Raw genomic sequence first — 72089 nt, forward strand, 5'->3', positions numbered from 1 at the left:
TCGCCATCTTTTCATGGTGAAGTGGAAAGTGAACTTTTAAAATAAAGTTGTTGTTGTTTTACATTTGGTGTCAAAAAATCAGGAATTTTATTATGTGAAGGGGCATGCTATTTTTATTCATGTACTTATAGCACATGAATATATATTTAATTTAAAAATATATATATTTTTTTTACACATAGCAGCCAGCAGGGGGGTCGGGAGCCAAGAGCTGCTCATTAGATATTCATATATTCACTGCTCCCGATCATTGCATATGCACGATCGGGTGCAGTGAATACCCGGTCCCCTGCTGGCTCTCCCGGGGGGCAGCCTGTGCTGCCTGGCTCCCGGGGAGTCCACCTCCCCCCCACATATGTTCTGGGGCAGGCAGGGAGACTTCCATCTCCCTGCCTGCCGCCGTCCTCAGGCTCCCTGCGGGGTCCGCCGCAGGGGTTCACATTTGCGGTCAGGGGCAGCGAGCCCCTGCCTCATTGAATAGGGGGGGAACACGGCGACTGTGCAGCGAATCCTAAACAGGATTCGCTGCACGCCGTGAATATGTTCATTGAATACTGCCCTTAGAGTAGAATATCAGGGGGCATTTGAGTACCAGCATCTAGCTTTAAGTCAAAGGTGTATATAAGTGAAGACCTTATTATGTGCTAAATGGGAACATGATCAACACGGACAAATGACACATAGCGAGGACACATAGGGTGAAATTTACTAAGATGTGAAATACACTTCACAGGTCATGTTGCTATGGGCAACCAATCAGAAGCTACTTCTTATTTATTTACCACCCTCTAGAACATAGTAGACAGGATGTGATTGTGTGCCCATAGCAACATGACCTGTGAAGTATATTTCACATCCTAGTAAATTTCACCCGTAGTGAGGAGCGGCAACACAGCAAACTTCAGATGACAGGTGGCAGTTCATTATTAGCAATGACAATTTTACATTCTTTATTTTAATGGCCAAGTAAATTATAGCTTAATGACCATACATCGTAGCATGCTTTAGGAAGCCCTCAATTGGGAGTTTATTTACAGCTGGTCCTTTAAGAGTCTTGTTTTGTTGCCTATTTATTGCCTTCTTTATTGTCTTGAGCTCCATCTCTCATGATTGCATACTCTTCAGTCTTGATTTAATACTTCTTCTTAGGACCAAGACACTTAACTGGTCATGGTGTGTGTCTGATAGCTACTCCTTTTAGTCAAATAGGTGTTTAGAACAGATACAAGAATGCAAAAAGTAATGACTACAGAGGTGCGCAATTAAAGGCAAGTGCAGCTACACATAAATCCACATAGTAGAAACACCAAGTACTACTGAGTATTGTGAAATGTATAGAAATAGTGAATTTGAAAAAGTAGCGCTCACAGGTAGCTATGTGACAAGGTAAATTAAACCTTATGTCAGGTAATATCAAACCCAAATTGAAAATGGCAAATGGGTGATCAAATCACAATCCTGTGTACTCCACAGCTTCTATCTCTCCCCTATTAAATAAGCAGAGGAGACACAATAGAATACAGCATAGTGCAGGTCAATAAAGTTTTTAAAAAAATAATACATATATTGCACTTACAATAAAGTGACTTTTTAAAAGGCATTAGACAAGTGCTCCATATGGCAAACAGCAGGCAGATGATGTCATCAAAGTCCTCACCTCTGGGTTCCTCAGTCTAGGACAGTCATTCCCAACCCTGGTCCTCAAGGCACACCAAAAGTGCAGGTTTTGTAGATATCCAGGCTTGAGCACAGGTGACTTAATTAGTATCTGAGGGATTCTGATTAAACCATCTGTGCAGACACCTGAATATCACTAAAACCTGCACTGTTGGTGTGCCTTGAGGACCGTGGTTGGGAATGTTTGGTCTAGAATAAGGCTGACTTGGAGAGTGGGTAGCCCCAGCTGTGGCTTCTTATTCCGGACTGAGGAACCCAGAGGCGAGGACTTTGATGACATCATCTGCCTGCCATTTGCCATATGGAGCACTTGTCTAACCAGCACCATGACACTAGCAGTAATTGCTCAGATGGTTTACTGCCAGTGAACATCATAGGGTAGAATTCAAACAAGTACAAGGTTTTAGCCATATAAAAAAAAACTTGCGCCAATTTGTATTACTGTAGGTATGCATGCTCCCCGTATTTTCAATTATATAAGAATCCACATTGGATTTTCACTTTTCAGCTTTTAAAACTGGCAAAAACACACTCATGCACACTTATACATACATACACACACACACACACACACACACATATACACACTCACACACAGATTTTTTTTTTCTTAACAACTTTTTTATTAAGTCAAAGCATCAGATCGATGTAGAATACATTACTGTATCTTGGGGCACATGCATCAAGTGGAGAGTCAAAATATATACATTGGGGTTACACATTTATCAATAAGTGTTTGGATGTTGGACATATACTATAGTATTTTCGGCATGAAAAATAAAAAGTTATTCCAGGACTAGAGGAGGATCATTGAGTAATGTTGTTCTTCGTACCGATATTTCGGAAACAATGGTAGATTGTTTGTTTAGTTGACAGAGGTTCACACACAGATTTACACACACCGCTGCTACAGAAGAGTGGGTCTGAACACTTGATGAAGACACCACTTTGGAAGGTGATTAAATACTGACTAATTAAGCTAATTGGAAACTTCCACTTGCTTAGTTCATTGTTATGGGAAGGTGGGTGCCGCAGGGGTCTAGAGAAATCACTGTGTCTCATTTTCTCTCCTTTGATTGAATAGGAAATTGAATCTCCCACACACAATTGAATTCCTCCATACATGAACTTTAGCACATCACATCCTTCTGCACTGGAAAAACAAATGATGAAACTAAGTCCTCTTTATGATGCCAACTCTAATATGTTTTGTGTCTACTGTAACCATTGATTTATTGTCTTGATAAAAATTACATTGTCTAATCCAAAATCAGGGCTCCGTATAAAGAGAAGGTGAAAGCCCCATGCCCAAAATTTACCCAGCCTAAAGGATTGTTTTACAGTTTATAAACTCACTTAAGAGCCTGATTTATTGTGTTGGCATGTAATACCCCGTTCTCACTGCCGCAAAAACCCGGGTTTTTGCCAGGGCAAGCAGTAATTTCCCATGTCCTGTCTCAGTGTGAAAGGGTCTTTGTGAAATTCCCGGGTGTTATGCCCCGGGAATTGCACACAGGTTTTTTGCAGGATTCTTCCTGGGTAATACATGGGTGTATGGCAGTGTGAACAGGCTAGACCCTTTTAGTCAAATAGGTGTTTAGAACAGATACAAGAATGCAAAAAGTAATGACTACAGAGGTGCGCAATTAAAGGCAAGTGCAGCTACACATAAATCCACATAGTAGAAACACCAAGTACTACTGAGTATTGTGAAATGTATAGAAATAGTGAATTTGAAAAAGTAGCGCTCACAGGTAGCTATGTGACAAGGTAAATTAAACCTTATGTCAGGTAATATCAAACCCAAATTGAAAATGGCAAATGGGTGATCAAATCACAATCCTGTGTACTCCACAGCTTCTATCTCTCCCCTATTAAATAAGCAGAGGAGACACAATAGAATACAGCATAGTGCAGGTCAATAAAGTTTTTAAAAAAATAATACATATATTGCACTTACAATAAAGTGACTTTTTAAAAGGCATTAGACAAGTGCTCCATATGGCAAACAGCAGGCAGATGATGTCATCAAAGTCCTCAGTCTAGAACAGTCATTCCCAACCCTGGTCCTCAAGGCACACCAAAAGTGCAGGTTTTGTAGATATCCAGGCTTGAGCACAGGTGACTTAATTAGTATCTGAGGGATTCTGATTAAACCATCTGTGCAGACACCTGAATATCACTAAAACCTGCACTGTTGGTGTGCCTTGAGGACCGTGGTTGGGAATGTTTGGTCTAGAATAAGGCTGACTTGGAGAGTGGGTAGCCCCAGCTGTGGCTTCTTATTCCGGACTAAGGAACCCAGAGGCGAGGACTTTGATGACATCATCTGCCTGCCATTTGCCATATGGAGCACTAGTCTAACCAGCACCATGACACTAGCAGTAATTGCTCAGATGGTTTACTGCCAGTGAACATCATAGGGTAGAATTCAAACAAGTACAAGGTTTTAGCCATATAAAAAAAAACTTGCGCCAATTTGTATTACTGTAGGTATGCATGCTCCCCGTATTTTCAATTATATAAGAATCCACATTGGATTTTCACTTTTCAGCTTTTAAAACTGGCAAAAACACACTCATGCACACTTATACATACACACACACATATACACACTCACACACAGATTTTTTTTTTCTTAACAACTTTTTTATTAAGTCAAAGCATCAGATCGATGTAGAATACATTACTGTATCTTGGGGCACATGCATCAAGTGGAGAGTCAAAATATATACATTGGGGTTACACATTTATCAATAAGTGTTTGGATGTTGGACATATACTATAGTATTTTCGGCATGAAAAATAAAAAGTTATTCCAGGACTAGAGGAGGATCATTGAGTAATGTTGTTCTTCGTACCGATATTTCGGAAACAATGGTAGATTGTTTGTTTAGTTGACAGAGGTTCACACACAGATTTACACACACCGCTGCTACAGAAGAGTGGGTCTGAACACTTGATGAAGACACCACTTTGGAAGGTGATTAAATACTGACTAATTAAGCTAATTGGAAACTTCCACTTGCTTAGTTCATTGTTATGGGAAGGTGGGTGCCGCAGGGGTCTAGAGAAATCACTGTGTCTCATTTTCTCTCCTTTGATTGAATAGGAAATTGAATCTCCCACACACAATTGAATTCCTCCATACATGAACTTTAGCACATCACATCCTTCTGCACTGGAAAAACAAATGATGAAACTAAGTCCTCTTTATGATGCCAACTCTAATATGTTTTGTGTCTACTGTAACCATTGATTTATTGTCTTGATAAAAATTACATTGTCTAATCCAAAATCAGGGCTCCGTATAAAGAGAAGGTGAAAGCCCCATGCCCAAAATTTACCCAGCCTAAAGGATTGTTTTACAGTTTATAAACTCACTTAAGAGCCTGATTTATTGTGTTGGCATGTAATACCCCGTTCTCACTGCCGCAAAAACCCGGGTTTTTGCCAGGGCAAGCAGTAATTTCCCATGTCCTGTCTCAGTGTGAAAGGGTCTTTGTGAAATTCCCGGGTGTTATGCCCCGGGAATTGCACACAGGTTTTTTGCAGGATTCTTCCTGGGTAATACATGGGTGTATGGCAGTGTGAACAGGCTAGACCCGGGTTTTTCTCACAAAATGCAAAAAAGCAAGTTAATTGCATTGCTCAAAGCTGCTTTTTAAACAGCCAATCAAAGATACTTTTTAAACATCCAATCAAAGCTGCTCTTAGATGACACACACTTGATGGCAGGAATACTGGGGAAGCAGTGTGAACGGGGCAGACACGGGAATTTCCCGGGTCTAAGATGCAGTATGAATGGGGTCTGTAGAGCTGAGATGCTCTGTGTCCCGCCCCAAAAACGGGAACAAAAACACAGGATTTTGCAGGGGCGGCAATGAGAACGCAGCATAAGCTAATGTATGCAGCAAGTAATGAAACATGGAACATATGTACTAAGAGTGGTACATTGTCTGCAATATGTATGCACGAGAACCTGGAAGTTTTCTTAAAAAAAGTTTTTTTTTTATGATAAATTCTCTAATTAGATGATTAACAAAAAAACTCTAAACAGTCCAGAATAATCTTTCCCAGTTTCATTAATTGTCTAATACATTTGAAAGTTCATGTGCTATTAAACAATCAGTTGGTTGAATAAAATTGAAGAAGTCCATTACATTTTGTCCTGAACCTTATTCTCTCCTTAGTGTTTTGAAAGCTATTTACCAGCAATGGTCACTGCAAGAGGAAAGCAGTATTCTGCATACAATTAGCATTGATCAATAGCTAAGATTATTTTATTCCATGCATAACATTGATAATCTCTGTTTCAGAGTAATGCATACCTACATTTATTCTGTCATTTAAATATTTACAGCTGCCCAGGGAATACAGATGGAATTATTAAATATTTATAACACACTTTTATCCTGCAAAGCATTCCATATTTAGCAGGGAGGATTCCTTTATAAGAACCTTTAGAATTAGCTCATTTAAGTACTGACATCTAAAAAAATATTATTTATGTATGATTTTTCAGCAATCAGTCAGTGCCAGTCACAGTCTACACCCTGTTCATAAGTTAATCATGTCGGTATATATATATTCTATTTAATACCGAGAGTGAGCTATAGTCATCAAGGGCTGTAAAAGGCCATGATTTAAGGACAGACATAATTGAGCACCGATCTGTCATTCAGAATGACAGAGTGTTTGACTAATATGTCTGTGCCTGACATACAGAAATGTACTTTGAATTGAACTATGCTGGATTAGTTACATTTCCATAAAAATGTTGTTTTTACTTTTTAATATAAATCACTAAGGTTTACTCTAAGAAAATACTGTATTAATTTTTTTACATTTTGTCTACAAGCTCCCGTTAATGATTCCCAAATCACTCAAGACTTATGGGGTTATTCTGGTTCACTCGGAAAGGCACAGTCACTCTCTAATGGACAAAACCATGTGCACTGCAGGTGGGGCTGATGTATCATGTGCAGAGAGAGTGACATTTGGGTGTTTACTTGTTTTCTGTGCAGGGTAAATACTGGCTGCTTTATTTTTACACAGCAATATAGATATCAGTTAGAAGTACATACCCAAGAAGTGCACCCAAATCTAACTCTCTCTGCACATGTTACATGATCAGCCCCACCTGCAGTGCATATGGTTTTGACCATTAGAGAGTGATAGTGCCTTTCCAAGGGAACCAGAATAAACCCCTTGATGCAGAGTTGAATGCATGTCAAGGTGCGTACACACGGGGCAATATGATTGCTGGCAGTATATTGCTATCAATTTATTGCTCAGCAATCATATTGCTCAGTGTCCCGTTTTCATCTGCGACCAGAGATGGTCGCAGATGAAAATGTCACACTGCCGGGAGAAGAGGCAGTGGAAGTCGCTGGTCGGAGGAGCATGCTCCTCCGACCAGCGACCATTCAGGGACTGAAAACGGGAGCGCGCATCCGGCAATTTATCGCTGGTGCACACTCCAATCACTGGCAATATTGTCGCTCAGCGACCATATTCCCAGCGATTTCAGCCCCTATTGCCCCTGTGTGTACACAGCTTAAGACTAGGGGCGCATGTAGCGAATCAGTGGGACCTGCTTGGCAGGAAGGAGCCTTTGAGTTCAAACCGGTGGCATAACAACAGCTCTGCAGATGCTGTGGTCGTTTTTAGGTGCTGGGGTCTGGGGGGCTATATCCTGCAATTGTGTCATAATCTCTTTGCAATTGAAAGCAGATACTTCCACTCCACAAATTGTCAAATCATGGTAAATCCAGTAAATCCACTTTAACAGTTGCTCCAGAGAAACTCCAACTTGTAATCAAACATACACTGTTCTAATATGTACAACAGAATTGACAAGACGGATCAGAAAGTGTAGGGGAAGGGTTAGCAATTTAGTACAATGGGAAGGAAAGGAGAAGCTTTATCATCAACCTAGCACAAGAGCCCCTATGTATCCAACAACAAGGAAAGTTGCTATACAAAAATTATAGATAGCTGCAGCCACGGATTATTTTCAGTCAATGTACAGTCTCTAACTGTTTTCCATAAATAAGAAAAGGAGAAACGCTGTGAGTAGTTTGTTCCCCTTGCAGAAAATATTCTAGGAAAGGACATTAAAAAGAACATTAGAACATAAAAAAGGAGCTCCGAAAAAAGAAAATACTGTATGTCCAACCTGCCCCAATATATATAAATAAACTGTATATATCTAGAGAGAGAGGCAGTCATTTGGAATGCTAGGCTATTTTATCTTAGCTCAGTGCCCAGACACAGTACCGTATTTTTGAATTGAAAGTGTAACCTTTCCTCAATGACAAGCATTTAGCAACAATTAAGTAAGAAAGTGGAAAAGCGTCTCTGGAAAAGCTTTGGCATTTCTCTGATATGCATCAGAAACTCCTTTCAGCACCGTTGAACCTTACTTCAGCTGTTGCTACTGTATGTACTCCAGATAAACATCGCTCCAGAAGCATTACTAAACTTAGAAAGGAATTTATTTGCGCCAACAAGCTCATAATTAGCATTACAACTCTGGAAACATTTAACTATATTGAGATCATTTATATTGTAGTACAAAATTATTATTAGTACTACTTAGTTTTTTGAATTATTGGTACCTAAGAATACTGTTATGTATGTTATAGCATTCGGGACAAACTAGTGAATATGCAATTTAATGAAATGGTTAAGATAGTTTGTTAAGATAATTTGATATATGCAGCTGTAATAATTTGTGCATTGTATGAACTTTGCAGAAAGGATAGTCTGGAAGGGATATCTGTTGATCTATTCTGGCAAAAACATAGTTGACATCATTTGCAAAAGTTGAATTTACTACCTATGGTTGAGCTACAGTACATTTGATTATATTATATCTAAAAACAGTCACATAATGGTGTATTCAGTGTTCATTGGCAGGGTCTGACTGGCACACAGGGGTACTGGGGAAACCCCCACTGTTCCCTATGCATGTTTAGTCTCACTTATCCAGTTTGTCACTTATCTGGGTAAACAGTACTTACTTCACTTATAGAGGTGCCTAAATGCGAAATAAAAATATGTACATTAATGTATTTACATTTCCGTGTCCCTTCAGACATCACTGATCAGTAGTAGAGACTTGGCAAAACCTGTCCTAAACCCAGTTACAGAGGTTTGTCTCATTACTACAATAATCTCACTTAAAGTGGTCCTAACAGCAATCTTTTCAGTTAAAGTGTTGATTATTCCTAAACATTGGTCTCAATTAAAGAGGTTTGACAGTCTAACTAACAGAGGTTTTTGGGTGTGGGATCTCACAATTCCCAGTAATAGAGGTTTCCCACTTAAACAGGTCCCTAATGCAGGTTTGACTGTATATGTATTTATCAATGCACACAAACCATGTACCCTCCAATTATAAGACAATTCTCTGTGGTGGCCAGCCACACCCCTAAACATAGGCCCATACCAATGCCTTCAACTGGTAGTCCCTTTATGCCCTGTCAAACACTTGTAACAGTGACCTGCAAACAGGTATCTCAGGTAATGAGAGCAGTGGATCCCAATCTATTCACTCCCTTGCCTACATCAGAATACCTCATTCATAGGGCTGGACAGGCCATCTGGCAGTTCTGGCAAATACCATGGCCAGATGTGCCAGTCCACCTATTAAGAAACTTGGCCAAACAGGGCTGGAACTACTGGTGGTTGCATGTGCCTGCAGCAAGCCTTATCAGTGGTAATAATGACTCATTACAATACTCCTCTATCATCACAGTTGTCACTAGATCCCTTTTTTGATGTTAGGCAATCGGCAGAGCTGCATGAAGCATTGGGAATCAGAGAGGATGGGACTGCAGTCATCGTGACGGCAAGTAGGAGTGTGGGGTTTATGCTGGCTGTTCAATTTATTCTGGTACCTAGTCTATCTTATATAGCTACTGTATGTACTTATCTGATATAAATAAATCTCCTTTCCACCTGCTCTTCCTTACAATCATCACATGCTGAAGTTGCTGTTGGCCTCAGTAGGAAGATAGGAGGAAATGCCAATGAGTTTAATTTGCCGGATTATGAGGATCTCTCCTCTCCATCACACTTTACGATGCACATCAGCAGGAAGCACATATGGGGCCATTTGTGGTAACAAACTGTTAGGGGGAGGCAAGACAGGGACATTACTGTGTGCCATATTTATATAATGGGCATCACCATTCTGTGGCATAATGTGTTATAAGAGGCACTACTACTGCATGGCAATGTTTGTAAAGGGCATTCATTTAAGTCCAGAACATTACTGTTTGGCATATTTTGCAGAGTGTATTACTGTGTGGCATAAATGGTAAAGCGCATTACTGTGTGGCATAATGTATGGGCTCTAAAAAGTGAGGTAATGGCAATAATGGGAACTACTGTGAGTAATGGGCCCATAAAGTGAGTAATGGGCCCTACTGTGGACCATAATGTAAATGAGAGGCACTACTGTGCTATATTACTGTGCTATACTGGGCACCCCTCAGACACATTACACCACTGTGTGGAGTAATGTGACAAAGAGGTGCTACTGTGTGACATTATTTGAATTGGGGGTACTATAGTGTGATCATTCCTCTTCCTAGAGAGACCTTACCTTTTAATTCAGCGCACTCTATCCTTGCTTTTATTATGCATGGTGGCATATATGATTATGTACACAGGGCACCAAAATGGGTAGTTCCAGCTCTGCTTTGGTGTACACAGGTGTTCAGCACCAATGCCCTAAAAATTCCTATAATGAACACTATTTAATTCTCTGCAACTGCTAAGCTAGAGCTTGGTCAATTGGGAAAATGCCTTCCCTTACCTTGTGTGTGACCTGCACCAATGAAGTGTGCAAAACATCCATTTGCTGCTGTGTGAGCGAAGCCGCACTTTGCTGGGGCGGCAGGGGGGGGGGGGCGTGCGTTTGCCGGGCGGGGTTTGGTGGACTCGCAAGGCTGCGAATTCGCAGCCTTGCGAATCAACCTGAATAACCCCCTCAGTTTTAAAAAATCAGTGAGGTTTTTTTGCAGTCTAAATCTTGCACCCAATTGAATTACCCCCAATACAGTATGTCTGACTATGGCATAAATTTGAATCCCCAGCAGGACGAACTCTGTTGTATTTTAAGGGAATGGTGTATATTTATATGTTGTTTTAACATTCATTATAATTGTAATGGCATAGAAAAAGAAGTAGGAGGATTGAGTAATTGTACAAGGAGGAGTCTACCACAGGAACCAGATGCTGACTATGAGGATAGTCTGTGTAAATTAACCCCTTCCCGCCGCAGCCTGTTTTTGCCTTCCTGACAGAGCCCTTTTTTTTAAATCTGACATGTATCACTTAAGTGGGGATAACTTTTTTTTGCTTTTACTTATCCCAGTGATTTTGAGAGTGTTTTCTCGTGACACATTGTACTTCAAGTTAGTGGCAAATTTGGGTCGATACAGTCTGTGTTTTTTGTGAAAAATACCAAAATGTCGTAAAAAAATGGAAAATTTAGCAATTTTCAAAATGATAAATTTTCTGATTGTGAGACAAATAATCATACCACTCAAAATAGTTAATAACTAACATAGACCATATGTCTACTTTATGTTTCCATCATTATTTCAACCTCCTTTTAATTTTTTTGGACACTAGGAGGCTTAAAATATGAATAGCAAATTCTCACATTTTCAAGAAAATTTTAAACACTGATTTTTTTAGGGACCAGTTCAGTTCTGATGTGACTTTGAGGGACTTGTATGTGAGACACCCCCATAAATGATGCCATTTCAAAAACTGCACCCCTCACAGTATTCAAAACAGCATTTTGGAAGTTTGTTAACCCTTTAGGTGTTTCACAGGAATTAAAACAAAGTGTAGGTGAAATTTCAAAATTTCATTTTTTTTGCAGATTTGCAATTTTAATACATTTTTCTAAGGAACACAGTAGATTTTACTAGAGGAATGTGACTAAAAATTGATTCCCCCAATTCTTTTGTTTTCATAAATATCCTATATGTGGCCCTAGTGTGCACGTTGACCAAACCACAGGCTTCATAATAGAAGGAGCACCTACTTGATTTTGGAGCCTCCTTTTTATGAGATTATTTTTTAGGCACCATGTAGGTTTCTAGGCACCATAAGATGCTAAAAGTTAGGAACCCCCCACAAGTGACCACATTTTGCAAACTACACCCCTCAGGGAATTCATCCAGGGGTATAGTGTACATTTCAAACCCCCAGCGGTTGCACCAATTGTGGTACAACTGGGCTGTGAAAATGAAAAATTACATTTTTTACACAAAAATGCAGTTCTGGCTCAAAATTTTTCATTTTCACAAGGAATGAAGGAGACAAAGCTCCCCAAAATCTGTGCCCCAATTTCTCCCGAGTACGGCAATGCCTCACATGTGACCAAAAAATACCATTTGGGTGCATGGCAGGACTCAGAAGGGAAGGAGTGATATTTGGATTTTGCAGCACAGATTCTGGTGGAATGTTGGTGGGTGCTATGTCGCATTAGCAAGACCCCCGAAGCACCAATACAGTGGAACCCCCACACAAGTGACCCCATTTTGCAAACTACACCCCTCAGGAAATTTAACTAGGGGTATAGTGTACATTTCAAACCCCCAGGGGTTTCACCAATTGTGGTACAACTGGGCTGTGAAAATGAAAAATTAAATTCTTTACACAAAAATGCAGTTCTGGCTCAAAATTTTTCATTTTCACAAGGAATGAAGGAGACAAAGCACCCCAAAATCTGTGCCCCAATTTCTCCCGAGTACGGAAATGCCTCACATGTGACCAAAAAATACCATTTGGGTGCATGGCAGGACTCAGAAGGGAAGGAGTGATATTTGGATTTTGCAGCACAGATTCTGGTGGAATGTTGGTGGGTGCTATGTCGCATTAGCAAGACCCCCGAAGCACCAATACAGTGGAACCCCCCCACAAGTGACCCCATTTTGCAAACTACACCCCTCAGGGAATTCAACTAGGGGTATAGTGTACATTTCAAACCCCCAGGGGTTTCACCAATTGTTGTACAACTGGGCAGTGAAAATGAAAAATTAAATTTTTTACACAAAAATGCAGTTCTGGCTCAAAATATTTCATTTTCACAAGGAATGAAGGAGACAAAGCACCCCAAAATCTGTGCCCCAATTTCTCCCGAGTACGGCAATGCCTCACATGTGACCAAAAAATGGCAGGACTCAGAAGGGAAGGAGTGATATTTGGATTTTGCAGCACAGATTCTGGTGGAATGTTGGTGGGTGCTATGTCGCATTAGCAAGACCCCCAAAGCACCAATACAGTGGAACCCCCCCACAAGTGACCCCATTTTGCAAACTACACCCCTCAGGGAATTCATCTAGGGGTATAGTGTACATTTCAAACCCCCAGGGGTTTCACCAATTTTGATACAACTGGGCTGTGCAAATGAAAAATTACATTTTTTTTACACAAAAATGCAGTTCTGGCTCAAAATTTTTCATTTTCATAAGGTATGAAGGAGAAAAAGCACCCCAAAATCTGTGCCCCAATTTCTCCCGAGTACGGCAATGCCTCATATGTGACCAAAAAATACCATTTGGGTGCATGGCAGGACTCAGAAGGGAAGGAGTGATTTTTGGATTTTGCAGCTCAGATTCTGGTGGAATGAATGGTGGGTGCTATGTGGCATTAGCAAGACCCCCGAAGCACGGTGAAATGATGAACCTAATAATCCATAGATGTGTGGTATATTTTAAAACACTCCTTTATACATAGGCCGGGTTTGTCGGGGCAAGTTTCACAGTGGAAAATAGTATCCTTTCTTATTCCCTTTTTATAGCAAACTTTGCACCTTTTTTGTGTCCTGCCCTTTTTTGCAGTGGAGGGGATTTCGTTAGGAAAATGATGCCCTGGTACAATACGGGGGCCAGTACTAGAAGTACTGGGGCCCTCTGCCTGCTGGTTCCCAAATATTAGGCCCTTTATGACTTCCTCTTGAAAGTGCATAAATGTCCCCCTCTGGCTGGTAGAACGGAATAGCACGTAAGCGTTATACAGTGCCATCTGGATGATATACACGGCCAGCTTCTTGTACCAGATTTTTGTTTTCCGCAGGGCACTGTACGGCTTCAGTACCTGATCTGAAAGATCCACTCCGCCCATGTACTTATTGTAATCTAGGATACAATTAGGTTTTGAGGTGTGGGTACTGGTACCTCGTACAGGGACGGAGGTGGTACTGTCTCCATGAATTGTTGTCAGTATAAGGACATCCCTCTTGTCCTTATATTTGACCAACAACATATTTTCGGTAGATTGTGCCCTGCTTTCACCCCTTCTCCGTACTTGGGCAATGTGCGTTTTTGGGAGGCCTCTTTGGTTCTTGCGCACAGTACCGCAAGCTGCTGTACCTCTTGAACCAAGGGCCTTAAACAGGGGGATGCTAGTGTAAAAGTTATCCACATAAAGGTGATAACCTTTATCCAGGAAGGGGTGCACTAAATCCCAGACAATTTTTCCACTAACACCTACGAGGGAGGGGGGGCATTCTGGCGGTTCAATTCTTGAATCCTTCCCTTCATATACCCTAAACCTGTGGGTGTACCCTGAGGTGCTTTCACACAGTTTATACATTTTTATGCCATACCTTGCCCTCTTACTGGGAAGGTACTGGCGGAATTTAACCCTTCCTTTAAAATGTATAAGGGACTCGTCGATACAAATAAATTTTTCAGGGATGTACAACTCTGCAAATTTGGCTCTGAAATGATCAATGACCGGCCTGACTTTGAATAGCCGGTCAAAGGTGGGATCATCTCTGGGTGGACACTGTGCATTATCGGTGTAATGTAAAAATGTAAGAATTGTCTCAAAAAGAGTCAGAGTCATGGCCATACGGTAAAGTGGGGTGCTGTACAGAAGATCTGTACTCCAATATTGCCTAATTTCTGGCTTCTTTACTATGCCCATATGTAACACCAGACCCCAAAACGTCATCATCTCTACTGCATCTACAGGGGTCCACCTAGCAAATGATGACGTGGGGTTTTGAGCAATAAACTGCTGGGCATATAAATTACTTTGGTCCACCATTAAATTTATAAAATCATCAGAGAAAAATAATTTGAAAAAGTCAATTTCTCTGAGACCTGTTGAATCAAATTGGATTCCTGGGATGGCCAAAAACTCAGGAACCTGGGGCTCAAAATTGTCTGGTGGTGGGGTCCATACGGGATCAATCATTTGGGGGGGGGTCTCAGCTGCTCTACAGGGGCGTCTTTGAGGGGGTCCCTCATCACTAGAGGAGGAAGATGAGGTTAAGACGAATCCTTCAAATTCCCCGCTTGCATCACTGGCTGTGTCATAATCAGAGGCAAGCATGGCATATGCCTCCTCCGCTGAATACATTCTTCTGGATGACTGGGATGACATTTGGGATGACATTTGGGATGCCATTTTTATTTTTGTGTTTCTGTAAGTGTAATGTTTCAAAACGTGTATAGTGTAGGGGGGGTACAAACTTTATTTCAACACGGGGGGTATGTAGTGTGTAGTGTGTATGTAGTGCAGAAAAAAAAATACTTTATACAGGAATTTGATCCCAATAAAAAAAAAAAAATTAGATCAACCCTGTGGCAAAAATGCTTATCTGTGATGTACGTCACTCAGCAACTTCAAGGCAGCTTTTGGTACAACCTTGAAGGGGTTAAAAAAAAAAAAAAAAAGGTCCTGCGCCAAAAATTGAGCACAGATGTTGGTCAGTAACGTCCGTCACTGAACAGCGCTCAAAGGCAACAGGAATTTGATCCCAAAAAAAATAGATCAACCCTGTGCCGAAAATGCTGATCAGTGATGTACGTCACTGATCAGCGCTCAGCGGCCACAGGACACCCACAAAAGCAACCTGGGTGTAAAAACAATTTAAAAAAAATAAACCACAGCACTCTCCAAAAAAAAAACAATTTAAAAAAACTGCAGAAAAAAAATTATATCAACCCTGTGCCAAAAATGCTGTTCAGTGATGTACGTCACTGATCAGCGCTCAGCGGCCACAGGACACCCACAAAAGCAACGTGGGTGTAAAAACAATTTAAAAAAAATAAACCACAGCACTCTCCAAAAAAAAAACAATTTAAAAAAACTGCAGAAAAAAAATTATATCAACCCTGTGCCAAAAATGCTGTTCAGTGATGTACGTCACTGATCAGCGCTCAGCGGCCACAGGACACCCACAAAAGCAACGTGGGTGTAAAAACAAAACCCCACTGCACTCTCCAAAAAAAAAAAACTGCAGATCAGTGATGCAGTGATGCAACACTGATTAGCAGTGAGGGGCAGCAGGCACACAACTGTGGGTGCAACCTGACAGGGTATATATATAAAAAAAACCTGCACCCCCAAAAAGTTGCTGATCAGTTAATTTATACTGATCAGCACAAAAGGGGGGGCAGCAGGGGGGGCAGCAGTCAGTTGCACAGGCATCACAACCTTTGGTGCAACTGACAGGTATATATATATAAAAAAAAAAACCTGCACCCCCAAAAAGTTGCTGATCAGCACAGATATACTGATCAGCACAAAAGGGGGGGCAGCAGACACAAAATATAGCACTCTCTATCACTCTCTGTCACTATCTCTCACTATCTCTCACTATCTCTCACTATCTCTCACTCTATGACACTGCAGCAGCAGCACACAGGAAGTCACAAGATCCAGGAAGCATCCAGCTGCTGGCAGCACGCTACCAGCGGTGATCAGGTAAGTATCAGGCAAGGATCAGGTCAGTATATCACGACAGATTGGCACGGTGACCGCTCTGCACGCAATTCCAGACCGGAATGGCGTCTGCAGCGCAGTCACCGTTGGGGGCAGGTGGGGTGAGATGTGGTCATCACCGGTGACCCCCTCACGCCCCCTCACACCCGGCGGTGTTTGATCCCTGTGTTACCGAGCGTCTGATTCGCCGGTAACACAGGAAAACGCTGCGATTGGCTGTTTACATTGAACAGCCAATCACAGCGATCGCCGACGGGGGGAGGCATCGCCGCCCCCCCTGGGCATGCAGGGACATGTCTGCTGTCAGGGACAGCAGACATGTTTAAACTGTCACCGCGTCTATAGACGCGGTGACAGTTTAAAGTCATGACGTATATATACGTCATGTGTCGGGAAGTACATCCCGGCCATGACGTATATATACGTCAAATGTCGGGAAGGGGTTAAATGCCAGAGCCTATTTTTAGCCCCAGTCCGGTTCTGCTGATTACTGTCCAGTTTTACTGGCATTACTCTCCACGCTTTAATATAAATGTGTTTGACTCCACATATATATGTGGATATGTGGACCAGTCGCACAGGATTCAATGTTTTTAATTGAATCTACATTTATAGCTCGGCCCCTGCCTATAGTTATCAAAGTTTAATACTTTAGCAAATATCAGGGGTGTGCTACCGCGGACACAGAAATATGAATCTTTTAATTAGGACAGAAAAAGTGTGTCTAAGGTGCGGTGCATGTAGTTGTTTATGCTCAGTTTGGGGAATGGGCTGAGAGGCCTATATTCACCTCTTTATCAGCTCCTTAGGGGTAAATTTGGTCGTTTATAGTACCAACCAAGCAGATTCTATCTATTATCTTCTAGAAGGTCAGAGCTGGCCCTAGGCATAGCAAAGTAGGCAAATACTTAGGGCATTTGGCATGCCTAGTTGCATCCATCCCAATCCTCCTAGGGCCGGCTCAGTCTTACAGCAGACAGCAGTGGGACCAGGATGAACTTCAGGCATCATGCTTAAAGCTGACACAGGATCAGGGCTAGAGTGGCCATCAGCTGCTCCATGAGGATTCCCATTACGCCGATTTGTGTGCCGGGTTGTCTGTCACCTATGGCCCTGCCCCTTATTGTGTCACCCGGTGATGGCTCGTGCATGACAGTGATGTACACTGATCTGATATAGAAGGAAGAGCTGGTCCCTGTCCAGCAGGAACGGTGAGTTTAGAAACCTGTAATATTTTTATACACTGCATCCCCTGCCACCATCAGCTGTCACCTGTCAGCTGGATTTCTTTTACTGTGCAAAACACTGTCTAGTGTGTAGAAAAATGGAGACACAGAGTGGAAACAATCAGTGCTGGTTGGGACCTGAAGGCTGTCATCAGCATCTGCTGCAGCCATTTATTTTTAAGACTAGCCGGCTGCTTGCAGAGCTGCACTGGTGTGTGTGCGTGTCGTGTGTGTGTCTCTGAGGGGAGGAGGGTAATTTAATGCTGAGGGGACATAATGCTAAGGGTTCTCTGACCCCCTGCCTGTTTACATCCAGCTATCCAGCCCCCCGCCTGTTTACATCTAGCTATCTAGCCACCACCCACTTGCTTGGCCCTCTTGTATTCTGTCTGTCTCCCCTTCCTACTAGATTGTAAGCTCCTCAGAGCAGGGCCCTCTTCTTTTCACATTATTTATGCAATGTAATGCCAAGTTTTGTCTCCCTGTACTGTTCCTTTGTATGGTGCTGCAAAACACTTGTGGCGCCTTTTAAATAAAATTATAATAATAATAATATAACTGATATTTTATGCTAAGGGGAGATTATGATCTATCTGAGTGGGTGGATCCACCCCTGCATAAGAAAATATGATTAATATAAGCATCAGGTAAATTTAAGGAACCTCCCATTGTTACCCCTATAGTGAGATGTGGGGAAACTACATCAGTGCACATACACAACTTTGGTGACATGCAACAATCTGATCATGCGTGGTACTTCTCCCTTGTCTCCAGCCTAGGAGCAAGTGTAGTGCAATGTGAATAAGGAGCAATAGGCTATGGTGTAATGTGGATAAGGAGCAATAGAGTGTGGTGTAATGTGAGTAAGGAGCAATAGGGTGTGGTGTAATGTGAATAAGGAGCCATAGGGTGCTGTATAAATTGAATAAGGGGTTGTAGGGTGTGTGGTGTAATGTAAAGAAGAAGCATTATGGAGGTGTAGTATAATGTGAATAAGGAGCAATATGATTTGGTGTAATGTGAATAAGGAGCTGTATGGTGTGTTATAATAATAATAAGGAACAATTTGGATTGGTTTAATGTAAATAACAGACACTAATCTGTGACATAATGTGTTGGGTGCTGTGTGATGGCAGAGCTAGCGGTGGGGCTAGGGGCAACAGCCAAAATTTTGCCTAAGGCATCAAATTGGTTAGGGCTGGCACTTGGGAGAGCCCTCTAGCCTTTAGGGGTCTGTGATTCGGGAGTCCTTGATTAGGCCATGCCCCGACTTTTCTTGGGCTAGGATGGTCTGCCTATTGCCCTGTGGCTGGCTATCTGTGGCTTACTTCTGATGGCAATGTGTGTGTGTAGGGACTGATGACCAGTGAGTGAGTAATTGTGATTTTTGGGGGGCAATTCAGTGCCGGGGTGGACGCAGGGGTAACCCCAAAGTTTCATGGGCGTGCCCACAAAAATGGAGGGGGGCGCCAGCATACCACAGCGATTGCCGGCAGTTTAATGGCTGCTTGCGGAGGGTGGCTGATGTCACATGATGTCAGCGCTTGCCCCGAATTCGACAATCTGCGGGCATAATAATAGCCAATCTAAACTGGCTTTTATTAGCAAATGTGAGAAAAATCATTTGATGGCGAGCCACCATCAAATGATTTTTTACCCATGTGACCGCATGTGAGGGAATATGTTAGCGTACACATCCCCTTGCATATTAGAGAGGTTATAGGAGTGGAAGTAGTGGGGGGGGGGGGGGGCGTTCAGCCAGGCAGCATGTAGCCTTTACCTGTTCGCTAGGCTGTGAACATAGGCAGCCTAGCGAACAGATCTGAATAAGGCCCAAAGTCAACAACAGGTGCTCACCAATAGACACAGCTGTAGCAGCTTCTGCGTCAATATCGTGATGAGCCCCAAATTTTGTTGTGGCAAACACAGTAAATGTCACTTGCAGTTGCACTTTTATGGTCATTGGTTATTTTTATTGATTTGATACAGTTGGTGGTTAGGATGGCATTGAAGAATCAGAATATAAGATTTTATTTGTATAAATCAGGTCTATAAAGCTTATTTGTATAAATCGGGTTTATAAAGCTATATATGTACAATTTAAAAGTAAAATACAGTATATAAGGTATTTAGCTTGCCATCTGGCATGATGTATACTCCTGCTGAACTCCTGGCTTCATACATTTATGCTTATACTGAAACACTTTATCAAGGACTACACAGATAATTGTTTTAGATGGTCCACTTGGTATCCCATGAATCATTTACTACTCTGTAAAAACCAAAGATAAAAAAAAAAGACATAAGAAGATTCACAGGAGCCTGTAAGACTAATCATTAGCTTGACAGTCTGAAGTGGAAATATCTACTCTCAGAGTGAAGATATTCTGTGGTTATAGAAATGTTTGAAGTGTTTTTTGCAGAAATGTCTATACTAAAGCTTCACCACTGGGCATTTTGGGTAAGAAAAGTAAAATAAATCACTTTTATGCAGTGGCGGCTCCTACCTCCGCTGCTGGTCCCACCAGTCCTGCCATGGTCACAGGAACGGTGCATGTACATTATCGTCCTTGGTACTGTGCATGCCCCCAGCTTCTATGGGCTGCATCAGCAGCAGCCCAAAGAAGCTAAATCATGGTCCTGGTGCTTGTACACTGCAGATGACAGGTACCAGGCTGGCACATGAGCAGCATCGGACTCATTACTGCACACCCTGGATTGTATGAGTTGCAGCCGAAGCAGTCCATAGAGGCAGGTGCATAACTAGTGTGTTGTGAGCCCCACATCAAAATTTTAAAACCCCGATCCCCTCCCATTGTCCCTACTATGCTACTTAGGGCTGATTTCATTCAGCATGCTGTGAATAGCGCACTGTTTTTATTTTGGAGAATGCTGGTACATGGGTACACTCGATCCTTATCCCCAGGCCTTCTCCTCCTGATCCGCGGCAAATAGCTTCCTAACTGCAATGCCAGGCACAAGGCCTCCTCCTCCCAGGCACTTACAGCAGAGGGCTCTCTGGTTCCAGGTCTTGTCCTCCCGCTCAACAGAGGTTCAGGAACTGAGGGGAGCCATGACACAGCGGAGCAGCCACTGCCCATGTAACATTATTTCAAAAAATAAAAATGCATGCCGCCGGGCCCCATAACAGCTGCATCCCCTGCACCCTCTGTAGTTACCCCACTGCATTGAGGCATCCTGTAGGGAGAGAACACCTCCCAATGGCACTGCCTTGGGCTGGCAGATTGGACTTCCAATAGGAATTCACTGCCAGTCACAGTGAAGTCAGTGCAGTCTTACACACTGCATCTGGCTTCACATTTACACCAAAATCCTGGATCTCACCTGGTATTTGGGACACTGTTCAAAGCCAGGTCGGATTCAGGATTTGCTCTGTTTACACTGTGGTAAACAGGGGTGAGGCTTGGAGATGACCTCATCTCCAATCGCCAGGACCTCCGATCGTCATGGAGGTTAGTTTCCCCATTGCTGTAAACGTGAGCCGGGTCGCATGACCCGGCATACCCTTTTACACTGCCCCCATCGGTAGGATTCGCAAGGAAATGGACCTGGCTTTTTTTTTTCAGCTACTTGCATATTTCATTAACATTTGTATATTTACCATTTTTCTTCTGTGTAGTGGAACTGTATTTCAAAAAGGTCCATGGCACTACGTATACAGTATACTAAACATATTCTATAATCTAAACATGCTGTCCCGGTGCCCATGTGCAATGGGCACCGGGGTGATCTAAAAATAGAAAAAAACTATTGTGTATTTTTTGTGGAACTATGATTTTCAGGAAGTCTGCACCTCATGCAGGCACTTGCAAACCACAAGTCCCAGCATGTGTTGCATTAAAGGGCCCGCTGGAATTGTAGCTCCACAACAGTTCAAATAGTTAAATAAACACACACCAGTAAAGAAAAACTTTATTTCATACATAGCCCATACATACTGATACTTACCTACCTTGACACGTAGTTAGGTATCCGTCCGCTGGTCCTGAAGATAAGCCATATGGGTACCCGTGGAAGGAGACCATACTCACCAGGGTCCTCCGGCGTATATCACACCCTGTCAATCCATGTAGGCATTTATTTATTTACTGTTTCTTACATAACACAGCAGATTCTGTTGCGCTTTACAGTTGTAAACAGAGATAAAATAAACTGGGTAACAGACATACTTGGAGGTAAGTGGGCCCTGCTGCAAGCTTACAATCTATAGGGATATAGGAGGGAAACAGAAGGACAAACCGCCATGTACCGATCCCTGCATTAACTGAGGAGAGCTTCAGAATGTTTGTTTACATTCTGTGGCTCCTCCCCTGAATAGAGCTATTGGCCACCTAGCGGCACTAGGCGGCCATTAGCAGTGCACTTTGTTGCAGAAACCTGTGACTGACATCAGCTCTGAAGACTTCCCCTTATAGAGAAATGGTTGCATTTCAGAAAGTTTCTAAGTTCTGCCCACATTGGGCAGCACTAGAAACTCAGAAACGCAGAGAAGAGAAGGATGGTGCAGTAAAGATGAGTGGAGGCAAAATATGTGAGTTCTGTGGAAGGGATGCTAGCCTGGCATAGAAGAAGCAAAGCAGACTGATCTTTGGTTAGGGGCTGATGTGTACCATGAAAATGGAAGAAAGCTAAAACATAGAGGAGAGAGGGGATGGGGAGAGACACAAATGGAGGGAAAGAGACATGCAGGGGGAAGAGTGTTGGCACAGACCTTGGCATGGCACCATACCCAGACAGACTGTGACTATAGTGACAGTGTGGAGGGGACAGGACACTGCAGCAGTGCAACTGCTAACTAGATAGAGAGAGCAGAGCAGCAGTTAGAAGCAGGGAACCCACCTCCAGCCACAGGACATTGGTGCAGCTGCCACGTCCATTCCCAGACTCCCAGAAATGCTCTGCAGGTGGCCCTCAGACTGCGAGGTGGGTGGCGGGAATTGTCAACTGTTAGCAGGGTGCTGTGGACTGTGCCTAAGGGGGCTATTTTTGATGGAGGTGGCTGGTAGTGGGGAACAGGCAGGGATGCCTGGGAGCAGCAGGGTTTGGGTCCCTAGCACTTTGTGGCCCTTGGACAACTGCCCTTAAAGCTCATATGTTAAGACGGCCCTGACCCTACTGGCTGGTTGGTTGCGGTGCTGGTTCTTGAAATACAGGGGCCCCTTACTTGTTTTGTTCCCCATATTTTGGGAACCAGGATCACCCATAAGCCTGGTGCTGGTTTTAAAAAATCCAGAGGACCCCTATTTGGTTTGCCTCGTAATTTTTTAAAACCAAGACCAGCTCTTTGAGCCCGGAGCTGGTTATGGCCATGGAAGGGGGGAGGGGGGCATTTAAATCAATTGGGCACCTTACCTGATGACGTCATCATGTGTAGTGCTGACGTGGTTGGGTTATACACCTGCGTTCCACATGAGGAAGGGATGCAGGCTGTTGCAAGTTTGTTGGAATCTAGCCCACAATATCAGGGCCCATCAATTCCTTTCTCCATGAGTTTGCTCTCAATGGTATTGTATAGGATTTATTTTCTGTTTAATGGGGTGGTGTATCGTCAGCGGCTTGGCGTAGCGATGGGATCCAATGTGGCCCCATCCTATGCCAATGCCTACATGAATGAGGTTGACAAGGGGTTGTTTTATTTGGCCCCCTATGCAGAAAATATCCTATTATACTTACGATATATAGATGATCTACTCATCTTTTGGAGAGGTAGCTCTAGTGAACTTAAGGACATCTTTAAGGTACACAATGCCAGCTCTAGCCCAGTGAAGTTCACCTACAACATGAGCATAGATACTGTTAATTTTCTAGATGTGAAGATCCACCTAGAGAATAACAAAATAGAGACCTCATTATTTGTTAAAGAGACAGACCGTAACACCATACTAAGGTATGAGAGTTGTTACCCAGTTTCCTTAAGACAGTGGTTGCCTTACTCTCAAATGTTGAGGGTGAGGCAGATCACCAGTAAGGAGTAAACTGTGAAGAGTGAGTTGGATTGCATGCAATCTAAGTTTGAACAAAGGGGGTACAAAATGAAGGATCTCCTGAAGATTAAAAAAAAGTATTGGGAACATCAAGAGAGGCAGTGCTGAAGGGTCCACAAAAGGATAAATCACTGGGGAATTTGGGGATGGTAGTGGAGACACTACCAAACAAATGAAGGCTTTGTGGCCCATTGTAGCCACCGATAAAGAATTGAAGAGCATGCATAATACAAATAACTTTGCCAGCCTACAAAAGGGGATGCAATTTGGCAGACCTACTGGTGAAGGTGGATGTCTCCCAACTAACTAAAAAGAGTACCCATCATACTTTTTGTCTAGGCCTAAGGGCTGTTTTAAGTGCATGGGCTGCATCACATGCAGCTCCATGCTCACAGGAGACACCCTGAGTCATCCTCACACAGGGCGCAAACTGAAAATACGACATTCCTTAACCTCCTCCACCAGATTCGTGGTATACATTCTGTCTTGCCCATATGGGTTGTACTATGTGGGCAAGACAGAATGTCAGTTTAAGGAACACATGGCCAACCATCATATGGCCATACGACAAGCAATGAGTACTGGCCAAAGCGATCAGCCAGAGGCTCGCTACAGTGTAGAGAAAAGGCAAAGTTTGGCAAGCATTAGATCTAAAATAATGGATCATGTGCCCGTATCAGCTAGGGGAGGAAATAGGAAGAGAAAACTTCTGCAAGCAGAATCCAGGTGGATCCAGGGGACTTAGTGAACAACATGGCTTACAATATTTCATTTAAAATAGATAATATATAGTTATTATCGTTATTCATAAAAATTGTTGTCCCCCTTATAAGAGTGTTAGTTTAGGCTAGTTACATTAATATGATGTCACAGCCTGATATACTGCTGCTGTGGCTAAGTTTTTTCACATCTGCAGTATTTTAGCTGTGGTTTTTAGATGTATTGTTTCACTATCATGACACCATAACTGTGTCTCTTATTTGGTTTCATTAGAAACCTCTTATAATCACTGGATTTTGCATGTTTTATATTTGTTTTTATATGTTGTATAGATGTTTATTCTCCCCATGGTGACGGATCTGAATGCAGCACCCAGAGAGAGGCTTGGATCCTCGGGCGTTACACGGCACTGGTGATGCCAGAGGAGGAAGCCGGAAGCCTGAGAGTGGACTGAACTCCATTATAGGCATTTGAAGCAACGTGGCGCTTTGATGGTGAGCAGGTGTGACAGCCAACTCTGGCGGCCGCTGATGAGAGTTACCTGGGGCTAATGAGGTGGGGGCGGGATCTGTCTATGGTATATATAGGTGTCACTATCACTGTTAGGGTTGATCCCTGAGGACGTGCTTTGGCCGAAATATGTCGAATATACGATAAATTGCTGTGCTGTTTTTTACCAAATCCGGGAGTGCCGCCTGATTCCTCCTATCTATCTATCTATCTATCTATCTATCTACACACATATATATATATATATATATATATATATATATATATATATATAATCTTCCATATATGCCGGCACTCCAATAATGCTGGTACAACTTGGTCGGTGCACACCAAAACGCTGTATATATCACTCCAAAAATAGATGCACACGACTCAGCAAGGATTTTTCATCAAGTGCATTGGGCTAGTAGCATCTAGCGCTTTCGGGGGATGCAGCCCCCTTCATCAGGATGATAGCCACAATCAAGTCAGTGTTTGACTGCACTTACCTTGATTGTGGCTATCATCCTGATGAAGGGGGCTGCGTCCCCCGAAAGCGCTAGATGTTACTAGCCCAATACACTTGATGAAAAATCCTTGCTGAGTCGTGTGCCTCTATTTTTGGAGTGATATATATATATATATATATATATATATATATACATATATATATATATATATATATATATATATATATATAGGAGGAATCAGGCAGCGCTCCCGGATTTGGTGAAAAAAACAGCACAGCAATATATATGATTCAGTCCACAATGATACAAGCTTATTCCAAATAACTACAACAGTTAATAATACATTAATGAGGGTAATGGCAGAACTGTCCTCAAATACTGTCCTGGGGCAGTACGGATAATGTAATGGTTAGCATTACTGCCTCACAGCATTTAGGTCATGGGTTCGATCCCACCATGGCTCTAACTGTGCAGAGTTTGTATATTCTCCCGGTACTTGCGTGGGGGTACTCCGGTTTCCGCCCACAGTCCAAAAATATACTGGTAGGTTAATTGGCTCCCAACAAACTTAACCCTAGAATGATTGTGTGTGTGTACATGTGGTAGGGAATGTACAGTAGATTGTATGCTCCACTAGGGCAGGGACTGATGGGAATGTTCAAATATTTTCTGTAAAACTCTGCAGAATATGTGTGCGCTGTATTAGAAACTGTTAATAAATAAATAAATAAAATATAGCCTCATCCACTGGACAATTGTGTCATACTTAATACTGCTATCTTGCTATCAACTCAGACTCAGCACCATAGTGTTTGAGTAATATATTCATCTCAATAGTGGCTCTAAGATATGTGAACACTAGTTGTGAAGTAGATAAGTACATACGCTTGGAAAACGTGTACTTCTCTGGATTTTATTATTATAGTGGTGCAATTGGGAAGTGTGAGCAGTATAATGTTACTGTAAAATCTTGGAGGCCCTCGTTTTTAGATCCGCTCCCTCATCTGTATATGCACAGATGACATAGCGGGTCATTAACGAACTGCAGCTGTGCGCATCGGATATAGGTGGGAGCATACACACCTGGCAATATACTGAGCGATATCACTCCGAAGGGCTATAATTAGTGATATTGCACATGTTATCATCCAGTATGTACAGGGGCTTAAGTATCACAGGAAATTAAATTCCCCCATTTCATTCTTAAGTTTTTATACTAGTCTCATAACTTATGGGGGTGCCATTACCATTGGAATTTAATTAGGATTAGCAGCTAAATGTATTGGCAATAACACAATAAGGGGCAGATGTATTAAGCCTTAACAAGAGATAAATGCAAGGGTGATAAGGGGAGATAAACGTCCAGCCAATCAGCTCCTTACTGCCATTTTTCAAACACAGCCTGTAACATGACAGTTAGCAGGTTATTGGCTGGACGTTTATCTCTCTTTATCACCCTTGCATTTATCTCTTATTAAGGCTTAATACATCTGCCCCTAAGAGCCTTATTCTAGTTCATTCTTTCTGACAAAATCCTTCTTAGATGGACAAAACCATGAGCACTGCAGGTGGGGCAGATGTTACTTGTGCAGAGATAATTAGATTTGGGTGGGGTTTTACTTCAAAGTGAGTTCTATATTGCAGTGTAAAAATAAAGCAGCCAGTATTTACCCTGCACAGAAACAAAATAACTCACCCAAATCTAACTCTCTCTGCACATTTTACATCTGCCCCCCCTGCAGTGCACATGGTTTTGTCCATCTAAGAAGGATTTTGTCAGAAAAAGTGAACTAGAATAAGGCCCTCACTTCTGAATACAGGATGGATGTATATATACCTCTGATGAAAACTGCTCACATGCAGTTGAAACGGCTGTCAGGTTGGCAGCTGTCTCTTTGTGCAATGATGTAATTGCAATAAACCATTTTTTTCTTCACCTACTACCGTGTGCCGGCTCAAATCCTTTCTGCGAAGGGGTAAGTGCTTTCTATTAACCACATTAAGGAGGTTATTCTGATCGGAGCGGCCAAACGTGCGTACGTTCGCCATTACCGCACGCTAGCCGTACGCGGCCGTTAGGGTTAAGTCCACCCACAAATTAGCCGCTTACGTACGGGCAGAAATACCGTAGAAGGGGAGTGGCGTACAAATGAGCGTACGGCAACGTACGCGGACGGCCCAGCCCTTACACTCCGACAACTGGCGTACAACTGAGCGTACGGCGCCGTTTACGGACGTCTTTCGTCCGTCTTCCCAACGACTTCTTGCGGAGATCTGAGCGTACGCCAGCTTGCACGGACGGGTCCCTATTGTTTTCAATGGAAAACTCAGCTTTTGTCACCGCTCGTGAGAGTGAGCGTACGTCCGTGCACGCTGGCATACCCTTCACATATATGGACCTGCAAATCTTGCCTCTCAACTACTAATCTGACAATTGATTAATTAATCTATTTGTTATTCAATTATTGTTTTCTATTAACTCAATTGTCTACCTTAATAAAGACCTAATAAAACTACATTTTAACCCACATTACATGTATATTTGTTATGTTCTAATGTGGCATTTTAATCACTATCTATGTGTCCCCATATTGCTGTTACTTTTAAATCAAGTTATGTTGGTGTTTCTGTATATGTACTAAATTATGTCCGTAATTACTTTGTCCAAAATGTGTAACATGTATACCTACCCTGATGTTATGTGTGATGTTTTAATCGAACAACATTAAACATTCATGCATTTTCACTATGTGTTATTTTACTCAAAAACACACACATTCACACATCAATCATTACCCCTCACCTCAAATTACAAGTATAACTTACAGTACACATCTGTATGTACCTACCCTTACAAGCCCTCTAACATATTTATTAGTAAAAACACAGGCAATTTCGAACTGTCATGAAACTTTTATTTTCTACACAAATAATAAGGGGGGGGGGATAAAAAAAAAATTAAAGGCGGGCCTCCAGAAGGCCAAAAATGAGCTGGAGGTACACGAGGGTGATCATGATCTCCCTCATTAGGGCTGCCACCTCCTCCTGCTGCTGTCCAGTGTCTGTAGAGAAGGGATAAAAAAAATAAATTAATATATAACATACACAAATGTTTGTTGTATTTGTACATAATAAAAAGTTCAGAGTTATGTGTGAAGGCCACATACATTTAGAAACTACATTGAAGATGGGTCTGCTGTAAACACAGTACTAAAAAAAAATATGTTAACACACACATACTGTACATAGTAAATAACATTAATTCAATTACTCCTTCATCAATGAATGTATGCTGTATCCCAATTGGTACTTTGGTTTTGGGGGACTGTCCTCTAACCTCACAATTAGCCTGTGCTATTTAAGGGTTATGACATTGTTGTGGCTTAAGCACTCCTTACTATTTTAAATTTAGGACATTGCTGTACAAATTATAGGCCTACAGCTATGTTTGTAAAGCATGCATCCGCATGGCCTCACACACTATTACCAAAACAATCTCTACATTTAAGTTGCACCAGTGGCAGATTAAGCCTTTGGGGGGCCCGGGGTACTTTAGAGCGGGGGGCCCCCTTGCACTTGTCATTACTGGCCGCACACTGCATGGGCGAATATTATACTGTCAAAACACAGAGTAAAGGCAGAATAAACTTGGTCAATGGTTACCTGCAGGGGATATATATATATATATATATATATATATATATATATATATATACACACACACCACATGAAAAGCCTGTGTTTGTCCCTCTGCCCCTTACTCTGGAGGAGACCTCACAGTCCTAGTGCTGCCTCTGATTAAAAACCCTCCTATGACTAAGCTGCTGCTGCTGTTCTCCATGGACCTGAGAAGCATGTAATGAGCTCCACCAATCAGAGCTCAGCACAAACTTCTCAGCCTCTGTCCTCTGGTGCAAAGTGTCATGGGACTTTGTCATCTCCCAGAAATGCACTGCACACTTGTGCAATCAGTGTGCCTTGGCTCCCGATGCTCAGCACCATAAATCATTGTCCCATTGGCAGATAGGTGAAGCTGCAGCACTACCCCACCCATGCACAAAACATTTAGCTAAAAAAAAAAAACATAACTTAAACATTTTATTTTTAAAAAATACATAACAACCACAGGGGGCCCCTAGCTAGAGGGGGGCCCAGGGGCACTGACCCCTTGCGCCTCCATTATAATCCGGCCCTGTGTTGCACATCATGCTGGGAACTGGAGTTACCCAACACCTGGAGCCACATAACTACCACACCACTAATGTCGGATATCTCATTGGATGTACTGTTATGTCAATTATTCAAGGGGTGAGGCATGGCCACACTCAAAAAAACCACCAAGGGGAGCCTTGTTCCTGGAGAAGGACAGGACACACCTCATGGTCGGCCTGCATTGATATGTTGCAACTAATGTTGATGTTGGATACACATATGTGGTTGTTGTGATTGTTTATGTGTAGAAATGTGTAGGTCAACATTAGACACATTATTTACTTACGGCTACTTGAGCCATCCTGGTTGCCGCTGGTTGGCTGTGCAGTGGTTGGGGGGGTCAGGAGCAAGGGGGATGGTCCTGGAGTTTGGACCGAGGTAGTGGGTGTGAGTGGGGAGTGGAGAGGTTTGGGGGTGGGTGGTGGAGAGGTGTAGGGGGGTAGGAAATGGGGTGGGGAGGGGGGGGGGGTGGGGGTTGTGGAGGGGGTGGGGGTTGTGGAGGGGGAAGGGGATGGGGAAATTGTGTGGGTCCAAACGGCACCCAGTGTCTCCAGTGTTGGGAAAGGGGGAGGGGGTGGGGGTTGGGGAGGGGGTTGTGGAGGGGGTGGGGGTTGTGGAGGGGGTGAAGGTTATGGAGGGGGTGGGGGTTGTGGAGGGGGTGGGGGTTGTGGAGGGGGAAGGGGATGGGGAAATTGTGTGGGTCCAAACGGCACCCAGTGTCTCCTCTTCTTCCTCCTCCTCTTCTTCCTCCTCCTCCTCTTCCTCCTCCTCTTTCTTCTCCTCCTCCTCCTCCTCTTCCTCCTCCTCTTCTTCCTCCTTCTCCTCTTCCTCCTCCTCTTCTTCCTCCTTCTCCTCTTCCTCCTCCTCTTCTTCCTCCTCCTCCTCTTCCTCCTCCAGGGCTGCCTGGTCCCGGGCTGCCTGGTCCCGGGCTGCCTGCTCCCGGGCTTCCATGCGTGCCCTTGCCCGTGCTGAAATGTTCATGTTGATGGCATAGAAATCGAAGATTGGGTTTCATAAAAAAGGGGGAAAGAAAAATTCACATTAGTCATGCTCATAACCTTCAAAATGATCATTGCTGTGATATTTCAGACATTTATCATGCAAACTATTTGATATCCTACACCCAAAAACTGATCAACTACTTAAACCCCCCCCCCCTATACACCCCCTATACACCCATATACACCCATATACCCCCCATATACACCCATATACCCCCCCTATACACCCCATATACCCCCCATATACACCCATATACCCCCCATATACACCCATATACCCCCCATATACACCCATATACACCCCCATATACCCCCCATATACACCCATATACCCCCCATATACACCCCCATATACACCCATATACCCCCATATACACCCATATACACCCCCATATACACCCCCATACTCAGCAACATATTTATAAAAAGTACACAAAACATTGCTAAAAAACGCTGACATACTAGTAATCAAAACTTACATCGGGCAATATGGCGGCGAAGGGTGCTCAGCAAAACTGGCTGCCGCCGGCGCAGGTCTGACCAGCGCCGCTCAACCTGCCCCAGGCTTCTGCGGACGCCGGTCGTCGAGAAGATCAGGCGGCGGGCAGCAGTATTCGCCCGCCGCTTGTCCGCATTGCTAACATATGGGCCCCTGGGCCCCAGGTGACGGTCCATGACGTCGACCAGGGCCAACAGCTCAGGGGTGGAAAATGGCCTAGCTCTGTTAGCAGTCATAGTGGCAATGGCGCAGTTATTAATTGCAGGTACATATATCACTTTTGGTGCTTGCTGATTGGTCGAAAAAATTGTTTGTTTGGTATTAACTTTATTAATCCCTCTTACATTAACAAACTGGATGCGAATAGAAACTTACGCGGACCGTTCCGATATACACACACACCACAACCAACAGCATGCATTCAATGAAGAGAGAAGTACTGTATTTACAGTGTGCGGAAAATAATACACGCAACCCTCTACTTATAACTACGCTGCTTAAAGGGGGCACGATGCACCGATATGCATGGAGAGGAGTACTGTATATACAGTAGGCGGAAAATAATACACGCAACCCTCTACTTATAACTACGCTGCTTAAAGGGGGCACGATGCACCGATATGCATGGAGAGGAGTACTGTATATACAGTAGGCGGAAAATAATACACGCAACCCTCTACTTATAACTACGCTGCTTAAAGGGGGCACGATGCACCGATATGCATGGAGAGGAGTACTGTATATACAGTAGGCGGAAAATAATACACGCAACCCTCTACTTTTAACTACGCTGCTTAAAGGGCCACAATGCAACATGTTGCTGTATGACAATTTCATACACATTACATATGTAAGGAAAGCATTATAACGTGATGTTTTGAAATGTGACTCACAAAGCATACACGAACTCCAACAGATACCAGCTGACAACACTCGTCATTGGAATGACAGGTGCCCACATTTCACGATGTAGCACAATGCTCCACAACCTGTGTATGTGCATATACAGGTGTTTGGTCAGGTGCGTTGAGACCTGCGTAATTTAAGCGGGAATTATCGGCGGGAAATATCGGCGTAAATTTGCATCTATATTGCGTGGAAAAATATACGCCCCCTTGTTCATGGCGGGAAATTAACATATAAATATTCAGTCAGATGCAGGCCACAATTGCTGCAAACATGTCTGACTCTGACGATTCAGCAGCAGAGGACGCTCTGCAGAGAGCTACAGCACAATCCCTGCTTGATGCACTGAACAAGAGGGAACAGGAGCGGAGAAGGAGGGCCCAAGAGAGGAGTAGCCTGCAAGATCAAGCGGGCCCCTCAGTAACAGGCCCTGGTGAACCTCCACCAGCTCCACAAGGGCCAAGCAACCAGCCAGAACAAGAGGTTGCATCTCTCCAAACAGGTGTGACCCAGCAGGTGCATGGTGAGAGAACTGGGGCCACCAGAAAACGTGCTGCAACATCGAGGGTGAGGACTGAGCAGGATACCACCACCAGAAAGAGAAACCCTGCATTTGTAGAGGCCGAAATGCGAATTCTAGTGCCCAGGGCACGCAAATGGATTGAATTGGCAACCAGGAAGCCGGGTGCCAGTGCAAGGAGAAACCTTTGGGACAAGATCACAGAGGAAGTGAACCAGGTGGCACCAGTGGTCAGAACTTGGGACGCGGTGAAGAAAAGGTTAGTGTGTTTGTCAGGGCAATTTTTCAGCAGTCTCCAGCAGGAACTGAGGCCCTTATTCTAGTTCACTCTTTCTGGCCAAATATTTCTTAGATGGACAAAACCATGTGCACTGCAGGTGAGGCAGGTGTTACTTGTGCAGAGATAATCAGATTTGGGTGGGGTTTTACACCGGCCTCACCTGCAGTGCACATGGTTTTGTCCATCTAAGAAATATTTGGGCAGAAAGAGTGAACTAGAATAAGGGCCTCAGTTCCTGCTGGAGACTGCTGAAAAATTGCCCTGGTGTTTGTCCCCCTAATAATGTCATATGTGTGTACATATGTTACATGTATGTTTTGAGACTAATAGAAAGGTGTGTTTGTAGATAGTGCTACACTTCAATGTCACATGTGAACACAACCATGTCTAATAACCCACATTGATATATGAAACATGCACCATTGGTGTGATGTGAGGTTATGGGCACAGTTCTGCTCATGTGAAGTATGTGATGGGACAAGAGAAAGTGTGTTTTTGAAAGAGTTGTTGTAACATGTTCCATATGATGCTACTGAAACAAGAATGAGCAAACAGTGCACATGTAGCTGGTGAGAAACTACACATCCCAGTATGCCATTCCATAGTTAAATTACTCCATAATAACCACATTGTCAAGCTATGGTGAAATGTGTAGTTTCACACCAGGTGGAGGTGCCTAATTTGGCCATGGATGATGTCATTTCTGCATAGTGATGTATGTATGTGCATTTAGTGGCCTAATGAATGAGATGAGACACTGAAATGCCTCCTAATTGAGACATGAATGTGTGTGTGGGACACATATGGCAAAAAAACATAAGATCACCCACACTAGGAAATGTCACGTAGCTAGGGGTACCACATAGTCCCTTTAATTCCGGACACATATTAATTACACAGGTTCTGTGGCTGGCTGACTTCAAGACTCCACTTCACCTAATTTTAAACTGCCACAGAACCTGTGTAAGTAACATGTGTCCGGAATTAAAGGGACTAGGTGGTAACCCTACACGTAGCACAGTGGTGCACATATCTCATGGTGATATTTGTATTTTTAAACTTGTAGGTGGACTGACTTCAAAAGTGCACTGAAGAAGAAGATGACTGACCGGTACAACCACAGCATGTCCACCGGGAGAGGTCCTATGCCTGACCATTTGGAGTATACCCCCCTGGAGCTGGACTCCTGTGACGTGATTGATGTGGGGGAGATCAGGGGGATCTCCAATATGGACAGTGAGCTCCCGGCGGAGGTCTTTGCTGCTGCTTTTGATGGTAAGTCACAGTAATGCATTGTATTTAGAAAGATATTTTTTATTGCGTATGTGATGGTGACATTGTTTTCAATTCTTATCCTAGAAGAAGCAGAAACACAGTATGTACCGGCAGCATCTTCCTCTGCAGAGCCACAGGTGGAGCAAGTGGTCCAGCCTCCACCAACACGTCGCCCCCAGCCCCAGCCACAGGAGACATGGAATGAGAGCCTGTTGGTGACGCTGGACAGGATCGAGCAGCAAGGGGTGGATGCTGCGATCCGTCAGCAGCAGGTGGCGGATTTTCTGGCGGAGTGGAAGGCCACAAACCAGCTGCAGGTTGAGGCCTTGAACTGCATTAATGAAACTCTGGCGGCTGGCATGCTAAGCATTGGCCAACACCTCAGCCGCCAGAATGAACTTCTTGCGGAGCAGCTGTCCACCGCCAGGTCCCTAAGGGACAATCCCCCATCTGCTGCCCCACCCCAAGCTGCTCCCCAACCTTCCACCTCGGCTGACCCTCCTGTGTCGACTAGGGGAAGACGCCGAAAGCCAGCTGAGCCAAAGGCCCCTGTCCCCAAGGCCCCATCTAAAAGGGGCAAAAAAGGGCCCAAATGAGACCTGGTTCACTTCCTCTGTGGTTGGAGGCCAAAGGTTTAAATTGCACTGGACATCCGCTTCCTGAGTTGGCCATCGATCCATTTGCGTGCCATGGGCATGAAAGTTCGTATTTTGACCTCTACAAATGCAGGATATTTTTTTTTGGTGGTGTGTATCTTGCTTAGTATTCACCCTGGTTGTTGCAGTACGTATTCTGGTGTCCCCATTTCTTTCACCATTGCATTTGCAGGGTAACACATGTTTGGAGATATGCAACCTCTTGTTCTGGCTGTTTTATTATTTGTGTGTCTATTTTATTTGTTTATTTGATTTCTCACATTAAAGTGTCAAGCTGTGATGCTGAACAGCAAATAAATTTATTTTACAAATTAAATCTAAATTGTGGTATGTGTCATTTCTTGTGTGAAACAAATACTACATTTATGTGTACTTACTGACCAGGGTATTTTTGAACATTTGTTGAAGTGTGGTCGAAGTTTCCCATGTGTAACCCTCTCCATGGCCATTCCCATGTTCCTATCCAACTTTTCCCTGCTAATTAGTTTGTGTCAGCACATGTGCAGAGCAACTTAATAGGTGAGAAAGCAGTTTGTGTGCAGGTGAGGTAGCTCCTACAGTAGTAGGTAAAAGCAGGTCCAGAACAATGCTTTCCTCATGGAGTGGGTGAGGCAGACAAACAAGGGTGAAAAGGTACATTTGTGTAGGAATGCATATGTGTCCTCCCTAAAAAAAGATGTGTGAATGGGCCAAACATGATAAATTAGCTTGTGAACAAACTTGCATAACTTTTTAAATATATATGATTTTACAGTGTCATAAGCAGATGTAGGAATCCTTTGTTAGAGAGATGAGAGTGCAATAATGTGATTGGTGGCATCTTACATCCAGAGTGTAGTCAAATCCAAATCATAGCAGATGAGATAGTGGTACAGGTCATTATTTTGGGTACTATACAAAGATTGTGTGGAAAATAGTGGTCATGGGCTTCAAACATTGCTGAAACATCCTTTGTAGGTGTTAGATGTGGTTTATGTTATTGTATCCTAAATACAAAACCTATGTTAGTATTAGAGTGAACACGTTGACACATGTCGACTTGTGTAGATTGAGTGTGCTACTGCGTAAAGTCTATGAAAGCACGTAGTGAATGTGTCTAACTGTTTAGCAAATACCTACCTTAGTGTATAAAAAGATTCTTACCTTAAATTAAACAAACCTTTAAATGTGGAGAAGTATAAAAACATAAGCTTCCAATGTGTTTGCGTGCTGTGTGTGCTACTGCGTAAAGTCTATGAAAGCACATAGTGAATGTGTCTGTTTAGCAAATACCTACCTTAGCGTATAAAAAGATTCTTACCTTAAATTAAACAAACCTTTAAATGTGGAAAAGTATAAAAACATAAGCTTCCAATGTGTTTGCGTGCTGTGTGTGTGGCTTGCAGGTAGTGAAATCATACTTTGGACTTAATAGACTGCAGCATTGCTTATTACATTCAGGTGTATGTGTTTGAGTAGTAATCAGCGTTAATTAGCCAACTCAAGCGCACGCTGGCATGCGGTATCTGTAGGGGTGGTTTGAGCTGGTGGTTGGCGGCCGCCTGTTTGGTGTCCGAAATGAACGGTGCCTTAGTCGATCGTGCGGTAGTAGCACCGCTCATTTTTGGTGCACACCCCCGTGTACGCCCATATTTACGCCCATTTTCCGGTACTTGTGAGTTATCTGGGCGTCCGATTTTTTGATTGTATGCCTTAAGTTAAGGCATACAATCAGATGCGATGCGATGCGATATCGCATCGCATCGCATCGCATCGCATGCGACCATCGGATGCGATGACCCGATTTTTCCATAGGAATCAATGTTAAAATGGACTGAGTCCATTTTAACATGGAATTCAATGGGAAAAAGGGGTCCTTTTCATACCCCTACTATCCAAGTGGGCATGGAGTTGGATATAAACCTGTGGCGAGCGTAGCGAGCCACCGAGCCCGAAGCGTGGCGAGCGAAGCGAGCCCCGCGAGGGGACGGTATTCCGTGTCCCCTCGCGGGGCTCGCTACGCTCGCCACGCTTCGGGCTCGGTGGCTCGCTACGCTCGCCACAGGTTTATATCCAACTCCATGCCCACTTGGATAGTAGGGGTATGAAAAGGACCCCTTTTTCCCATTGAATTCCATGTTAAAATGGACTCAGTCCATTTTAACATTGATTCCTATGGAAAAATCGGGTCATCGCATCGCATCGCATCGCATCCGATGGTCGCATGCGATGCGATGCGATGTCCCGATCCGACCCGATTTAAAAATCGGACGCCCGGATAACTCACAAGTACCCATTTTCCCTCATTATTTCGGCCGCTCCCATCAACACGCCCCTATGCCGCCCCATTACCTGTACACTCGCGTACAGGTTTTTTCGCACGTTGAGACACCGGCCGTAAGCATTGTGGAGTGTTCGCGCCGGCGCATTAGCGTATCTGCACATGCGCAGATCATGAAAAACCCCGGGACGTACGCATACGGCCCGGCCGCTCCAACCAGAATAAGGCCCTTAGTGCCTGGCACCGGAACAGTTTTATCTTTAACCAGAGTGCCAACCTGAGAACCCAACTGTATATACTGTTATATGATCTGTGGGATCAACAAATATAAATTTTGGATATTTAATGATCTTGCATAACTACAGAGTTGACAAATTAGGATACATATTTACCCTGATAAGGTAGCTCTGATAATTGGAATACAGAGTAAACCCTTTTTGATCAGCATAAATTATAATGCTAAATAAACTTTGACGCTATGCATAATTCATGTCTCACTGCAGGAGGAATAATTAAAACACAAGTGGGTATCATTAATAGCTGAGGTAGACATTTTCCACACAGTCATTATTTGTATGAAAGGCCAACTTCTGATAGATCAAAAAACAACAAAATGGGAGTTTAGAAATTGTCAGGTGCTATTTCCGGATTGGAACCTTTTGGAGACGTGTTAATATAGATATTCATATGTCAAATTGCTTAAAAAAATATTTAATAAGTAAGCCAAAATGTCATACTAATATTATGTATATTAGGACTTTTAGTATTACTTTCACCCTATAGTCTTCTGATTATAATACAGTTATTTTTATAATGATAGCTAGATTGCTTCCCTCTTTGGGGGAAATTTACTAAAGGAAATTTGTAAAAAAAAATAGGTGTATTTGTATCCAAAAATACACTTATTTTTGACATTTACTATCCCGAAAATACGGCAATTCGTATTCGTATTGATGTGCTATCAATACGAATACGAATTGCCATATTTTCGTGATAGTAAATGTGAAAAATAAGTGTATTTCTGGATACAAATACACCTATTTTTTACAAATTTCCTTTAGTAAATTTCCCCCTTTATGTCGGTCTTTAAATTTCATTTACCCACAAACATGCTACAAAAGAGTCAAATCAAATAATCAAAAATGTGTTTGCTCATTAGGGAAGCTATAAAACTGGTTTTCTTTGAGCTAGTTGAGTATCAGGAGCATCACATTTGTGGGTTTGATTATACCAGGCATGTCCAAAGTCCGGCCCGGGGGCCAATTGCGGCCCACGCTGTCATTTCAAATGGCCCGCAGCCTCCAGCCAGAAGCGGGTGGAGCATCAGATGGTGAAGGTGGGCGAGCGTGCCTTTCCCTTGCTGTCTGCAGCAGTGAGGAGGTGCCGGCCACCACAGTGAGATGTGTTTCAACCTCCTCCACAATCACAGTGACAGCAGTGTGTGAGGAGGGGGTGCAGCAAGGGGGAAGCTTGCTCCCGTAACATGCAGAGTGGAGGAGGGCGGCAGCGGGAGCCCAAGCTTCTCCTGCCCTTGCAGTTACTGCTTTGCCTCTCCGTCCTCTGGCTCACACAAGGGGCTGGGAAACATACAGAGAAGGGAGGGGGCAGGCAGGGGGACATACAGTCAATGGGGGCAGAGTGGGGGACATACAGTGAAGAAGGGTCAGGCTGGGGGAGATACAGTGAATGGCGGCAGTGATGGACATTCAGAGAAGGGGGTGCAGGCTGTGGGACATAGTGAATGGGAGTCATACAATGAATGGGGGCAGATTGGGGGACATACAGTGAAGGAGGGTCAGGCTTTGGGACATACAGTGAATGGAGGGTCAGGCCTTGGGACATACAGTGAATGGAGGCAGTGATGGGCATTCAGAGAAGGGGGGACAGGCTGGGGGACAGAATGAATGGGTGCAGAGTGGGGAACACCGAGTGAATGGTGGACATACAGTGAAGGAGGAGCAGGCTGGGGGACATATAGAGAAAGATGGTTAGGTAGGGGAATATACAGTGGAGGGGCAGAGTGGGGGACATACAGTGAATGTAATTGTGATTAATGATTCAAAGAATGTCAGGCTGAATGGTCAGCCCCCACACATTTTCACCTCACCAAAACTGGCCCTCAATGCAAAAAGTTTGGACACCCCTGGATTATACAATCAAAATGGCCAGAAAAAGAGAACTTTCATGTGAAACTCGACAGTCTATTCTTGTTCTTCGAAATGAAGGTTATTCCATGCAAGAAATTGCCAAGAAACTGAACATTTCCTACAATGGTGTGTACAACTCCCTTCAGAGAACAGCACAAACAGGCTCTCACCAGAGTAGAAAGAGAAGTGGGAGTCCCCAGTGCACAACTAAGCAAGAAGACAAGCACATTAGAGTCTCTCATTTGAGAAATAGATGCCTCATAGGTCCTCAACTGGCAGCTTCATTAAATGGTAACCACAAAATGCCAGTGAAAACATTTTCAGTGAAGAGGCGACTCTAGGATGCTGGCCTTCTAGGCAGAGTGGCAAATTAAGGCATATCTGAGACTGGCCAAGAAAACGAAAAGATTTATATGGGAAAAACACAGAACTTGGACAGTGGAAGATTAGGAAAAAGTGTTATGGACAGACGAATCAAAGTTTAAGATGTTTGGATCACACAGAAGAACATTTGTGCAATGCAAAACAAGTGCAAAGATGTAGGAAGAGTGCCTGACACCATCTGTCAAGCATGGTGGAGGTAATATGATGATGTGAGGCTGCTTTATTGCTGGTAAAGTGGGAGACTTGTGCAAGGTAAACAGTATTTTGAATAAGGAAGTCTATCACTCCATTTTCCAATGCCATGCCATACCCTATTGACAGCACTTGATTGGACCAATTTCCACCTCCAACAGGACAATGACCCAAAACACACCTCCAAATTATGCAAGAACTATTTAGGGAAGCAGCAGGCAGCTGATATTCTGTCAGATCTCAACCCCATTGAGCTGTTGTGGAAGCAGCTTCACCATATGGTAAAGAAGAAGTACCCATCAAGCCAATCCAATTTGTGGGAGGTGCTTCAGGAACTGTTTGGTGAAATGTCTTCAGATTAACTCAACAAATTAAATGCTATAATACTAAAGGTCTGCAATGTTGTGCTGCAAAAGGAGTATTCTTTGAAGAAAGCAAAGTTTGAAGGGCTAACGCATTATTTCAAATAAAAATCATTATTTCTAACCTAGACTACATTATATGATCTATTCATTTTGCAACTCATTTGATAAATAAAAGTGAGTTTTCATGTAAAACACAAAATTGACTGGGTGACCCCAAACATTTGAATGGTAGTTTATACAGTATATAATGTTGACATAAAACATTGTATGCTTGCAATTATGAATCAAAAGTGATGGTACTGTAGGGCTTATTTAGAGTCAGCCTTAATCAGAAATTTTGACTTTTTATAGTCTCTGTGATTTGGTATTTTTGGCAATGTGCATGTACAACTTTTTGGAATCTACAGTACATACAGTATTTTATTGATTCTGGGATTCCAATGGGTCATGGATCAATGCTCAGATCTCTATTTTGTGTCCCTCTGACCATCGCTCAATGACCCTTTGGAATCCCGGTGGTGTATTTGGCTTACATAAGAGAGCGCACCTCCGGATATATGATCTTCACTAGTCCTCCTATTGACAGCGGCCCCCTCCTTCCTAGAAATAGTCACAGGACCTGAGACGCTTACACTGTAAAAGGCAAAGCCCAAACACCTGCTCACCAGTGCGGTAGAGTGGGTTAAACCATTGTCGATACTTACTATGGTCTGGCTTTAGGCATCAAAGCGACAACAGCAGCATTACTCTTCCAGTTACCTGCTCCCCAGTGTGGTAGAGTGGGTCAGAAATACTGCCAACTTTCACAGCAGTTCAGCTTTGGGCATACAAGCGTTGCCAGCAACTTTCCTCTCATGGACAAATACAGTTAAAACCAGTGTCAGAACATTGTGAGTAACCCACGGGGAATAATCCCACACTTTCCCAGTTACCATTATTTCTATGAGATCTAGCTCCACAAAGTACCTATAAAATTAAGATCTGCTTCTCCCTGCCTTGCCGACACACCGGCATTACATTTATATAGGAATCAAACAGATCCAGTGCATTTGATTTTTGGTTTACAGTTCCCCAATGGACACAACAATCCAAGCCATCTATATTATATAATTTATATTATATATTAGATCCCTGCATGCAATTTTAGTTTTATTTATCATTATTTTTTAAAATATTTTTTTACTTTTAATATTTCTAATATCACCGGATGTCAACTGCCCGCCCATATCCGTGCCAGCGTGCACGCATATGTAAGTGACTTAAAAGTCACTTATACATGCGTGTACCTTCCACATCTTTCAATGGTCGCCGACCATTGAAAGATGTGGGAGGTTACCCGCAGGCATATGAATGGATATTTATGCTAAACATCCATTCACAGCCTGTGTGGGCGAACCCGTGCTGTGAGGGGGCTTGCATTCTCCAGCCTTGCGAATCAAGCAGAATAACCCCCAAAGTCACACTCAATTGTCTTAGTGTTCCACTCCACATTGCCGCTGAAATGTCTTGTTGCACCTGAACCGATATGCCAGCAATCTTTTCTGTTACAAACTGTACTCTCTGGATCCTTTATATATGTGTTTGTCTGGACCCGTGACCTTCGAATATGTGTATAATTGTTGGTTTGGCAGAGTAATGTACACAATAACACAAACACATCTAAATACAAGTCAAGCTGGTTTAACCATGCAATGTGATTTACTGAATGAGTTACGGTACTGAAATACTTACTGTTACACTGGAGGGTGAGCAGGAAGTAGAGCTTGCAGCAGATTGGGGTTCAGACACATCACCGGCTGGTCACTATCTACTGCATGTGTATAGTAGTACAGGTACTAGAACAGTACTGTCCAGGGAAAATGGTTGCAGGTTTCTTGGAGCTAAGTTGCAATGTTCGTCTTCCTTTATGTCACTCAGACACAGTAACAAGATGTTGCATGCATGTGCAATCCTAGTACTGGTGGCCATTTGGTAAGGGAGTGAAGCATCCTCTCCAGAGGAGTCAAGTTGGATTCTGCCCACTCATATTACAACAAAAGCAGACATTTTCATGGAGATCCAACAAAAAATAAGTATTTCCCTGAGCTACCAATAGAAATCCCCCATAGTAGGTCAACATTAGTAGTCACCCACCTATAATCCCCCTTATTATTTCCCCTTAGTATTCCCCCTTTGCTGCCCCCCGCACTGCCCTCCACAGCCCTACCTGCATCCTCCTACTGGGGGATTTCAGTTCTATAGATAGATAATACATTTCATCACTTTCTGCACATTGAAGAATCACGTATCCCTGTTCGGTACTCAGTCAGAGGGATTTTGCTTTGTAGGGTTCATTATAACAAAGAACTCAGAATGGCTAAAAACCTCCATAACAGTCCGCCACTAGGAAATAGGTTAGGGAAGCTACATTGCCATGTTAATGACCTACATGGAGGGAATGGACTTTCTGGATTAACCTCATAAATATATGTTGCAGAGGACCACTCCTATCTTTCTTTTCTACTCACATGTTGAATAATCCATGGTTATGTCAAGGGCATTTAGACAGAATTCCGCCTAATTAAAAGAGAGCCTAGTCAAAGTTCCATCTGCTTTTTAATAGAGATGTGCAGGTTCTGATTTACTCTGATTTCAAAGCAGGATCTTATTGGCTATCAACTGTCAACAACCGTAATGTGATTTGGGATAGCCAATAAGATCCTGCTTTGAAATCAGAGTAAATCAGAGTAAGTCAGAACCTGCACATCTCTACTTTTTAATAGATCTTTTGCATTGACTCTAGGATAGGGTTTATACAAATGCCTTATGTTAGTGATAATGTTTACATTCACTAGCGGATGGATGGAGGTGGTGCTGCTGAATTCAGGTTAAGATCCGCATTCAGGGAGTAATTCAGACTTACTCGTTAGACTGCATATATCTGCCTAGCAAGCAGGTAAATGCTGCGCAACCTAATGCACGCCCACATCGCCGCCTAAATCCCCGTGGTACGATGCGAGTGGATGTGTACACTTACACATCTGCTTGATTGATAGAAGAAGTCATTCGTTGATTACTAACCAATAACATATTTGCAACTCGAAATCAGCTCCTCACTGCAGAAGGGTAGAAAAGGCATCATTGAGAAATCCTATTACTTTGTACTGCAAATCACTGTAAGGGGTTGTCCTGAAACTCATTTTGCATAATATCTACTATGTTCCCATTCATCTGTAGCTATGTTTATGCTGTTATTGTTGCTGTCTGTTCTGGCTGTTAAAATGTCCTTGTAACATATGGCTGTAGTCTCAAACATTTGTATTGCACATTATACAGTTTAATAGTTTTACTGTTTCCATAAAATACATCAATCTGTTTTTCTACTTATAGAACAACGGTTCTGAGCTTTTCACACTATTTGGAATAATGGTTGAATGTCTGTGCGAAGTTAATTTTATGGCTGAGTACTTATAATGGCAACTAAATATTTCAGAAATCTAGTTAGCAACTAATCAGTAACACAGTAATTTAGGACTACACAATCAGCAAAGCATGTCAATGAATTACTAGTTTTATTTCAAGTAATACTGCTGTTATTTAAGGAGTCTTACAGTAAATCAAAGTCTTAAAGCAAGTAGGTATTCTATTTACACGTGTAACTGACAAGATGTATCTGAACATATGCATGACTGTAATTTCATTTAAAAATGTATTTTATCGAAGGATTATTGCTGTGTTTGCCAGCGGCAGGATCTGCCCTTGCTGTAAGACCCTACAGTAGATCCTTTTGGGTGTATTGCGAAAAATCACGCTGACCTTGTATTTGGTACAGAACAAAACACTCTGCAAATAATATTTCCTTTATGCTTATACACGTGGTTTCTATTTTCATTGCATAAAGGTATAAATTAGGAAATCGCAATGTAAGCACACACTGCTTGGTGCTTTTGTCTGGCATGGCAGAAAGGAGAGATTTTACGAAAGGTATGATAGGCAGTCACAAGAACATATGGACCAAAGAGCAAGTCACAAGAACATGTTAGAAATATTTTAAAATATACTTTCCTAAAACCTTTTTGTATTATTATTATTATTATTATTATTATTATTATTATTATTATTATTAACCTCTATAGTCCCCCTATTCTTTCTTTCAGAAACCTACCTATGCATGTCTAAGTTCTTTATATTATATGACATTTTCTTATTCTGTGCCCTCAGTATATTTCTAGGAAAAATTCTTATGACTCCTTATGCTTAACACAAGTATGCATGGCCCGCTCCACATCGCGGTCGGGGGGGTTGGGAAATCCGCCGACCTGCTCCATGAGTGGGGGGGGGGGGGTTTGCCCACTGACCTGCTCCCAAGGGCTGCCCTACAGTGGCTGGCACCCACAGGCAAATGCCTAAAGCTGCCTAGTGGTGGTGCCAGCCCTGCAAGTATGACAATAATATATATGCCCATTCTTTTTATCCATAAAGATACTGTCCTAGGAAAATTTATATTTATTTCAAGACAGAAAAGAGTGAAAAGTAGTTGTACTCATGCAAGGTAGGAAATGTCGATACCAGATTGTCGACATATATGACATGTTGATATTCACAATATTGACATGTTCATAATGTCTACATTGTGTGCTAACAGTCACATGTCTATTTCCAGATAATAAAGCTACAGTGTTTAGATAGACTGGCAATAGGTCTACCTCAAAATATCAATATGCAATAGGTCTGAATGGTCAAAATGCTGACAGGGTCAAAATGCCGACATGAAAAATGGAAACACATGACAAGGTCGGTATAGGGGGAGAATGCCTAAAGCATGGCGAGCTAAACGAATTATGCAAGGGTATGCATTACACTAATTGGGGGTTCATGTCTACAGTTGTCAACACTGACACCAAAAAATGTAGGAAACCTATTGCATGTTGACCTTTTGGGGTAGCCTATTACTGTCTGTCAAATAATCCACACCATACATGGTCAAATAATCCACACCATACATGGTCAAATAATCCACACCATACATGTCAACATAGCTTTACCTAAACTTAATCCTAAACTTAACTGATAAAAAAAACTGAGTATCAACATTTTCACTGACAACACTTTAGCTTTGTTGACGTTCAGACTAGGGATGTGCACCGGCCACTTTTCGCGTTTTGGTTTTGGTTCTGATTACCTTCAGTTTTGAGGTTCTAATGGGTTTTGACAAAACACCCCCTAAACGTTTTGGGTTCTGATATTTAAGAAAAAAAAAAAAAAAAAGCATTAAAACTGCTGAAATCGCATAATTATTGTGTTTTTTTGCTCCTACGTTATTATTAATATCAATAACATTCATTTCCACCCAGTTTACTATGCTAAGCCACAAATGTGATCGGCACAAATACGTGGTTCATCTAGGAGTGGCACTGCAGCGGCAGACAGGATGGCAGTTTGAAAAACTAGGCCCCAAAAGACCTTTATCTGGCTTGATCGTGTTTACCACCAGCCGAGGAGTAGTGGGCGATTAATGCAGCAATGCAATAGCTGCAAAGGAGTGGAACCTTCTGACCACAAGCGACGACCAGCCGAGGGGCAGTGGGCGATTGGTACAGCAATGCAATAGCTGCAAAGGAGTGGAACCTTCTGACTACAGGCGGTGACCAGCCGAGGAGCAGTGGGCGATTGGTGCAGCAATGCAACAGCTGCAAAGGAGTGGAACCTTCTGACCACAGGCGGTGACCAGCCGAGGAGCAGTGGGCGATTGGTGCAGCAATGCAACAGCTGCAAAGGAGTGGAACCTTCTGACCACAGGCGGCGACCAGCCGAGGATTGTGCTGTGCTGTGTATCTGTTTTTATCAGTTTTTATCAGTTTAATATCTAATAAGATATCTGGCTTGATCGTGTTGTTTACCACCAGCCGAATAGCAGTGGGCGATTCTGCAGCCTTCTGCAGGCAGTAGCAGAAATGCTTTAGTCACTTAAGCCGTCTTCCGAGGGCATCTGGTTGTGTGATGCAGGGTGAGAGAGGCAGTGGCGAACTCCCGGAATAATATAGGGAATATACTCATCTGTATTACAGTGTCTGTGAATGTGACAGTCATGTACTGTACGTGTTATCTGTGCTTAAGGTACAGTGACTACATTAACGACACTGCAGAATGGCAGCAGTGGGCGATTGGTGCAGCACTGAGTTGGTCGGCGAGTGTGCTGTGCTGTGTATCTGTTTTTATCAGTTTAATATCTAATAAGACCACTATCTGGCTTGATCGTGTTGTTTACCACCAGCCGAGGAGCAGTGGGATTGGTCAGCTCTGTGATTATTATTTGAATGCAAACAGTTGTTTGAATTTAAAGACAATTCCACTTATCACTGTCAAAAATGCAAACACTTGTATGCGTTGAAAGTCCCACATATGAATGACTCTCAGCAGTTGGATTAATGAATGGTGATGGCTTGATCGTGTTTACCACCAGCCGAGGAGCAGTGGTCGATTCGTGCAGCAATTAATGACTCTCAGCAGTGGGATTGGTCAGCTCTGTGATTATTATCACTTGAGTGCAAACAGTTGTATGTGATTAAAGATGAGTCCACTTATCTCACATATCAATGACTCTCAGCAGTGGGATTAATGAATGGTGATGCAAGATGGAATTGTCCTTGGGCCCTCACACTCACCCTTATGTTGCGGAAATAGGACATGCACACTTTAACAAACCAAACATTTCAGCGACAGGGCCTACAAAACTGTGGCTGAAATGATTGGTTTGTTTGGGCCCCCACACAAAAAAACAATTAATATCTCCCTGTATAAACTGGCTCTACAGAGACAAGATGTTATCGTCCCTCATCATCCTCCTCCTCCTCTGATTTCTCAAACCCCTTCAGTGTGTATGTCCTCATCCTCACAGATTATCAATTCGTCCCCGCTGGACTCCACAATCACAGGTCCTGTTATAATCTCTGTGTCACAAACCCTAGTAAACACCCCTATCTGAGACCACGTTCGTTACCTTCCCGATGGTCTGCGCTGCGGTTAAGGTCCTTGGTCGGTACTAGTGCTTGGCGCGCTGTCCCCTGTGGGCCGCGGGTGACCGGCGATGTCCCTTGTCGCCGACATGTTGACATGCCGGCTCCGGACGGCGTGGACGCCGCCATGACACCTCTGCTCACCTGACCAGGTTGACCAATCCAGCTGACCAGCAGCCTGACCCCTGACCCACGCACACCTGCACAGTGAGCAGGTGTGTCTGTCTTTCCCCAGCGTTGATTGGTGCTGCGTGCTGCGCTTGGCAGCCAATCACAATCCGGCAAGGGGGATATAACTCAGGCCCTGTGCCTTCATTCCTCGCCTTGAACAATTGCTTTATCTGCTCCAGAGTTCTCCTGTGTTCAGAGGAAGTTCCCAAGGCTCCAGGATATCCAGGCTCACCTGTGTCCTTGTCTCCAGAGTTTCTCCAGCTGCTAATACTTACCTGTTTCTTTCCATCTCCAGAAGACTCCTGCGATACCATCCCTGCAGTCGAGTATCAGGTGCCCCGCTGAGCACCTCTCTGGCTCCTAAGCCAGCTATCACCATCAGAGACTTATACCATCCTGTCCTGATCCTGTCGACAAGTCCCCGTCAACACCTGCGTTGACTACCGGCTATTGTGCTCCATAGTGACTAGTCCACCATTGTCCTATCCAGCCAATACACCTGTCTACCTTCCAGTCGACATCCCAAGTCGTCACTCCGGCAGTTCCCAGACTGCCCCCCAGTTACCCTGGTCTCCCAAGGCCGTTCCCGGGTTCAGCCTCCCGAGTCCCAGCCTGCGTCCAGAGGACCAGGGCAGGGGGCCGCGACCTGCCTATCAGACGCAGCTAAGTCCAAAGTTCCTTGCGGGACTCCCTGGTGAACACCGCTGGCAGGTTAGACTCCGCGCCCCTGTTCCTGGTCTCCGTCAACACTCTGGTTCGCTGTGCTCCAGTCCCCTCGTGTATGTCAATCATCAAACCCCCTGTATTCCGCTACACAGTGCCCTCCACTGGTCCACCACGGTCACAGCCGGGAACACAACAAACCCCTGAGCTGACACTCTGGAGGAAATTCCTGGTCTTCATTGAATAATTGATAATTAATTTTTATAAACATCATCTTCTCCACATTTTGTGGAAGCAACCTCCTTCGCCGCTCACTGACCAGGTTCCCCGCTGCACTAAAAACTCTTTCGGAGTACACACTGGAGGGAGGACAACTGGGCATTATCTCCTTTCCGTGGGAACCTTCTCCTGACTCTAACAGAGATTATCAGCACCTGTGCGCCAGCTCTAAAACATCGCATCAACCACTTTGTTGTACTGATCCTTCCGGCGAGTCCACACAGAAGACGGCTGTGCGCTGCACAGTTTCAATGGGCGGACGGCACGCTCCCTACATCAAGCAGCGACAGACAGCTCACTCCCTGCCCCAATACCAACTACGGCGCGTCATTTGGCGGCGGCAGCCAGCAGGTGAGCATGATCTCCTCTCACATAACAACTACTGCCTGTCCGGATAATTTGCTCTATAGGTATGGTCACAAAATTATAAAAATCTTGATAACATTATAATACGCCTGTCGACCCAAAAGGTCTCTGTGGATATATAACTGCCATCTTTTAATTGGATCAGAATCATTATGGGACATTGCAACTAATGTGTGGCTGTCTACTGTTACAATTAAACCAAAGCACTGGACACTGTGCAATATCCAGATAAAGGGTTAAGGTTTACATTTAAATTTTACTTATGTACAAGTTTTATTACCTGATTTAATTTTATTGATTGTGTAATAAATGTGTAATTGGAATTTATAATTATTAAGGAATAAAACCGGAGGGTGAATAAGCAGTCGGGGGGGCGTGGCCACGGCAGCGTGTGAGTGAGGAAGGGAGGTTGATGCCGGCTCTCCTCTAAACTAATGCTTTGAACAAATGTCCCCACCGGCTCCCTCCACCTCCATGCCCGCCCGTACGCACACATAACAGCGGGGGATTAATGCCTCACAAACGCTGCATGATTACCATTGCTTTCCTGTGTGTGGTTCCGTCAATGTGAGTCGGGCGCGGTGATCCAGGAAGCGAGTCTGTGAGCGGTGACCCCAGCCTGATCCCGTCTCGCGGGAGTAACAGCCGCCGGAAGAAGTGCAGTGTGAGCGTCTGCTGCCGGCTCAACACCACGGCGGAGACCAGACCAGCGTGCAGTCCCAGCATACAGTCCCAGCGTGCAGTCAGGGTAAAGCTAGCGCTTGGACGCGCTCCTGCTGTACTGTCCTGACTATCAGCGACAGCAACCCCAAAACCAGTTGCACAAACGGACACAGACTGGAGGTTGTTCCTTGCCGACCCTGTATAAACAGTCATCGTGGAAACAGGCGGACGAAGGGGACAGGTACTTAACCAGAGGTGGGCTTACATATATTAGCTCCAGAACTGAATAAAGAATAGCCCTCGGTACCCCTCTATCAGCGGACTCTCCTGACTGGCTGGGGGACAGTGGAACCTTGGATCCATTTGAAGTGGCCAAAAAGTGCCGGAAAAACCCACTGCAGGGCCTATACATATTTGCTCCTAAAGGAGTAATAAGAAGACTGTGGCGTTTGCTAAAATTGACGGTCCTGTGGGATCCCTCTCCGGCCCCCCCGATATATTCAGCCGGCAGAAAGGTACCGCTTTTTTCACTCTGCGTTATAAACAACTGCTATTGACTATAAAGCTACGCTAAGGTGTGGATAAATTCCAATTGTGCCTTATTGCCAAACCAGCAATACACGAGAGTGTGAGGGGGAGGCAGTTTGGGGGGACTGTGTGCAAAGTCGAATACCCCATAGCCGGGGCTTATATATATCTGCTCCTAAGGCTGTAATAAGAGGACTGTGGCTCTTGTTAATTGATGGTCCTGTGGGGCCACTTTCAGGTTCTTTTGATATAATCAGCGTAAAATCGAATACTCCACTGCAGGGGCTTATACATATCTGCTCCTAAGGCTGTACTAAGAGGACTTTGGCGTCTGCTAATTGATGGTCCTGGGGGATTTCTCTCAGGCTCACCTGATATATTCAGCTGGCAGAAAGGTACCGTTTTTTACTCTTCATAAGCAACTGTTATTGACTGTAAAGCTACGCTAAGGTGCGGACTAAATATCACTTGTACCTCATTACCAAACCTGTAATACACAAGGGTGTGAGCGGGTGGTAGTTTGGTAGGACTGTGCGCAAGTCGAGTACCCCGTGGCAGGGGGTTAATTTGGAGTAGTACCTGAGATCATTGCGTGCAAAGGTACCCGCAGCTGCGTGGCGCAGACCAGAATGGGCAAAACAGGCATAAATACGGCGGCCGCCCGTCTTGAAAAATATGCACGTACGCAGAACCAGGCTGGGAGCAGTTCACAGCCGAACACCCCTCAGACTACCCCATCTAAAAATGCACCTGAACCCCGTCCTGCAGAGGTTACCCTACAGCAGGTATTAGATGCTGTAAATACCTGCGAGTCCCGTCTGTTGGAGCAGATAAACAAGGTGCAAGCTGACATTTCACTGCTGCGACATGATGCCCAAATTATTAGAGAGAGAGTCACTGAAGCAGAAAACAGGATCTCTTCTCTGGAGGACATAGTAGCTCCTCTTAAAAGTCAAGTGAAAGCCCTATCTGGACAGATGGAGGATATGCGCACTAAAATGTCGGACTTTGAAGGAAGAATCCGTCGTAATAATGTTAGATTTGTGGGGTTTGACGAGCGTGTAGAGGGCAGCTCCCCTGAAAAATTTGTGGAGGATTGGTTGGTAAAAGAATTCGGAAGGGAGGCCTTTTCCTTGCAATTCAGCATCGAAAGAGCTCATCGGGTGCCATTCCGTCCTGCTCCTCCAGGGGGGCCCCCGCGTACAATGATTGTTAAAGTTTTGAACTTTCGGGACCGAGACTGTATTTTGCGTTTGGCAAGAAACAAGGCAGACTTTGGATACCTGGGCAAAAAAATTGCGGCCTTTCCGGATTTCCCCGTGGAAATTCAGCGGGAGAGAGCTGGGTTTAGAGAGGTTAAGGCAAGGCTTCGGGAGCTTAACCTGAAGTATTCTATGCTTTACCCCTCTAAACTGAGGATTGAAGTCAATGGGGCAACTAAATTTTTTTTCTCCCCAGGTGCTGTGGCGGAGTGGCTGGATGGGTCGTATCCTGCAAAGAAACCACTTGCCAACCAGTAGTCTGTTGTGATCATCATAATTCTTGAGTGTGGGTGCGGGTGGGGGGGGGGGGGGGAGGGTTGGGGGGGGACAATGCTGTAAAGTTAAAATCCTGTAGGAGGAGGGTCGGCCACGAATTTGGTGGCCATTAATTAATCGCTCTCTGGGCCCTAAGTATGGGATACTGGGGTCAGATGTGGGGTTGGGATCCAGGTACGCCGGGGGATAGTGGTAGTACGGGGTGGGGGAGGGGGGGCGGGGGCAATGTTGGGTGTATATGTAAATGTATTAATGTGTTTGTTTGTCAAGATGGTAGTATGTCTTATGTCAGGGCAAAGATGAGATATTTGAACAAAAAGAAAGGGGGATGGCGAGAGAGGTTGAAAATGAATAAAGGGGGAAATGGTTAAACTGGTAACCTGGAACGTACGCGGCCTTAATGATAAAGTAAAGAGGTCTCTGGTACTAAACTATTGCAAATCGTTGGATGCGGACATTATCTGCCTTCAGGAGACCTATTTGTGTGGGGATAGATTATCTGCCCTAAAACGTCCCTGGGTGGGCAATGCGTTTCATGCTCCCTGTTCCTCCTCATCTAGGGGGGTTTCTATCCTGGTTAAGAAATCAGTGGTGTTCGAGTGCCGGTCAGTAAAGATAGACCCAGGAGGGAGATTCATTTTTTTAGATTCAAGCATTAATCATGTTGGGATTAGTCTATTGGGGGTGTACATTCCCCCCCCATTTTCATACGAAATACTAAGACAGGCTGTGGATTTTACTTCCTCTCTCCCCTTGAACCATATAATATGCATGGGCGACTATAACAATACTATATCTCCTTTGTTGGATAGATGGCATAGGTCCAGTGATATGGCTAGTAAAGGGGGAACCAGATTTGCGGAATTTATTGAAGGGATTGGGTGGCATGACCCTTGGAGAATCAGGCATCCAGAAATCCGTCAATATTCGTGCTACTCAGCCACTTATAAAGTTTTCTCAAGAATAGACATGATTTTAGTGTCAGATAGTCTATTAAATAAAATTATCGATATAGACTATAAAGCACGTGGAATTTCGGACCACTCCCCGCTGGTTATGAAGTTGGATATGTCAGAACCGAAAGGATATAGACACTGGAAGCTTCAGCCATTCTGGCTGACTCAGTTGAGCCAGCAGGAGATAGAGGATGAAATTCTTCTCTTCCTGGAAGCTAATGAGGGGTCAGCACCTAATGTGGTTATATGGGATACACTGAAAGCCTATATGCGAGGAATACTCATAAAAAAAATCTCACACCTCAAGGGGCTGCACCGTGAGAGGGTGCGGGATCTTGAGGCACGATCTTTGGAATCTGAACATACATATCAGACCAGCCATCTCGAAACGGATAGGGTCGAATGGCAAAGACGGCAGACAGAATGGCTGGAGTATTTGCAAGGTGTAAACTATCGTAGATTGGGCAATCGGGCGCACCAGGGGTATGCGGGTTCAGATAAGGCGGGCAAATATATGGCCCTACTATTGAAATTGGATAGGCCCTCTAATGTTGTATCATGCATCCGGACAGACCAGGGAGAGACTCTGACATCTACCGTTAAAATTGTAGACGAATTTGTGGCACACTTTAGCAAGGTCTACCAATCGGTTCAGAGCCACGGTAGGGAGGAATTAAGGGAATTTTTTGCGGGTCTGAGTCTCCCCCAGGTGGGTACGGATGCCAGGGAGGCCTTAGATGCCCCGTTCACCCTGGAAGAAATAGGAAATGTAATCGGGAACCTCCCTCGGGGTAAAGCTCCCGGTCTTGATGGGCTTCCGGGTGAGGTTTTTCAAAAATTTAGTAATATCTTAGCCCCACAGGTGGCGGCCCTATGTCAAGGGCTGGAGCAGGGGGACGAACTACCGGACTCAATGAAGGAGTCTTCTATAGTTTTTATTCCCAAAAAGGGCAAGGACCCTTCTAGCGTTGACTCATATAGACCTATTTCCCTGATGCCGACAGATGCCAAGATCATTGCGAAGGTCTTGGCAAATAGATTAAATAATGTAGTTCATGACATCGTACACCCGGATCAAACAGGGTTTATGCGGGGGAAGTCTACGGCAGTCAACGTTAGAAGGGTCTTTACATATATACAATATATGAAGGTAAGGGGGGTGGGGGCAGCGGTGGCCTCATTCGATGCAAACAAGGCATTCGACTCCGTCGAATGGGAGTACTTGTGGAACACTCTGGATGCCTTTGGGTTCGGACCAGGGTTCGTACGGTGGCTGAAATTGTTGTATAAAAGCCCCAGGGCCAGAGTCTCCATCAACGGGTATACGTCCCAATCGTTTCCATTATTTAGAGGAACCCGTCAGGGGTGTCCCCTGTCCCCTGTAATTTTTGCAATAGCTGTCGAACCCCTGGCCTGTCTCCTAAGAACCAAACTGCATCATTGTGACCCCGGTAGGGACATAAGATATAATTTGGTGTCGTTATATGCTGACGATTTATTGGTCGGATTAGCGGACCCTGACAAAGATCTTTCAGTAGTCATTGACTCTTTGAGTCAATTTGGGGAAATGTCTGGGCTTAATGTTAACTGGAGTAAATCAAATCTGCTATATATGGGTAACAGTAGCGGAGGGGAAAACAGGGCATTAGAGGGGTCGCTGGTAGAGGTTCAGGGGTTCACATATCTGGGGGTTAGGGTCACGGCGGTAGCCGAGGACTATCTACGGGATAATATTGTAACAACAATCCAGGAAACTAAATCAAGATTGAAATGCTGGGCCAGACTGCCTCTCTCAATAATGGGACGGGTGAATATGTTGAAAATGGTGATTTTACCTAAAATATTATATCAACTGCAACATTCTCCCATTTTCATCAAAGACGAATATTTCAGAAATCTGGACAGCATAATTTCCTCATTTATATGGGGTAATAAGCGTCCAAGAGTAAAACTAGCGACACTATGTAGAACCCGCGAGGGCGGGGGTCTGGCCCTCCCTAACTTCAAGAATTACTATTATGCGGCCCAATTGGTACATTTAAGGGCATGGGTGGGTCCTGAGGATCAAATGGTAGAACTCAGTAAAATAATCAGCTGTATTGACCCTAGTGCTACACCCCTGCAAATACTACTTGCCAGCCCATGTGGGAGGAAATATCCCCCTATTGTATCCCAAGCTGTTAAAATTTGGAGAGCAGTTTGTAGGTTGGAGAAGTGGCAGGGAGTGGACCCGGAAGCATCTATTACACTGTTCCCCTCAATGAAGGAATTGATGAGACAGCAGGGGGGGAGATTGTGGTATCAGTATGGTCTTAGCACACTGGGTCAGTTTTATCAGGATAGGGTTCTTAAGTCATTTTCTCAGCTCCAGGCGGAATATGAGCTACCGCAGACTATGTTCTATAGATTCCTTCAATTACGGAGTGCCTTAAATGGATGGGGAAGAGAACGGGATGGGTGGTTAACTGAGACTCCCATTAAGGTGTTTCTTCGAAAGATAACAGGGAAGAAAGCGGTGGCGAAACTATATAAATTTCTTTTCGCTTGTACACCAGATGACGGTCTTAGCCATTTAAGAGTGAAATGGGCCCATGATATACCTGAGATTAATGAAAGTAACTGGTCAATGATCTTAGCCCTTCCAGAAAAGGCAACAAACTCCACTAGGGTGCAACAGGTCCAGTTTAATATTTTACATAGGACGTATATGACTCCGACTAAATTAAAAAGGATTGGAGGATCGGACAACGATAGATGTCCCAAGTGTGGGGAGAATGGGGCAACCTTTTGGCACCTTATCAGAGTGTGTAATAAGGTTGCCTGTTTTTGGGACAACATAGGTATGGCCCTTAAGGATCTGGGGGTGACACAGGTTGCTTTTTCAGATATTAATTATATCATGGGGCTCTGGCAGGAGGAAATAGGCACAAAGGAGCACCGTTCGTTATTGACACACTTGGTGGCATTAGCTAAAGTAATAGTGGCACGATAATGGATGGCGGCAGAAGGTCCGCCGTTTATAGAATGGATAAACCTTGTGAATATCACGTTTGAGCACGAGAAATATTATTATGCCTCTAAAGGCCTTAGCACTAAATTTTATTCAATATGGGAGTTATGGCATCAGTCATCACACTATCAATTTAAGGGGTAGAGTGAGTACAGAATATATATTCTCTATTTGTAAGAGGTATCTTTTTCTTTGTTAGCACGTAGAGTCTTGGGGACTAGTTCTCCACAAATATAGTATGAGGGGACTGTGGTGGAATTCGTATAGCATAAATAAGTACTTCATATATATAGTGTGGAATGTTTATAAGCACAGGCTTTTTTGCTTTTTTTTTTTTTTTTTTTTTTTTTTTTTTTTTTTTTTTTTGGGTAATATACCGAGCTGCCCTAATGCGTAGGGATGTATGGATTTAAGCAAGTGATGCTTGGCACAGATAGTAGTAATGAGTAGTGTTCGTTCACATCTGTAAGTAATTACTTCATATATATAGTGTGGAATGTCTATAAGCACAGAACACGCCCCTTTGTTTTTTTTTTTTTTTTTTTTTTGGTTCTTAGATTATAGTCTAGGTTGTAAGAAATTATGGCCTACACAGTAGCCAGAATGAATGCATGTCTCCTATAGAGCGTATGACCTATCGGTGGTCCTGGAGTGGGCGACCCCTGTCCCCCCCCTGGGATGTTTTTTAGGGTATAGTAATAATTAAACCCTACTAATCCGTAGTGGGAGTTTTAAATATAGTACTATGTTTTTTCCCAGTTTTTTCATTATGGTTAATATATCGAGCAGTCCTAACGTGTAGGGTAATATGGACTTAAGCAAGTGATACTTGGCACAGATAGTAGCAATGAGTAGTGCTCGTATCTGTTAGGCATTACTGCGAAGAACGTTGGGGGCAATATGGTCAGATAGTAACGAATTCCCCTCTAGAAGGACCTGTCAGATGGCCCCGTATTCAAAGTAGTTATATCTCTAATCTCCAATGTAGAAACAACAAAATAAAAATGTCCATAAGCCCTGACTATGTATGTATATGTGTATGTAAATGTCTATGTTATGTATTGTAAATGTATTTTGGTATTTTGTGTGTATTTTAATGACTTGATAAAAACGAAAAATAAAGACTCAATTAAAAAAAAAATTAAGGAATAAAACCTTTTATTGTATCCAGTCTAGTGGCGCTCTCTTACAAATAATATCTATGTGCAAGAGTATATATATATACACATAGATATTCATTGTCCATACTTTGACCACCCTCATATCCTGGCAAAGCGTATGGAGGGCTTCATTCACAAGAGCGACATGCTATGCGGAATTGCCATGCTTTACCTCCACCTTCACTATCTCCAGCTGATTTTGCAACAGCCTGATCAGGGGTATCATCTGACTAATGGTAGCAGTGTCAGAACTGACTTCACGTGCGGCTTGTTCGAACCTTGCACAACATGGAAATCAGCCTCCACTGCGCTTGAGGACGGTGTAGCTCCGCTCTTCTGCCTATGTCGTAGGTGGCCGTGTAGGCTTGAATGGCCTTTTGCTGCTCCTCCATCCTCTGGAGCATATAGAGGGTGGAGTTCCAGCTCGTCACCACCTCTTGTTTAAGCTGATGGCAGAGCAGGTTGAGGAGATTTTACTGCCACTCCAGCCTTCGGCATGCAGTGGCTGAATGCCGAAAGTGTCCACAAATTTTGCGGGCCACCGCAAGCATCTCCTGCACGCCAGTAGCGCACGCAGGGGGGTTTCCGAGTACCCATAAACCCCCCTAGGAGTCTAAAAGCTGAGAGTCCCCTCTTTCCATGGGTATAAGAATTTTTAAAATCGGACCTTAGGAACCGGAGATATCTGTCTTCAAAGCAGTGGTCCCCATCCAAGCCTGTTAATTGCTCTTCCCAGTCAGATATTTCAGGTTCTGTCAAACGAAGAGTTTTTCTGAGGGTATATTCCAAAAGCTGTGACTCTCTCCCTTTGATGGACACTAGTAGCTTGTCTCTACTGTGCCCAGAACCAGAGATATCAGCCTTCCAGCAGCTGGTTACTACTCCAGCTCCACACACCTGGTATGTAGTATTATATTCTCGTGGGCAGATTGCTCTGCCTCCTGAACTCTGATCCCCTATTCCCCAATACCATTTGGTAGGTGGGATTCTCTAGTTTTTAATTCCTTTAAAATCTAAGAAATCTATTTCCGGGAACTGGAGATATCTGCAGTCAAGCAAGCTGTCCTCCCACCAGAAAATTATGAATAATAAGCCCACTCCACTATACACCCCTCCTCTGCATATTAAACATCCTGTACAACCCTGGAAGTTATGTATCAGGGCCCCTTCATTCAGCCCAATGCCCCCTTCTCCCACCCCCATCTCCCACCATCTGTGCAGTAAAGGTGTAATTAGTGGAAATTACTGATCCAGGCCTTACATGCTGAGCGGTTGATATAATACCCCCTACCACCCGCGGGACATCAAAACATATACTGGGTCACCTAAGTGTCCATCTCCGTACTTTGCTCTGCCCCTCTGGAAACCCCCTTCTGAAAATCCTGCGTTTGCCCCTGCGCTCCTGTCACTTCTGATGAAATGCTGCCAAATTTATTGTGTGGGCAAAACATGGCATGTGCTGGAAATTGCCCATGTGTAATGCCCGCACAATGTTACTGCCATTGTCCGACACCACAATTCCCCAGGAGAGTCTAAGGAGGAAAAGCCAATGGGAGATGATTTCCCTCAGTTTCTCTAAGAGGTTGCTGGCATTGTGCCTCTTCCTGAAACCGGTGATACACAGTGTAGCCTGCCTTGGAAGGAGCTGGTGTGCAGGAGATGCTGCTGCTGCTTCAGATGGCGATGCATCTACCCAGTGGGCTGTCATATAGTCCTTAGTTTGCCCTGATTCACTTGTCCACATGTCCGTAGTTAAGTGGACAGTGGGTACAGCCACATTTTTCAGGGCACTGAAGACACTTTTTCTGATGTCCCTGTACATCGTGGGTATCGCCTTCCTAGTGAAGGGGAATCTAGATGGGATTTGGTACCAGGGACACAATACCTCCATCAACCATCTAAATCCCACTCCACTGACTGCGGACACCGGACGCACGTCTAGAACACCAAGATATCTGTCAAGGCCGCAGTTATCCGCTTTGACTGCTGTCGTATTTTGTCCTCATGGAAAATAACTGTTGGACGGTCAATTGCTTAGTGAAAGATGTAGCGGTCAATCGACTTGCCCTCTGGGATGATGACCGACTCCAAGCAGCATCAACAGCAACAGCGGCAGTAGTAGGCGTAGCACTGCAGGTTCCTCCGGAGGAATCTCGGATAGAAGAGAGTCAGTCATGCTGGTGACATGGCCTGCAGGACTCCCCCAATCCAGATCAAGGATGAATTTGATGAGGAGGGAGTTGGTGGTGTGCCTTTCAGGCGCTTGACTCCAACAGGAGGACCAAGGGATTTAGGTGTCCCTGGACTGCTAGCCGCAGTTCCTGAACTTAACACTGATTTATGAAGGGGCTTCAGGTGACATATAAGGGAGGATGTCCCTAGGTGGGCAAGATTCTTACCCCTGCTTATTGGAGCTTTACATAAGCTACATATGACAATACATTTGTTGTCCGGATTCGGCTAGAACAAATTCCAGACCGTAGAGGTGGATTTATTGGTCCTCTGCCCAGGCATGATGATGGGCTTTTTCATCTCATGGACAACAAATGTCCCCCCCCCGGTGCCTTATTTAAGCAAACCACCTCAGCATCCTCCTTGTCAACTTCCTCCTCAGTGCCAGCTACATCAATATCCTCCTCTCGGTCTACAGCATTGACACCTTCATTACCTAAATCAGGAACCGCAATGTGGGTGATACTTCCAGCATATGCAGAGGGAGTGCTGAAAATGGTGGAAGGAGCCACCTCTTCCCGTACAGCGATGGGAAGGTCAGGAACAGCAACCACCAACACCCTTGGACTCTCCTTGGGGGTTTGTGATAACAAGTCTTCTTTAGTAGGCAGAGATGTTTGCTGTGTTTTTGATGACAGCTGAAATCTTGTCAAATTTCTAAAGGGGGGAGTAGGAGGGCTTGCATGGTCATGTGCAGTTGAACCACCAGTCATGAATACAGGCCAGAGCCTTAACCGTTCCTTGCCACTCCGTATTGTAAATGGCACATTGCCAATTTTACGTTTCTCCTCCAATGATTTGAATTAATTTTTTTGTGTCCTCCTTGTTTTAATTAACTTTGGCTTTTTGAATTTTACGTGCCCCATACTTTGACACTGGACATCGATATTGATGGCATATCATCATCTATGTCATCATTACTACTTGCATAATATAAAAAAGAAAAATAATATACGGTAGTCAATAATTATGCACCACCAGAAAGATGTACGGTAGTCAATTAATTAGGCCCCACCAGAAAGATATACGGTAGTCAATTAATTAGGCACCACCAGAAAAATAATATACGGTAGTCAATTAATTAGGCCCCACCAGAAAAATAATATATGATAGTCAATTAATTAGGCCCCACTTGAAAAATATATGGTAGTCAATTAATTAGGCACCACCAGAAAAATAATATACGGTAGTCAATTAATTATGCACCACCAGAAAGATATACGGTAGTCAAATAATTAGCCCCCACCAGAAAGATATACGGTAGTCAATTAATTAGGCCCCACCAGAAAAATAATATATGATAGTCAATTAATTAGGCCCCACTTGAAAGATATATGGTAGTCAATTAATTAGGCATCACCAGAAAAATAATATACGGTAGTCAATTAATTATGCACCACCAGAAAGATATACGGTAGTCAATTAATTAGGTCCCACCAGAAAAATAATATATGGTAGTCAATTAATTATGCACCACCAGAAAGATATAGAGTAGTCCCTTTATCTTCATGCACGCTCTCCTCTCCCATATTAGAAAATAAAACTCAATCTCTACCCTCTAACTACTAGCCCAGCTCTTTCCTACCTTTTTGCGCCAAACTCCTTGAGTGTATTTTCTACAACCACCTTACAGCCTGGCTTGCAAAGTCTGGAAGTCTGCAATGACCTCCTTGCTGCTTAATCCAAGGGTTGCTACTCTTTATTTTTCTCCTTGACCTCTCTGTTTCTTTTGACAGTGTGGGAAACCCTTTCCTCCTTCAAGACCTTTAATTCCTTCGTTTGAGTCTTACTGCCATCGTCAGGCTGTCCTACTACCATTTTAACTGTTACTTCTCTCTCTCATGACTCCTCCTTTCCCCCAATTCTACTTATAGTAGGTAAGTGTCTGTTCTTGGACCTTTTTTTTCACTCCCTACTTTCGATTTAGCCCAACTCATAGCTGTTTTGACTTCCGATATCATCTCTATGCTGATGAAAATCAAATCCACTGTACAGTTCCTCCCCTGACCTCTGCTCCTTACTCCTTAATCCAACTGTCTCTCTGCTACCTCTTCTTGTATTTCCAACCAGAATCTTAAATATATCTCTAAGACTGATCTAAACATCTTACCTCCTGCCATCATACTCTCCGACAATTCCACTATCTATTGATGGCACAACTATCTCCTTTAGCCTCAAAGTACACTGTCATGGAATTATACTTGACTCCTACTTGTCCTTCAAACCTTACATTCAGTGCATCATTCAGTTCTGCTGTTCCCACTTCAAAAATATTTCCAGGATCAGATCCTCTCTTACTCTGGATGCTACTAAGACTCCCTGGTAGTCACTCTGACTACTCAGATCTACTGTCATTCATCACCAGATTGGACTACTGTAATCTCCTTCTATCTGGTGTCTCTTTCCCTCTCTCTCTCTCTTTCTCCTCTTCAATCTATCCTGAATGTTGATGTCAAGGTCACTGTTTCCCCCCAGCAAACTGAATGATATCTGCGACCAGACTATATGATTTCTACCTTTCATCTCATACAAGCTCTAAACTGACACCCCTTCACCCATTCCTCTCCAATTTAAATCTAAGAATGTATCTCCCTTTACTCTCATCACTTCACTCTACAAATTAGTTCTCCACATTATTTTGCATGTGCTTTTCCTCTCTCCATTACACTCTCAACCTTTCTACAAAACTTATAACAGCTTCTTAAGACCGATTTCTTGATCAAACGCAGCCTTCCCTCATACTAACCCTCTGTTTCATACTCACTGTCTACCCTTGTCTGTCAGCATCACCCCATTAGAATGTAAGTTCTCACAGACTTCAATCTTTCCTCTCATGTGCTTTTCCTTCTCTTTTTTAGACTATGTTCTACTCCATACTTTTTACAATGGACCTATCAGTTTCTGCCACCTTGATGCTTGTTTCCGTGTCATTTTTGCCAATGCAGCAATATATATATATATATATATATATATATATATACCATATATGTGTCCTATATTGTCTTGTAATGTACGTTACTCATTTTGTTGTTGTTGTTTTGCTCATTTGTTTATGTTCAGCTGTGCCCTCATATATCTTGCCTCAAAACGCCACGCAGCGGGAGATGTCTGGCATGAGTGAGTGGACAGCTCCCATGCAATTCGCTTAGCAACAGGCATCTATTTTTTGCCAATGATATGTGTCATGCTAACATTCTCTGTGCGATTGCACCTATATTTGCATACAAAATGGTGCATTACAGTGTTTTCTAGAAACCAGTATCTTCATAAAAATGATATGCTATATTGTTTCCTGGAAAATACTGCAGTGAAGAATTTCGTATGCAGATACATCTGTCAAATACAGTAAATACTTGACGCATAAGGCATATAATTTTAATCAGCAAAAGCTGCTTGTGCATTATATGCATATTTTTTATGAATATGATATATTTTAATTTAAACTGTCACAAAAACATGCTTGGTACTTCTTAGTCACCACAAGGCATTTACAGCTGTATCCCTATATGTCTTCAACCCCCATCCTCCTGTACATGTTTTCCCTTCACCTTCCCAGTATACTGGCTCACTTCAATACTGAAGACTACAATGGGCATCATAGTATGATCTTGCTCCAGGATTGCCACTCCGCACTGTACTTGATCACTGCTCCATGCTGCACCTATGGCACAAGCTGATATAGAAGAGACATGCAATTTGTAGTGCATATGGCCATCATGAACAGCAGTAATATTATTTGCTAAAGATAAAGAAAATGATTGATAGAGTATGAAGGAAACGATTAATATGATACAGGATGGAAATGGCCGAATCTGTTTTAAATCATTATAAGTGATGCTATAGTGGACTCAGAGCTAGAAGCCGTGCATCTGGGCAGATTAACATCTCATACTGTTTGTCTTCTTTGCTGTTAACGATACAGGCCCCTGTGAGTAAATTTAGCTGCTTCATAAAAGCATTGAAGATAATGTGCATCTACACGTCTCCTTATTGATCTGTGAGATAAAAGGAGTATTGAGGTTTTGTGATTGATATGCTGGCCTCCTTTCCTGCGTTAAGGCTTCTGAAACGATTACAACTGTACTGGAAAAGAAACTATCTTTTCCAAAAGTAGCAAATCAATACGTTCTCCTTCAGCATAACCTGCACACAAAAAAACTTGTGTGTGCTCTAATATCACTCTTTTGTATTCACTAGAACAATTTTTGTTCACAGAAAAGTGTTATGATTTGATATATAGAAGTCATCTTGATAACGGTACTACACAGTACTAAAACTCTGAATAATATAAAACAACGTTTTTAATCAGTTATATAAATACTGAGAGTGCTCTGATCTTCCTTTGCCTAATTCAAAGCCATTGTGTGTTTCAAGTCTGTTGCATACTATACTTATATATAGACACACACAGTCTCACACACACACACACAAGTGAAATGCATGGATGTTTATATACTGTACTTTGTGTCAAAAAGCTTAAGAGATTTAAGCTGGGTGCCCACTGAAGTGATTGGCAATCTAGACAATTTAAGGGATGGTGAATTATTCAGAGGTGCTCATCAACAGTAGACTTAGCTGCAGTGCTCAATGTCAATGAGCAGCAGCAAAGGCCGATAAGGTATTAGCATGCAGAAAGAAGGGCAGAGAGGTGAGGGAAGACAGTGTAATCATGCCAGTGTAGAAAGTATTGGTACTGACTCACCTGAAATACAGCATTCAGTTCTGGGCACCACGCCATTAAAAAGACATCTTGGAACTTGAAAAGGTTCAGAGAAGAGCAAGAAAATGATTAAGAGTTTAGTCATTGGGTTATGAAGAAAGGATAGCCAGGTTAGGTATGTTCATGTTAGAATAGAGGCATCTAAGAGGGTATAAGATTAATATGTACAAATGCATAAAGGTTTAATACAGTGATCTGTTTACCAAGTGGACTGTACACGGTCATCTCCTAAGGTGAGAGGAGAGGACAATTTTCACTCAGCAAAGGAAAAGTTTATTTACAGTAAGGGCAGTAAAGGTATGGAATACTCTACCAGAGAAGGTTGTGATGGCAGATGTTTAAAGTCACAGTCATCTCAAATTCAGCAATGGCTGTTGGAATTTACATTTTCTTTGCCACGCCCAATGCTGAGAGGACACACCCACGTTTATAGAACATAATTTTTTTCTGGATCCGCCCCAGCCTGTCTATGATCAATAACCCTGCCGTCCCAACTCCTATTAAATGAGCCAGTGGGAGTCAGGGGCCATCTTTTTGACACTAGACAGGCTGAGCACTGTAGGCCTGTGTTGAGGCATTGGCAGGTGATCCCGGGCAAGGCAACAAACACATATATTACATACAATTTTACATGTTTGTTGATATGTGCTGGCTGGGTCCCTGCAGTCTTTGGTCAGAGATGCAGCCCAGATGCAGCAGCTGCCGCTGGTGGTAAGGGACAATATTTACTTCTTTCTGTCCACATATTTTATGATTTGTTAGTCCCAGCTCACGTTTGGCCTATTATATTGACCATAATTAATATGATTTGGTCCTGGACAACCAACCCAGGGGAACCTTGGAATTGTCCCAAGGCACACCAGGGTGGCACAAAACACAGTTTGGGAACTGCTGCAGTAGTCCTAAATCTGTATCCAATTACCCAAATACAGTGTGTAAGGACATAATCTAACATATACCTTCTATAAATGTATTTGGGGACTGTTCTTTGTTCACATCCCCAGGTTATCCAGCCTAAAAAATAATGATACAGGGCTCTAAACTGTATGTAATCATTTTTACTGAAAAGTCAGCTGATGTAGAAGTTTTATATGTAATAAAACTAAAATGTTATACTTTTATAGAAAAAAGTTTTCTTTCTCTTATTTTCATATAATATAATTAAAGTTTCCTCATGTAATTGATAAAAAATAGATCTTGAATGCACAACATTACAAATCCTAGCATTATGTTCTGCATCAGAAGCTAGTGGCTATTTAAACTTTAATCTGCACAGGGCAGGTGTGAATATATGGAAGCGGTATCTTGACCCTGACCCATGTCGACCTTTAACCCTGTCGACCTTGGGGCCAGTCGACCTTCCGGGGTCGACCTAATGACTGTCGACCTAAGTGTGATCTGACAGATGACCGTTTCCCGAATATATTGCTGGCATGGGCCTGTGTATTTCAAAAGTCTTGACCATGAAGACTTTCACTGTTGCATACCTACAGTCTGATCTTCGCAGGACAGTCATGAGTGTTTGTGACTGTCCAGCATTCCATCTGTGGGCAACAGTGTCTGCGCTGGAGGGGCAGTTGGGAGTCTCAGGGCAGTGGTGAGTAGATGCTGTGTACATGTGCAAAACATCTATCCACTGGGATAGAGGGACAGGGGGCATGGCATTAGCTAATTGAGCACTTACCATGCCCCCATAGCAGCTAAAATGGGGCGTGGGTGTATCACAGACATAGACCCCACCCCTTAAACACTAGGCCACACATCTAATGTCAGATATGCCGCAGGGGAAAATGTTGTCCCTCTTTTTGTTACTACAAAGTTGGGAGGTATGCTACTGTTGTCACGGCCGGGCAGCGGCAGCGGCGCTTACCCGTCCGTGTCCTGCGGTGGCGGCTGGTCTTTGTGCGGCAGGGAGCCGGGCGGGCGGGTGCTGTCGCCGTGTCCCGCTGTGTGCGCTCCATTCCCCCCTCTGTCTGCATCCCAGCGCGAGTCTCTGGCAGGGTAGCAGGAGCAGCTGCCTGCTGTCCACCGGGCGCCGCAATTTTCCCGGAGCCAGCCAATCAATGAGGGTCCACCTGTAGCCGGACCAATCAGAAGGAACCCAGGGGAATAAAGCCATTCCCCTGGGTTCAAACAAACACCAGTTCTTTGCAATACATTCTCTAGTGAATACCTTGCATCTCGAGCTCCACTGATCCCTTCTGTGTATCCCCCTGCATTCCTGACTGCCGGTTTCTTGGAGTCCCCAGCAGCGAGAACCATCCTGTGCTTTCAGGCACCTGTGCACCAGCGAGATCCATCCCGTGCTTCCAGGCACCTGTGTACCAGCGATATCCATCCCGTGCCTCCGGGCAACCTGTGCACCAGCAATAACCGTCCCATGCTTCCAGGCATCTGTGCGCTAGTGGACCAACCTCGTGCTTCCGGCACTTACGCTCCAGCAGTTCCACCCCGTGCTACCGGCACCTGCACTCCAGTGAGCCAACCCCATGCTTCCGGCACCTGTGCTCCCGCGGCCCGGCGTCGTGCTACCAGTACCATTGCTGCAGTAGCCGATGAGCCAAGTCTCACTCTCACTCAGGAGGGTCTGGTTCTCCTATGCGAAAGACCGATATACGACCAGCCACCTTCTGTCCACCAGCCGACCAAGCCACCCTGGACTTGCATCCACAGACGGGTCCACAAAATCCCACTGGCCTGACAACTGTATTTTACAGTATGCTACTGTTCATAAATATGGTCAGTTTTTTCAAAAAATAGGGCTATTTTACATCTGGAGGGCTAAAAATATCGTGAAATATCTTCAAATGCTCAGATAAAACTTTTCTGATGTTGTCTTATGAGAAATGGATAAAGCTGGCTACATAGTAGAGGACATTGTAAACAATACAATACTGCTCAGGATTTCCCTTGAACTACCTGGAACTCCCAAACAAATGATATAGTGCGTACACCCTGAGTGATTTCACAACAATTATTGTCAGTGGCCACATGCAGGAGTATAGCTTTCGTTGGGGATATCTTCAGATTGAGCTGCGTGTACAGGCAACAGAGGACATAGCTAACGACCTGCGGAAGTTCACATCATTACCGATGTAGTGTGTACTCACTGGACGATATACGGGTGGAGCTGGTGTCATGCTTGCCAGCTCCGCCAGGCCCTGCCAGCATTCGGAAGGGGGTGCGCTCGCATGAGAAGCTCGCATGCCCGGAGCTCCCCGCTGATTCCGCCGCCTCCACGGTCCCCACCGCCGGTCACCACCACCGCCCTGAACCCCCCAACCCTGCCCATCTCCCTGAAGTGGAGATGGGCAGGGTCACGCTGCCTAGCCGCTGAGTGTGTGAGACACATTCGCCCCAGTCTGATGGAGTCTCTCTCCACCAGCACTCGCCAGCATGGACACTCTGGCGAGTACTGGTAATGAAAGAGAATTGCTCCTTCTGTACACAGAAATGTTGTTATGACTGGTCATTATTAGGCATATCATTTATATTATGCACCTAAACAGTGCGAGCTGTATTATTAAGGTTTGTTGCTAGGTGTGAATAACCCCCATTGTAAATAGAATGTAATATTGTAAGTATTCACCATACATTCTCCAGTTACAGTATAAAAGGTAAAGCTTTTTTGTTTATGATGAAAGTGATAATCTTTTGTTGCTTTTTGCATGCAATCAGGGCCGCCGACAGGGAGGTGCCCTGGGTACAGTTGTACTGAGCCCCGGCCTCTAGAGGGACCCGGGCAGCTGCCCACAGACCCCTGCACCTGCACCCAGTCTCCCCCACCCAGCGCTGGCAGCCAGGCATGCACAATAAACAGTGCAGCCTGCAGAGCACCGAGCCTAGGACACAGAGAGGCTCGGTGCTCTGCAGGCTGCACTGTGCAGTGTGCACGCCGGACCTGACTGTGGACACTGAAGGAGCCGGAGGACGATGCGCGACGTGGGTGATGGTAAGTAATGGGGACAGGGTAGGGGGAGGCGGGGTGCTGTCATGCGGGGGGCGGCCGGCTAGAGGCATGGCGCTGTGCCACTGGGGGCCCGGATTGTAGGTCAGTCCGGGGCCCCAACATTTCTAGTGGCGGCCCTGCATGCAATATAAAAACTAAAAGCTTTATACTGTTTTTACAAATGCTCTTTAGATAAGTGTATTACTACTGAATTCATAAATACCCAATTGATATTAACAACAGTGCATGTCTTTATAACTAATACATGTACCTTTGATATACAATAATATCACTTGTACAAAACATTATATTACATTTTAAACTGAAGGAAGAAATGCCTTTTGCTAATGTGCTTTGACCTGTGAGGATGTGGTTTTTGGTTAGTAATCTCAATTAGGGTTGATTACTCATGATTTTAGGCAATGCAGACTTACAGTACAGCATTTTGGTAATAGTTTAAAGTGTATTGATGAGTGAAGCAAGATGACCTTCAAACTCTGCAATCCAGGAAAACCATACCAGTATATATTTTTGAGGTTTGATAGGAATTGACAAGTAATAATAATGTTAAATCTTTTCAACCCCTTCATTGGTGTAGTTTTTTTAAGGAGCGCTCCCCACCTAAAAAAAAACCTACCGCACTCTCCCTGGGTCCGGGCAGCGCTGCTGAACTGTGAATCAGCCACTGCCCGGCCCTACTCCCCACCGCCCCGTCCCTTCTCCCGGCTTGTCATAAGCCAGCGTCGGACAGGACAATGCAAAAGCCGGAGGGGAGGGGGGAAGAGTAGGGAGGAGGAGGCGCCACAGAGGGAAGGGAGTCGGGCAGCGCCAAAGCTGCCTGAGATCAGTGAGTGAACTCAGCAGCGCTGCCCGGCTCTAAACAGTGGCAATCCCGAGAATTTTCTGGGCTTGCCAAACTGGGCACTGAGGCACAGCCCGGAAAATTCTCGGGATTGCCACTGAAGGGGTTAATCAGTAAAAAAAATGTCAGGACCATGGACAGAAGGCAACGCCAAACAATACTGAAGATTAAGAGGAAAGACTAAACAGGAAATGTATGTGCGAAACCTGTCGTTTTATACTGAAAATAATTATGAATACAATGTCATTATTGAGCCTTAAGGCCCCCATACACTAGCCGATTTTGGTCCGATTTAGGCCAGATCAGTCGGATCTGGGCGAAATCGGACCAAAATCGGCTACTTTTGATGTCCCCTCAGATCCGATGCGCGGTCCCGTGCGCATCGGATCTGCGTCGGGTGGTCGGACCTGCTGCACGTCCGACCACCCGACTTGGGACCTTTAGCTGGCGGTGAGTGCTGACCTGGGGGCGGTGTGGTCAGCAGCAGGGCTCATCAGGGGGACGCCGGAGCGGGGAGCGTGTCCTGACGCTGTAACTAGCCGGCGGCGCCTGTGTGTGATGATCTGGCCGGGCGCTGTGATCATTCACATATATCATTCAGCAGCGCTGCAGGACGGACGGGGCCGGGCAGTGGCGGGTATTATATTTTTAAAACACCTGTCAAATGACTAGCTGTTCTCTGATTGGCTGAGAGCTCTCAGCCAACGGTCAGTCATTGGCTGAGAGCTCTCAGCCAATCAGAGAACGGCTAGTCATTTGACAGGTGTTTTAAAAATATAATACCCGCCACTGCCCGGCCCCGTCCGTCCCGCAGCGCTGCTGAATGAATGATATATGTGAATGATCACAGCGCCCGGCCAGATCATCACACACAGGCGCCGCCGGCTAGTTACAGCGTCAGGACACGCTCCCCGCTCCCCGCTCCGGCGTCCCCCTGATGAGCCCTGCTGCTGACCACACCGCCCCCAGGTCAGCACTCAGTACCCCCGCTGCCCGCCCCACTGCTGCCCCTGATCACTACCGGCCCCCATGCCCCTCACCGCCCGCCCCCTGCCCCTCACCGCCCGCTGCAGCTCCCCGTACATGTGATAAATCGCAAGCGATTTATCACATGTAAAATTTGGCTCATCAAGTGCCAAATTGTATGTGAGCCTCCCGGGGAGCTGCCGGGCGGCTCACAGGAGTATTGGGTCCGACTTGTCCTAAGGACAAGTCGGCCTAATGTATGGGGGCCTTTACTGTATGTGGACCTTGCATCTCCAGCCCAATTCCCTGTTCTAAGAATCCAATCTCTCATTCGGGTACTTTGAAGATCTGCTATTCTTTGCTCAGCAAATAAAGCTGGTTATATATCCACAACTTGATCATTCCAATAATTTTTTGGCTGGTTGCTTATCACTCTCCACTTTATCAGTTTTTGAAGCTTGATACGTCACTCAATTTATTAAAAATGTCAGTTGTAGCTATTAACTAAGCTTACGTTTGCATGCTATAGGTTGGCGATGAAACTCAATCATCTCAGAGAGATTAGAGGTTTGGGACCCAACCTGACTATGAATGGCCAAAGAGGAGGATCATCTATATTTTTGTAAACTTTAGATAAAGCATGTATCACAGGTAATACTGGATCTTCTATTATTAACCCCTTCCCGACATTTGACGTACATTTACGTCATGGTCGGGAAGTACTTCCCGACACATGGCATAAATGTACGTCATGGATTTAAACTGTCACCGCGTCTATAGACGCGGTGACAGTTTGGAGATGTCTGCTGTCCCTGACAGCAGACATCCCCCCTCGCCGCCCGGGGGGGGGGCAGGGATGCCCCCCCCGGTCGGCGATCGCTGTGATTGGCTGTTCAAATCTGAACAGCCATTCACAGCGTTTCCTGTGTTACCGGCGGCTAAGCCGCTCGGTAACACAGAGATCGGTGGTGATCGGTGCTGTTAAGTACAGCACCGATCACCACCGATCCGCAGACCCCCCCTCCCACCCACCCGGCAGCCCTGTGCTCTTACCCCAGCCCGGCAGTCGCTCTCCTCCCTCTGCTCTGATCCAGCAGCGCCGCAGCGCTGCCTCCCCCTTCCCTCCCCCCGCCAGCAGCAGCAGCAGCCTACGGGGCCATGTAAAAATGAAAGAAATAAAATGAAATGATTTTTATATATATATATATATATATATATATATATGTGTGTGTGTATGTGTGTATATGTGTTTGGAATCCAGGAGAGTACATCCGGTTTGACTATTTATCTAAAATATCTGTTGATGTCAATTCCTCAAACTGTGGTGCTGAGATTATTCATTCTCTCTCAGAAGCTACATACGGAAATATCAGTGGATTGTATTTCTATTTTAAATACCCACTCTCGGTATTATTTTTTGATTTTATCGTTGAAAGTATCTTCTACTTGTAAGAAACAGATCGCTACATGTGTATCTCATATAAGGACCCTATATCGGTGTGAAATTCCCATGTTTTGTGCTGCTTTCAAAATGCCCCTGATGAAGTCAATCTGTTGACGAAACGCGTTGGGCTAACATCCTCACTGAGAAGACAATCTTTTAATAAAAAAACGTTTTATCATTCAATCTTTTTATTGTTTAAGAATTACTTTTCTGTACTGGCATTGTTAATCTGTTTGGTGTTGGATAAACAATTATTATCCCGCATTTTAGGAAGGGCGCATTCTGGGAACCCCCCCTTTCTTTTCTATCTCTATCCTGGGTCCTGCCTAACAGAGGGCCCCCCAGAATTGCTGCCATACATATATAGAAGCGCGGTTGGGGTAACCAATTCTTATATATATATATATATATAGAGAGAGAGAGACAGGTCGGTGCCGGCACTCGTGGGACTTGATAAAGAAAAGATGACAGACACAGCGGTCCGTGAAGCGACGTTTCGGTTTAATATAACCTTTTTCAAGCTCATCTAAACAGTGCATACAAACAAATATATATACATGATGAATCCATTACCTTAACCAACCCCCGTGCGGCAGCCGCCAGCCTCCGTCCGTGCCACCGGATCATCTGACGTCATCTAGTCGAGACGCGCACCAGCCGGTGCGTCCGGAGCTCCGGGCCGGTTGCTATGCGACTACCTGGAAGAGTGACAGAATGCAAATGAGACCCGTGAACCAGTGAACATACAATTAAAAATACACAGTAACATCAACATCTGCAAATACATGTGAGAAATATAATACAAAATGTAATAAGCAGCGGGATATAATAATGATAAGACTGGCTGCCAAGTCTAAGTGTCTGAAGCTGTCAGGAGCAATCCCGGTCATGACACATAGGTCAGGGCAATGAGGGACGGTAAGAGGTAGAGACACTGAGAGGACTGGGTCAGGGATACTTTACAGAAAACAGTGCATACTGCAGGATTCATTTAGACCAAATGGATGAACCGTGTTCAGTCGGTGTATCCATTTGGCTTCCCTTTGGAGCAGCATTTTGTCACGATCTCCCCCCCTTTGGCTTAGGGGAATGTGATCGATAATCTGATATCGGAGGGTGGCTAAATGATGTTTCAGTTCCCTAAAATGTCTGGGAACTGGTTGTTCAGTAGGGCCACTTTTACCCTCAAGTGCTGCTTTGATATGAGATCTATGTCCGGCCATCCTGGTCTTGAACTGGCACGTAGTTTTTCCTACATAGACCAGTTTGCACGGACATCTGATGATGTAAATCACGTGTGTCGACGAGCATGTCAACACGTGGTTGATCGCTATCTTAGTGCCGGTATGTGGATGTACAAAACTGTCACCAGTCTCCAGATATCCACAGGTAGTGCAATTAGTGCACCTGTAACACCCCGGTTTACGTTGTAAGAAACCTCTAGGTAAGTTGGGGGAGATGTTAGAGATATCATTATGCACTAGGATATCTTTTAAGTTTCTCTGGCGTTTAAAGCTAGGTAGTAGACTGTCCT

This window comes from Crinia signifera, chromosome 2 (genome assembly GCF_055691185.1).
Source record: "Crinia signifera chromosome 2, ASM5569118v1, whole genome shotgun sequence".
Lineage (NCBI taxonomy): Eukaryota > Metazoa > Chordata > Amphibia > Anura > Myobatrachidae > Crinia > Crinia signifera.